Genomic DNA, 60,948 nt, shown 5'->3' with positions numbered 1-60,948 from the left:
CAAAATAACAAATTGCATGTCGCTGTGTTGAAGCATCTGTTGTAGAGTTAATTTGTTCCCACATGTTTCATGCAGTCTAACTCCCGAGTGTATTGTCTCGACACACGTCACTGGTTTGTACACAAGCAGCTGTAACACAAAGCACCAGTCACATACTGTGAATAGTATTTGATTAAATTGCTTCACTCTTGAAACTGCCTATCCCATCAACAACGAAGATTCAATCTACCATTTTCTCCATGTGTTTTCAAGTCCCCAGCGCAGGTCGCCTAGTAATATTGATTTCGTGTGTTTTTTCAGACAATTGTAAATATGTTTTAGATATTTTTGTATCCTTTGAGGCATCTCCACTGAGTGTCATAATCATGTTTTATCTCGTTATACAAATTACCTGATAAATGTTACCCCCGCAACGACATCATCTGTCAGAACCTTTTCAAAATCCTTTTCAATTATTGATAGTAATCAATAACTGTAGGTAGGAATAATTGTTGTCAAAGAAATTCTGTATTGAACATTACGTCTGGAATATAGCGATGTCGCCATGGTCACAAAAGCTTAGGACTTAAAATGGCCGACATACAGGCAATGGCTACATAGAAAGCTTGATGTTAAACACTTAAGATCTGACAGATAGGAAAACACTACTATTGACCTAATCCACATCACATACCACTCCAAATGTTAGACGTGCTTGTTTAGTTGCTCCGTACATGGAATCAATACAGCCTTGTGGTTTGCACAGTAGATGCTGAGATATGCAAAGGTTATGTACATAGAGAGTTAAATGTTTGGGCATGGAAAACAGTCATTTACTAACATTGTTTCGAGGTGACATTAGCAGTTTGTGCGGCAATATGTTTAGCATCTGCCTTGTTCCTTGTGGAGAAATACGAGGGGATGTCAAGAAGTTTTGAGCATAGAAAAACACAAAATATTGGTATGAACCACATTTATTTTTCAACATAGTGCCCTTGTGAGCCAAGACACTTGTTCCATCTTTAGTGCCAGTCGCTGATGCCATCTCTGTAGAAGGCGCCATTTTGGTCCTCAAACCAAGCCTCAGTAGCAGCAATAAACTCATTTTCATCCTGAAATATCTACGACCACGCAAGTGTTTCTTGAGATTTTGGAACAGATGGTAATCACTTGGTGCCAGGTCTGGAGAGTAGTGTGTGTGTGTGTGTGTGTGTGTGTGTGTGTGTGTGTGTGTGTGTGTGTGTGTGTCTGTCTGTCTGTCTGTCTGTCAGTGTGTGTGTGTCTGTCTGTGTGTGTGTGTGTGTGTGTGTGTGAGGGGTGGGGTGGGGGGTGGGGTTGCGGCAAGATTTCGTACCCGCATTCCTGGACAGCAGCGGCTGCAACGCGAGAGGTGTGTACTGGAGCATTGTTTTGATGTAGAAGAATACCACGTCTGATCTTGCCCCGGCGCTTCTCCTTGATTGACTGTCGCACTTGCCTCAACAAGTTAGCGTAATATTCCCCATTCGTCGTTCTTCCTTTTGGTAAGTAATCTATGTGAATGACGCCTTTGCTGTCCCAGAAGACTGTCACCATTACCTTCTGCACCGATCTGGAGGCTTTGAACTTTTTGGTCCTGGGAGAAGTGTAATGTTTCCATTCCATGGATTCTTGTTTGCTCTCAGGATCATAGTGTTGGATCCAGGTTTCATCACAGGTTACTTCTGGATTCTTGTTGTATCTGGTTGGCATGGAGTTGCTTATGGTGACCCTTGTTTGCTTCCTTTCATCTGTAAGCATTCTTGTTTTATCTCCCATCTTGCGCACACCTTAGACATGACGAGATGTTCATGAAGAATTGTCTCGATGGAACCGTGTGAAATGCATGTGGTCTCCTCTAACTCGTGGAGTGTCATTCGACGATTTTCCAGCACTAGTCTATGCACTCTGTCAATGTTTCCCTGACTAGTGCTTGTTGTTGGGCGATCTGGACGGGGGTCATGTTCAAGACTCTCTCTACCATGCTTAAATTCATTGACCCATCGTTTGATGGTAGCAGATGAAGGGGAAGGCTTCCCATAAACTGCTGAAAGCCTTTCTTCAATGTTCTTCGCCGAGTTTCCTTCAAGAACTAAAAACGTACTTACTGCTCTATACTCAGTTTTATTCATTTTCACTGCCGTGAGCGGGGTCTCTTTCTGTCAATGTGAGCTGTTCAATAACTTTTGAGAGTAGGATACCAAAAATCATATATCACATCAGCTACACCCCAAGGTTCAATGTCGTACCATAGGCGGTGACACCTGAGTATGAAAAATGCTCAAGGCTCAAAACTTATTGACATCCCCTCGTATGTCAGTAATACATATCACTTGCCAACATGTCATCACCAGAAACAAGTAGTTTTGAACGTCTGCCGAAACACTCAGTGGGACACAGAAAAGGCAATAGCTGTGAATGTATATAGATCAGTCCTTATTCTTAAACGTTAGGTATGAAGAGTTTCACTTTACACTTATAATCAAAGTCCTTTCCCTTGTTTAATGGACTTATCCGTTTACAAACAGGGTGAATGTAATATATTTACCAGGGTGAATGTAATATATTTACAATTATGTCTTTGAATTAAAGTGAGCGTAAATTCTGAGAAAATGGTATTTTACTCTATAGCTGTGACTGTATATTTTGACTATATACATCCTCCTAAGTACTTTGAATGTCAATACTTGGGAAACCTTTAGAAAACCCTTATATCTGTTGAAAACACCTCAAAGTAGAATTATGAGGATTGCCTTAATTGCTGTTGTACCGGTACCCTTCCAGTTATATGCATAATTGTGACTCTGTTGTGTCAAGATATATTATCACAATACAAACGTAGCCGATGCAATGCATCTTTTAATATTTTCCGGATGTTATCTGTATCATGAATGGTTTTCTATTTCTATGAATGGTAGTCCCCAGTGGTTTTCTATTCAAACGAAACAAAATATGACATGTATGCTAAATAAAAGTACTAACTTTGTAAATTACGTTTTGAATTTGTTCTTTATTTTTACATAAGACACCATGTCAACGGAAACCTTACATTTGTGATTCACTAACTATGACTGTTATACAACCTTTCCTGACATGAGTTATTGATGCCATGTTGTGCGCGACAATCGAAGACCACCTTTGTTGTTGGATCTATCTCAGTTTCTAAAGCTTAATCTCATTTCAAAGGTTCGGGCGTTTGTATAGCACTATTGTTGCATGCCCGTGAATCAATAGGCTTTGTCTGAAGGAAAGTCATATCTCTCGTTGGATTATACAGACACGGTAGCTGATTTGGAATGGTAGAATTACTTTGAAAACATGCTTGTCTACACCAGTAATGCGACATCATTTGCATACACGTATGGGGATCTTCCAACACAAATAAAACACAGGCAGAAACATTTCTTGTCCCGGGACTGTGCTTGTTTCTGAAGCAAATGTGAAATTGGGAACCTTGTTTTTGTGAGTTTCATTTAGTTTCTTTTCTTTTCAGAGATGTTTGAATGTGAATAGAGATGCTGTTGTTGTACAAATGTTGTCTATTGAGGAATCGAGACTGAAACACTGTATTTTCCTGAAACAATTCAAGATGTTTCAAACTGCAATGGTGTCTGAAACTGACATCCCTCACCATCTGTTATCGCCAAGCAAGGTTTACAGGAAGAAATATACTTCGAATATGGTATGTACATCGCACGTTTTATCATCACATGGCAAGATCGCAGCATGAAATGAACTAGTGCATATGATTTGATAGCATTTCATAAAATGCTATCATCATGGAACAAAAATTCATTAACCAATCATCATGTTGTAAAAAGTCATTAAATAATCATCATGTTAGATACATTCACTAACCGATCGCCATGTTATACATTGTTAATAGGGATAAGTATTTCAATGAAAAAATACTCTTAAGTACATATCCTTTTACTACTGCCAGTCTTCATTTAATCATTATTAAAACAAATAGAATTGTTGCATACATTTTGATATATTTTGTAAAAGGTAAATATATTATTATCAGTAATTTAGATTATCAACTGGGATAATACAGGGCCGTATCCTCAAAGGGGGTATTGTCCTCCTCAGGTGGTACGTAAGTCCCAATATGTTCAATACAGGGCCGTATCCTCAAAGGGGGTATTGTCCTCCTCAGATGGTACGTAATTCCCAATATGTTCAAAGTAAATTTAAACATACTACTTTTTAAACCGCAGTACACATGTCAATACAAATTATGGTTAGTTTCTCTAAGATTGTTCATAGCTGGAGTGATGGTGTAAATCAGCTAGAGACCATGCAGGATGCAAATATACTCAGTCCTCATGGTCCCCAGTATGGTGATCCATCTGGAGTTGTTGGCAACCTATAGCCTCTTATCGTATTGTAGTATACAGTAGAAGCTGTGTAAACCGGCACTCGTAGAGACTGAAGAAATAATCAAAGAGAGATAAATGTTCAAGCCACAGACAGGAGTGAGATTTTATGCTGGTGCTGACATCTTGCCAGACTGGAGAGAAGCCGGTTTTGACAGCTTTCACTGTATTTAATAGTTACCATCTTTCAGGAATTGCGTCTAGTTGTACATGTACAACTGTGGTATTGTAGTTATTTTACAGTCTTTTGCAGAGTGGTAAGTATATTACCTAAATTTGCTTTCATTCATTTATACATTTGCAAGTTTGGCTGAAATACTTCCCATGTGACTTTAAATTTTAACTCACTCACTCATATATTACTGATACCACACCAATTATGAATTCGCAGAGGAATGTTAAATACCGAAGATGGTATGATATTTCAAAACCTACCAACTTTTATATAACTGCATGGCTGACTTACTGACTTACCTAATAAACATTCTTGTCTTGAAACGATGACTATTATTTGAACTGTATTCCCTTTCAATGTTGTTTAAAGGTTTTGCTAAATCAATTGTCAAAACACATCCAATATGCAGTTGACACACAAGACACGATTGTCTCAAGAGCACCATTGACTGAAAGCGACTAACTGTACCAAATGCCAAAACCTTTTTTTATGATTTTACCCCTATCTGTTACAGTGTTACGGAGGAGACTACCAGAAGTGAGAAGACGGCAAATGAATGCGTGACACTGGGATGTCATGCAGGGCTGTTGGGCGACAGGTTGACATTCATCACACCGACGTAAGTCGACTTGTTCATAAACACCGTCACACCAACACGGTTAAGAACTGACTAAGACCAGATCATCCACGACAGACATCTCAAGCTGAGGGTCGGGGTTGAACAAGTCTTGTGAGACCTCAGTCGTTCACTGCAAATGGCGTCCTGAAGCACCTATGGCTCCCCAACAGACGTCAATGCAATAGGACTGTAACCGCATAAAGGCATAAAGGGGTGAGGACAAGAAAGGTGATCAAGCGTCCAACCTTTGACCAGTCTTCACCGGAATTTCATTTGGAGTGGTGTTTATCCCGATGGAGGAAGGTGCATTGGTCGGATGAGAGTCACTTTTTATTTAGGGCGCTAGCGAGTCTGGGTGACTGGACTTGGTAACTGTTCGTAGTAATCTCAATGGCGACCACGACATCTGGGACATTCTGGATCCTGTGCCACGTTTTGATGATAACCACCCATGAGCCACTCGCCCTGTATTTATAAATGACAACGCCCGACCACCAACAACCCTGTAAGCAAACTTCCGCGGTCTTTTATGAGCCCGGACCTGAACCCACTTGGGTCACTGACATTCTTGTACGCTTAGTACATCCATTGGATCCGTCTGTGCAAGACCTGGCATGTTTGTAAGCAGCTTAGCGCCGGGGGTGACAGCAGCTGCTTCTGAAGCAAATCCGGAGACTACCTACAAGCATGGTCATCCGTGCACAAGGTGGATATGCACGCTATTATCATTTTGCATGTGACTGGTTGTCTGAAGTTGACAGAGAGCATTTTCAGACTGAGAGACTCCCACCTCTCCAATTTGAAACTCTGCAACCTCACACTTGCACAGGGATACACTTTGATGACAAATTCACGTATTCATGTCATTTTGTAAATTAAAATATTGCAAATTTTCATGATCTTGTCGTTATTGTTAAGTCGAAGCAATGGCATTTAAGCTGTCCAGTATACATGCTAATGGTAATGGTTGCTCGGTTCAGTTCAGGGGTGCTTAATCCAGTTCCAAGTGCGTATACTGCTGCTCTGTCATGATGTTATATGTGGGATGATTATACGGTTGTAGACACAAAGGTCAATCAAAGTTAAAAGTCGATGCTTTAAGAATAATATGTGGGCACCAACAAGTACAAATCGCATGAAATAATACGCTGAAACTAATTTCATACCCTTGTATGAAAGGAGATGTGCGGATAAACTGAATCGTTTTCACAGGATTTCCCTCCGTACTGTTGACAGACAGATATGTCTCGCTTCAGCATGGTACAAGACAGATAGGTACATACAAACACTATATCACATATTTGCTTATTAAAGCAAAGATATGTCATGCAAAATCGTTACTACCTAACACGGTTGAACTTTGGTACTTTTCACAAGAAGATATTGAATCAATGCACTCGTTACGTAGCTTTACAGATCCGATCACCGTGAAATCAGAACATAAATTGGAATGCGGTATAATTTTGGAAATGTATTGTGCCAAATGATATTTACTAGCCTCAAATTAGGTTGTAATGATTTATGTTCATATAAAACCACCGCATCCATTTCAACTGATCCACATGCCCCTGTGGCGCTATTTGTGAAAATATATTTAATTACATACCTTCATTCATTACTTTGACTAAAATGTTCTCTATTAATTTTATACAAATGGATATGATTTAGAAGAACTTTAAATGCAATACCTGTACAAAAAACAAACCCAAAATAAAACAAAACAAAACAAAGAATAATAGTAAAACACACATACACAAAAGAAAAACTAAGAAATACTTCAGACTTCATATCTCAAGTTAGCAAATATTGTAGTACGTTATTGTCTATCTATCGTATGTCATGCCAAGGTGTCATGTATTTATTTTGGAGCAACATTAATATAAGCTAGTCGTTTGTTTGCCAGTTTATTTCATTGTTGAATAAATGTGTTTAAAACATGTTTATATGACACAAACGTATGATCTATTCATTGTTTTGCCATAAATGGGGACATAACACCAGCCAGAAACCTCATTTAGCTGATTTTTTAAATTTCATAACACAGACTTCATTAGCACAGAACACACAACATAGTCCTCATTACTCTAATAGAACACCTTCCCACGTTCCCTAAACAAATACAATAATTGTGTAGAAAAACCACCTTCGTTGTTAATCACTCATACTCACTGACCACAGATTATGCTGATCGAAATATGTAATATATGATATGAATACATCTAAACAACCATAAGTTGAATAAAAGTATTCTTTCTTTGATGCAAAAGGGAGGTTAAAATCTCATCCCTGTTGTTAAACTATAAAATAAATCTTGATTGGGGATTTGAGTAAGTATCTGTGTCGGTTGTTTATTAATAAGACTGTTATGAAGTCTGCAACCTTTTCTTGGTTAGTGTTTCTTTTTTCACAATTGGTGTGTTGTTTATGGACCGGTTCGCGTGTCCGTATAATGGTTACCACTGTTTCCATAAGCTTAAGGTCAGATATTGGAAAGTTTGCACTAAAACGCACCTGAACAGACAGAGAAAAAATGAAATGAAATGTCTTGGAGGTGATAGTACTTACATATCTAAACCCTATATTCAACACAAACACAATAGCACAACCAACAGAGATTTATACGTTCCTTTCACACATAAATTCAAAGGATGTGCTTTTGTCGATCAGGGTAAACTGTCAACTTCAGCTTCACTACTGATGTAGTCTTAGTCTTTCTTTAACCATGCAAGTCATATTGTAAACGTACTAAAGACCCGACAACATGGTCTTGAGATGTTGTTAACCAGCTACATCCACTGGTGATAAATGCATGACTCCCCAGCGCTTGGAGTAACATCTATTAATGATGACTTCAACAATAGACAACATCGTTTCTGTTTGTAGAATGGAAGTAAGGGATCGATTCTTTTCTCCTATGGAATGAAATGACGATGCATTGTTCCATGTTGTTTACATGCAGCTAGCTACACAATACCTGCGAGCTTCTTCACTGGTCTCGAGCTAGTCTCATTGGTTATAAACGCTTGGCCGAACAGCGTTATAACTTCTTATTGTTCAGAGTGACTGTTTGAAAAATTAACCAGCTCTTGCTAAGATGATGAACACAATATAAAGTATTGATCTGATCTATTGGGGGAAAATCGTTATTTTGTCGAGGTTCGCTTTCCCCGTGAGTGTCAGTCAGCAACGAGATCCGCTGGCGTTCGTTCACAGACGCGCTCTGTGACAAACATGGCTCGTCGCCGTAAACAAACGGGACCGTTGACGGCCCTCTTCGTCTTTACAGCTTTGGCATTCTCAGGTAAGATCAAAGATTATTCCAAAGTATTTTATCGTTTCACATGTTGTTATAAAAATTGAAGATTAAACTTATGTATTGAGTTGTGACAAAGACGTATTACGTCAAGTTAACAGAGACGGCTGTTCACTGATATGTAAACATTTTTACCTCAGGTAAAGATATTTTCAACTTATTGGTTTTCTTTTAAGTCCGGCTTAAAACCACTTCCTTCATGTTTTCAAGGGCGTGAAGAGAGTGGTCACAAACAGCTCGTGTACAGTTAAACTCTTCATTGCGTCGCCTCCACAGATCCTCTTCAGTTCTTCTTTCGTAGGCTTATATTTAGTTTACTTTTCATTGTTTTGCGCTTAAGGGAAAAATAGTAATATGGTATGTGGTATATGAGCCATATTTCCTGAATAGTGACGTAATCAAACCGTTTATCATAGTTGAAACAACAGGGCATATTTCTATAACTTATGAACTGACATTGGATAAAACACATGATGTTGTTTCGTTTCTTTTATGGTGTGTATGAGGTGGGTGCTGTAATAACGTTCGTTAAGTCGACTGTTTTGATGAAAAAGTCGCCGGAAGAGCTAAAATGACGTTTCTATCGTCTTTGACGCAGCGTCATGGAGCGAGGTACAAGACAGAAGTAAACCTGTAGCTAGCTCTCCATCTGTCATGTTGCCAACGCTTGGCGTGTCAAACTTGTTCCAGAACGATGTACAGACCATCCACACACGTTATATGGTCACAGAATGGAGTGAACAGCAGATGAAGGATAATCCCTTGCCCAAAGAAGTCTGTGATCAATCATACCGTGACAGAACGTGCACTGCCAGTCTGTAAGGCGTCCATAGGGTCGGTAGCAAGGGCGGACTTGAGGATGGATAGCTTCGTGACAGTACTTGTTGCAAATGACCACCGAAGGAATCCTTCAGTGTGCAGTGTTGCCATGCTTCGACACTGCGACTCGACGCACGAGTCACTGCAACGTTCCACCCGACGCCATAATTCACAGATGTTGTCATGTGACTATGCAGTTTGATCTGACGGTGTCAAAACAGGACGTACGGCTTGACGTTGTGGAGGGCCGGTCCGCTCTCGCAGTGGAATCCTCGCAGCTCTGGCGCTAATCTGACATAAGGTAGGAATCCCAGAGGCTGTCGACTTTGCAAACTGTGCCTGACGCAAGTATCTTTCGTCGTGACGTCGTACTTCCTTGGTGCTGCAAGATCCCAAGAACGCATTGTAACACCGTCTTGTCCATTGCCAGTTTCAAGATCCAAGAACCGCACATCTGCATCTGCAGACAAGCGGGGCACAGCTTTGAGAATGTTCTGTTGCTTTTCACAGTAAACATTTGAACGATTCACTGTGTTACAAGTTACTCCGTACATAATCGAGTCTGGACCAGACAATATACTGATCAACACTATGAGCATGAGTGTTTCAGATTCTGTAAATATTTGCTATGATTTAGTTTCTGACTTCAAGTAACCATTTCTACGATAATCCACATGTCCCCATGGACTAACTTTACGTAGTGTCATATCTGCAACTCAGCGATATGCCTTTTATGGACTTTTGTGAGGAGACATTGTGAACACGTCTGAACTATACATCCACGTGTAATTATGGCGTTGTGTATTGTTGTGCGCCTTGTTACTTTCGCAGTCTCCCGATGCTAAGTATGGATGATGCATTCCAGTGACACCATTTATTTTCCCTCCAGTAACGAGCGTTTTGACAAGACGTTTTCCTCGGAGTGACAAGACGTCTCCCCCCGCCCGCCCAGTAACGACTGCTGTGACAAGACGTTTTCCCTCAGTAACGACTGCAGTGACAAGACGTTTTCCCCCCGTAACGAGTGTTGGGACAAGACGTTTTCCCCGGTAACGAGAGTTGTTACAAACCGTTAAATGTTTTGAATAATATACCAGTAACATCACAATTGCTGGTGTATACACATTGTACTCATGTGGAAAAACGAAACCAGGTCTTTGTAGTGACAAGTGAACGCTTTAACCGGTATCCGCCCAAAACGCATACGTCCCAAAACGAAGACCCGTTAAAACAGCCCTTGTTATGGTTGGTTGCATGCGTGATTAGTTGGCTGTACCGTTAATTAAGAAAGATGGTATCACCTATGTAACGAGTTTGGAAAATGTTGCAAGTGATCCTATATTTCATCAATATCTATTTAATCAATAATGTTTAAAGATTGTAAAAATGTTCATCTAGGGATCTGATAAGAATACTATTTTACCAGAAATACGGGATATATGTTTTGAAGATTTATTAAATCCTGTATGACGTGGTGACAGTGACCAGGAGTGGGATGCTTATATTGGAAACTGTATAACTGAACATTGTTATGAACATTACATCTATCATAAACAAGATTATTATATGTCGAGAGTGAAAGTAGTAACTAGTGAATACCTGTGAGGTGGTTTCGGGGTTGGGGTGATGGGTGTTAGAAAACATCATTCAACAGTTGACAACATATTCATTCGCCAGTCTTTTGTTCAAAAGAATACAACTCAAATACTCTACTGTGCCTAAATCGTGGATTTCAAGAAAGTGTTCGACATGTTGACTCGAAATACATTATTTTGTCTTCTTTTAATAAATGGTATTCATTATTTTGATTCTTCACTGGTGTTAGACACGGATGTCTACATAGTCCCTTGTTATTCTCCATATTTATGAAGATGTGTACCAGGCCATTTATTAACTAGGAGTGGCCAGCATGGTCCAAGTAATCAGTATGCTATTTTGTGTCTGTGTTTTGGGAGGTCTGCGTTTTGGGATTGAACTAGGCTACCCAAGCAGGTCCAAAATGGCGTCTACCAGGATCTTGTGACGGTTCTTCATAGGCGGGCGCAGTAAGTTTATTGCTTTATTGAACAGGAATTATTTGAAATGCAGCCAAGGCAGTTTGTGTGTAGCGGCGGTTGCATAAAATGTAAGCGATAAAATTCAACTTGTAATAACCTGTTTTCTTTATGTTATCGATCTGTTTATTGTATCCAACGCAAGAAGCGTTAAATTTCAATTTTAGCATCAGTATCATGAAAACGATTTGACTGATGTCGTTTTAAAGGACAAGAGAATACCCTATAATAATAAAATTCAGGGAGTTTTTACATATGAAACAGTGTACAAATAAATGTTGGCTTCACACGGTCGAAATTCACTTATCTGAGTCTTTAAGGATGACAGTATAATCTGTTGGTTCGAACACCGTGTATCGTGAGGACATACAAGAAATCATAGCGGAAAAGTAACAAAGCGGGAAATGCGTCAGTTTGAAGGAGTGAGTCACATTCGTTTTAATGCGTCTGACCATGTACATTCAAAGTCGTCAACGTCTTAGACTTTTGGAGTGGGCTTTTGACTCTGTGTTGCTGGATTTGAGCATACGTTCGAGCACGGGCAACTAGACAAGAAAGGGTGTCAGTATGATGTCACTGCCCTGGGACTATTCCTTGCGCAGTATAGTCGTTAAGCAATACTCACTCACTGACGTGTCCACCCAGAGTAGGAATGGTCAGTTTTCGTGATGCCACACCCGTCTGTCGCAGGTTCTCAGGCTGACATTGACCGGAAGTCCATTTCGACGTAACCAGGCATGACCTCGTATGAAAACATGACACTAACCAAATTCCCACGTTGTGTCCACCACTGGTGTCTGTTGCCAAAGGATAATTTGTGTTGAGTGTTCCAACACGAAGTCGTCCAGTGCAGAGACCTCCATTTGTCGATCACGTGCCTCCCACTAAAAAACCTGGATTATTTAACTTGTTATCGACATTTGAACTCTATTTCGTAGAGCCTCAGGTTTCAAATCATACTTGTAGTTGATTTTCGAACGTTTTGGGTTTTTGTTGCCACTCCACACCGACCTTCCAGTTTCCAGACAATAAGTCTTAGACGCAGCTTGTGTTGACGACGCCGCATCTAATGTTCCGAGACTGTGAACAGTCAGGTAAATCACATCTATGTGATAGGAAGAAGAGACAGGATAGTGCGCTGACATTCGCCGACCTTCCTTGAGATTGTCAAAATCAGAATAGCACGTCCCAGCTATCGGATGGGTTTTGCAGCCACAAACGTTCTTGCATTGGCTTAGCTTTGTACTATTAGTATTACACCAGCCTTTAGATTTCATGGGTCAAGAAACAACACCAACAGCGCCCCAAACCTACAGCACATCCCAAACACAGCGATCCGGTCAAAGAGCATATCCCAACAGCGTTCCAGTTCTACAGACTACCCCATCACCGACCCAAACGTACAGGACACCCCAACTGTGCCTCAGTTTTTTCAGAATATCCTAACAACGCCCCAGTCCTGTTATATATCCCAACGTGGTCCCAGTCCTAGAAGATACCCCAACAGCAGCAACGTAATCCTATAGAATACCCTATAGCGCCCTATACCACTAATAGCCTAAGTAATTATAGACGATTCTCAAATTTCCCCCTATTTTAAGGCAGGATCCAAGACGCTGAAAAACTGCTTCGTCTTGTAAATACAGCTACTGTCCTACTTGTTAATTCCTGAGAATATATAAGCCTTGACTTAGTCCATCAAAATGTATCATGAAACCCGTTGATACAATGTAATGATACAGTAACGTGTATGAAAACAAAACCCATCAGTCACCAATGTCACATGGTATAGTGAACAGACCCAACTACAGATCGGGGTATCTTCCCTCCATTGACCACATCCGTCCATTGCATATGCTCCACAACAAAACTGACGTGTTACATTTTCGTACAACTTTAATGTGGAATATAATGGACACTTTTGACTTTGTTGAAAAAACCGTTACGATTTCCACAGGAGAAGAATATTCTGTACTGTGTTCTCCCATTACAGAACATCAATACTTCTCGTACATTCGATATCCTTCTGTGAATGGAATATACTCCTACCGAACGATCTGGGTGTTTGGTACTTGGCGTGTGACGAACCTGATCACCGCGCGCCCTAACAGCCGTTTCATGAACAAGTCTGTTTCTTTCTCGACACATGATGCTGTTTATCTGGAAGCCCCACTCGCGATCGGCTGGGTCGATTAATCTTTCAGACTGCACTGAACCGGGGTTCCAAATTGTTCTCTGTGTTCATATCTCGAATCAATAGCCAACTCATGTTTTATAATCACGAGTATGCACGTCCGTGCCGCCAACTAACAGCCACTACGAGTTGACGTTGTATCAGCTTATTGTGGCAGATGTTGCTATAGTGAGGACTGTGAAACATCAATACAATACACTGTAAATATATTTTGCTGAATTTTCAACTTACTCTGAAGGTGCAGATATTACATATTGCGGCCCTAGTGAAATTACAGCGTCTCAGCGCTCACAATTTCACATTCAATTAGGGTTTGATTACTTAGGTATTGTGGGGTATAGTAACAAAAGCAGGATGAAAGCTTAGGTTATTCAATACATTTCTTTTTCAACCAAGCCCACGCTCATCATACTTTCCTGTTCTGACGTGATGTTCTTCAGACGGGGATAAGATTCCACTTTCCTTAGTCTCACCATTCTAGCGTTCATTATAATTTTCTAACGTGATGTCCTTCAGGCGGAAGTAATATTCCTCTTTCTTTTAGCTCACCAAGTCCAAAACCCATCACACTTAATAGCGTATCAAAGCCGTGAGGATTTGTTCTTACAGATCACTCTGTCCATGTATATTAAAACTAGACTAACGAGTATCTGAATATATACTACAAACAAAAACTAGGTTAACAACCTAAAATTTGATCGCCATGCATAAACGTATACTCTGAGGTAAACATATGCAACTTTTTTGTGAGCAGAAACATAGGCACTTTCAACCTGTTAGAATTTGCAGTGATGCAACTCATTCAACATTCATTCAGTCTGGGTGAAAAGAAACATTGTCAAAAACAGCGAAAAACAAGGGTCCTGAAACACACCAGCACCCTTGTTTGAATCAAACCCCTGACTAGTGTATATCGCCGACAAACTTACCATGTAGCTCGTGGCAAAAGCTATAGACTCTCTCTCTGTCATTCACAGACTGAATGAAAGGTTCCCGGTCACTGGTAGACTACATGGCAGACCTGGCTTTGGGACACCAAGAAAAACATCAGACGCCTGATGTTGTGTTCCAAACCTTTCAGAACCGATTCACAACTGCCAGTGCACATTTGCCACAAACTACATGGGAGGCCTGTCTTCCACATTCATTGGTCTGTTGTGTTTGCGCGTGTAAATCAAACAGGGCGCTGGTGTGTTTCAGCACCCTTGTTTTTCGCCGTTTTTGACAATGTTTCAGTTCACTCAAACTAAGCTTATGTTAAATCAGTTAATTCACTGCAAGTTCTAACATGTCGTTTAAAATACACTTTGCCCACAAAAGGTATATATACTGAGTCAAAAAATAAACTTCACAAAATTTAAAATTTAAAAATAATGAATATTGTTTTTCTCTAATGATGCATCTATGTATCCGAAATGGGATCCCTATCTTTCGACTCTCAAAAAACGTTAGCAAAACTCACTCAAATCCATCCATTGCCGTTAGTGCTAAATCAGGTTTTGCACGTGCAGACGATCACGTGATCTTGACATCGAAGTTTTCTTCATTTGCACTTGTTTGCATTGGCATCAAGAATTGAAAAAACACTTTTAAACCCCAGTTCTAACGGTACTTTAAATGCAACGATTGTCAAATGTGCAACATGAACGTGCCGTTGGCATGTTGCAAGCGGGAAGGTCGGTTATTGACGTCGCAAGAGCAATGGGATGCAGTCGTCGTACTGTATATGACTTGCGAGGTCGTCGGCAACAAACTGGCACCACTTATCGCTCAAGGTCGGGTCGTCCACGTGTGACGTCACGAGCAGAAGACCGTCAAATCGTCCTACGTCACCTACGTGACAGATTTCGACACACGAACCAGGGCCGAGATGTTTAAAGGTCGACTGTCCTCACAGACCATTCGGAATCGGTTGGAGGCTGCCATTTACGTTCTCGACGTCCGTATCGTGGGCCAATATTGACGCAGTTTCATCAACGTCAAGGTCTGCTGTGAGCCCAACGTCACCTCCGATGGACCCAGAGAGACTGGAATCGAGTGGTCTTTAGCGATGAATCCAGGTTTACCCTCAGATTCGCGAACGACAGGCACAGAGTCTGGAGACGACGTCGTGAAGGGTATGCTCAATGTTGTGTACAGGAAATCGACAGATTTGGGGCCGGAAGTTGCATGGTGTGGGGTGCTTTCTGTGGGAACAACCGTTCCAGACTTCTGGTCATCCGTGGAAACCGCACAGCTGCTGCTTACCGCGACTAGGTGCTCACCCCTGAACTGGTTCCTTTCATGGCGGCTCATGGAACAGGTCTACAGTTCCAGCATGATAATGCTCGGCCGCATACCGCGATGTTGACACGAATTTTCCTTGAACACGCTGGAATCAACGTCACGGACTGGCCATCGAGGTCCCCTGACCTTAATCCAATGGAGTACGTTTGGGATGCACTTGGGAGAAGGCTTCGTGGTCTTTGGAACCAACCTCAGAATTTGCAGGAACGTGGCGCTGCCGTGGAAGAGCAATGGCGCAGTATCCCCACCCACGGGTTCACAAACATCATGTAGTCGATGAGGAGACAGTGGTGAATGTGCGGGGCGGCCATACACAATATTGAACTGAGAAATTGCGAATTTTTATTCTTGTAACATGACATTCTGTGTAGCCATGTTTTGGAACGGCGGTGTAGCCCAATGGAACTGATTGTGGCACTGTGAGTGTATCGAGTACATCACACAGATATCAGCAATGAAATAATAACAATTTAACCATCTCACCATCTCTCGTTCTTTCATAGTTCCGTGAAGAAAGAATGTGAAGTTTCTTTTGTGACTCAGTATATGAACCTGCCACGTTTCAGGATATTTGTGGCAAACCTTGAAAAGGAGCCTCAGAGAGACCAAGGACTCAGAACCTGAGGAAATCTAGACATGTAGAGATGGTTAGGCAGTAGGGGAAATAATGTGGTTCAGGCGTTGGGAGAGAGACTAATGTAAAAGCTTTCACACACGTTTACATGAACACGAAAAGTATTATTTTCACAACAACACATTTTCCTAGAAGTTTTTGCATCACATTTTTGTACAAAATATCTTGGGACTGTGGGGAAAGGCTGTGTGGGTGACTTACTACTTGTCCAACAGCTGGCAAACCGTTAATCTCCACCATGTTTGTTCCGTAGCAGATCACGAAATATTTGCCGGTGATGCTTCCTCCCTGATTCAGAAATGTGCTGCAAACACTTGTCCAACATTTCACAGATACTATATTCTGAAGTTTATTATCATTGCACCACATGTTACTTTGGTGACATAAATGACAGATAATAATTATAATTACATATTTGACAAACAGCATATTTTGTTCATAATACATATGACATTTTTGTAAATGACTGCACAATTACATACAATCATTAGTACATTTGATAGCTCGTCAAAATGGGAAACAACTACATGGTACTAAAACTTAAATTTTTCCATGAGAAATGAGTTGTCTCTTCTGTCTGTCTTGGACATTGTGCAGGTTCTGGCAGCGCGTTTTCTTTGGTGACATAGGGCTACCCATCTGCAGCTGCATGAGGGAATTCTCACAACTGTCCTGCTCAGTCTGGATTATCTCAATGAACTTCGTGAAAGACAACAGTTCTTACTTGACAACTCCTCTTTGTAGATTCTTGGAATCGGCTTCGATTATGTGCGCTCTGTCTCCTTCAACTTTGCTAAAAACTTTTCAACAGTAATCTTAGCTTCAATTTGTATATTATGAACATCGTTGTAAAATTCTTCCAAGGCATTGTTTTACTTTTTCACATGGTAGCTGGACATAATATTCGAGAGCATTTCCAGTGTATTTATGTCTGACGTCTAGTCTTTTATCATGAACTTGCTTGCGTCCAGCAAATTACAGTTTCAGTCCACCTTTCGAATTCAGAACAAATTATACACCAACCAAAATATTAGCGACAGCTATTTTGAAGCACTAAGTGAACAGTGTTCACTCCTACAAATTAACTGACTAAAACTATCTCTAAATGTCAGAGATGGCCCTATCGTGTGACCTGTCAACACGCATGGGTGATATTACACCTGAAACAATAGGTGCTACACAAGACAAAGATCCCTTTAATGTTCACCGAGATCGTAACGTTAACTCTCACACACAATCATTATTGACTCGTCCTATTGCTGCTGTCTCTTACACCACGATCTTGATATTTTGTCTATAAAGGGACTGTCAGTAGGTACACGTCCGACTGTAAATATATAGCATTTATGTGCTTGGGTACTGGAACGGCTTGGTACGGCACAACAGAACGAATATCGACAAGGAAGTTCGTAAACAACTCTGAAATATAAATCTTTTTCCAATACAATATTGACCGCAAGATACTAAGTGTTTGTTTAACTGCTGCAACAGTCGATGAAATCGAACCTAACGTCAGTAATAGAGATACTACCACAGTACACTGATAGGAGCAGTGACCGGATGTATAAATATGGTCTCTGATAGGAGTTACACAAAACTGTAATTCAGCCTCTGAAACTGAACATACAAAACATGTAAACATTAACATACTTTCTAAATGCTGTCGCAAATACATGCTTCAGATGGATGATTTCTGAACTCCCAAACTGTTGAAGATCTTTTATCGATGCCCAGTTAAAATTAATCAATTATGGGACATTGTGAGATGTGTAATTAACCATCGTTGATGAGGAACAAGAAGTGTTATACACCGAGTGAACGTGTTGGTTGTAAATTTGGTCACTTCATGGAAGCGTGAAAAACATTATCATGTAGACTGAATAAACATACACATCCTACATAAACATGAGAATTCTACACCAGCAATAAGGTTGGAAATGTATGATGTTATTGCCGCTGTAACATGTTGACAAGGTGACATTTACACCTTCACAGCTCTATGGAGGCAGTCAGCATCCTTGGTGTTCAATCGTCAAGTCGATACTGTTGAATACAATAACTGCACAGCCATGGCGAGGACTGCTATATGATAAATTAGAATCCTTCCTCATTTCGGTGTGACACAAACAGTTTCATTGTGACTGTACATGTGCTGTTAATTCATGACCTATAGAACGCTAGAATGATGCCATGGCTATTTACATGGCCAGCACAGGTGTGCGCCACATTCTGAAGTCCTACGTGGGTATGTCTACATAAAATTTGAAAGCGGAAATCGGCTTCGATTCGCTTCCTCGCAGGACGAGCGGTGGGGAGACACTATAGGTGTATGTTTCAACGGGATGTACCGACCCCAGGGTGGCGTATCCAGTTGTATTATGCGAGTAGATGTATAAAATGACTTTGCAATGCAGTCTACATTTTTGCGTTGTAAAAGGGACCTTCTCGAACCAAATCTCTGCAATAATTTCGTAGAACCTGATATTAATGACACATGAAATAATGGGTGAGTGAGTGAATTAAAATTTCAAGGCTCATCGGTAATACTTCAGCCATACCCTAACTAAAACAAGGTATAGGTGTATAATGATTAAAAATAAAATTCTACACAGCTGTCAAAAAACATGACATTGTTCATGACGTCACGTCACCATGACAAAAATGAAAAATATGAATCCCAATGTGTTCGCCCTGTTAGGTAATAAAACGTGTAACGTTATCCTAGCTGACGTGCTGTTTAAATACTGTGGAATACTGCATAAAGCAACGTAAAAACAAACTCGGGACTTCCAAAGCTCCGTCAAAACAGGGATAATCTGCATCAGGGATAGGTCACTCGCTTGCTTTCTTTACCATTTGTACTAATTAACGTGTGCCTCGTCATGCTCCAACACACACAACAACGACATGGTGGTAATGTTGTGCCGATTTGAAAATTTACTACAAATCTACTGTCCTAATACGGACACCAATTATTTGACTTAAACTGAAGTGACAAAATAGTTAACTTGTCGTCCACGTGTAGGATTTCAGTTGTTACGACACTCAGCGAACGTAATCAGCTGTTGAAAATAAACCGGGTTCAATCTTAAAATATGCCACCATATTGGCTACACTGGTTACGTAACGACCTGTGACATACGTTCAGGAGCTTTTCGGGGGGTTTCTTCTCCCTCAGTATAGAGTCTCCCTGGTCAAAACAAGAAAAATCTGTATGTACCACGAGAACAATTATCTGTGTTGTAAGGATGGAAGGATTTTCTTCCTTAAAGGAAATAATGTGTCTTTCGAGTTAATAACAAAGTTTGTGAAATAACAAAGTTCAATGTTTTAACTTTGTTTCCCACTGTTCTACATGACAACTAATGAACACTTCAAGCCTCGATCAATGGTTTCCTAGTCCAACCGTATAGTTAGCCTTGTAATCAAACCGTTCTGCAGGGTTGGGAGCAGTTTGTCATACATGGGAAATACGTCATCAGAGAAGCAGGGAAGACAATTCTGAAAAAATATTTACTGAATTTTTATCACATTCTCGGGAAGGTTACTGAGGAAGAAACATTTCAAAAGAAGACATATGTGTACCTCTTTTTGTTTTTACGTTGTTGTTTTTTATTTCTTTTTACTTTCTTTTCTGTTTTTTTTTGTTTTTCTTTTCTTTTCTTTTACCTACAGCTTTTATTTGGGTATAGCTTGTCGACTGATTTAGTTCTTGTAGCCTGTGCTTGCCCTTCGATCCCAAGCCCGCTTGAATTTCCTTCCATTGGAGCGTACATATGGAACAGGATTACTTCGTGGCACACAAGTAACAGTGCTGAAGTGTCTTTATGCTTCACAGGCCATTCTGAGACCTCATGCCAACACAGTGTGCTATTCCTTAGGATCTCAGTGCTAGTTGGTCAAGAGTGATGATCTCCCCGCCGTTGGTCAGTGTCCAAGTGCATCAGAATCGGATTCAGGCCAAGGGGTTTAGTTTCGATTTGAACCACTCATGGCACATCGACTGCCTGATACATTTCACAACATGCACAACAAACAATCCATATGACTCTCTGACAATAAGAAAACGCTTCCCTTCATGCTCATCAATGTTTCAGTCGCCATTGTCACCATTTCACGTTGTTAAGGTTCAATTGGGCAATCGACTGTGTCTCATTCAAAGAGAACATGACAAGACTTTAGTTTACAGGAGGTTGAATAAGTGTGAAACCAAGGTCTCAGTAAATATTTTAGGAAAACTAAGGGTTTTGATAAGTTTAAATGTTTGAACGTTTCGTGTGTTGGGTGTAGACGTCAAACAATTATTCCGTCCTTTCATGGACGTGGAAGATTACTTTCTCTAATTTTAGAATGCAACGACTGCCTGATACATTTCACAACATGTAAAACAATGTACCCTTGACACACTCAGTGAAACAGCTGCTTGGATCATATAACATCCATACAAACAATATTGAAATAGAACATATCATATTTAAACAAATATTACATTCTGTTACTTGGACGTCAGAAAGGCAATGCTCTGTATTGATGTAAACATGGACATCAGAAACAGTGCACGATCCAACCAGTCGTTGTCCCATCCCTTATTTGCCGTCCGCCATCCTTACGGCAGTCGGCTTGACGCCACCTCCATCGTTGAGATATGACGCTATGTACAGAAATGTTAACATGTGGTACTCTGATGTTAAAGAAAATTGTCGTACTTTCTTCGATTCTATCACATATTTGAGTTTCACAAGTCGTTTACCCACATAAACATCTGAGAAAGATGGACTGGATAGGTTGCTTTATGAATATATAATACATCCACGGACGTGAACGTGATCGTGTTTGGCATCATGTGTTGCACCGTTGCATGGTAACGCAGTAAACAAGCGACAAGGAATGGAGGATGCTTCAGACCTAAGGGGCGAAACGACAATTTATCAGAAGATCGATTGAGGACTGTCTGTCAACTTTGTACAATCCTTCATAGAGATGATTATACAAATGGACTAGAATCAATTTGCGTGTTTTCTGTGTTGTGAACATAAGAAAACAGCTGGATGTAGCTCTTCGGCCTGTTTCGCGATACGTTTATGTGAACAGTCATGCTGATGAGTCCTCAGAGTCATATTGGCACTATGTCATGTGGTATTCTTGACTGAGTGGTGCTACAACAGCCGCCACAGGACATCGTAGTCTCGTGTTCATATCCATTGTTCAGGCGTCATGGCGGTCTTGTCCTAATCGCGGTTAACCTCATCAGAAGAACTGACGAAGTAATAATGACATTAGCAGTATTTATGTAAAAAGACGTCCATGGCTGGTACATACTGTCCGAAGCAATGTAGTCTTACTGTATCTGACGAGGCAAACATTTGACCGATGAGCTGAGTCTCGATACAACCAACACAAACCCCCGACATTTCTACCAGTGACGCAATTAAACTTTGACTTCAATACACATTTTATACTTGGAGCTGGCTATCTTCTTTATTGACGTTCAGCTGTAGAACTTGTACTCTAAGAAAAGAAACGCATAAGCCATTTTAGAAGAATTTATTGCGTTAGTGAGCAAATTTTTCGTGTAATTTCCATGGTAATGGTGCCAATTCACAAGTTTGTAAATAAAGCATTCGCTAACTCGCAGAAAACGATCGGGCGATCTTGGGCGGAACTGGTCTGCAGGAAGCGAGGTATGGTGCTCTGTAGATTGCGACTCCTCAGCTATGGCGATTTTTTCGATGTGCGGTACTCAGTATCGGCATGATTATTTTTTCCACCCAAACCCAATGGCAAAATGAAACACAGTGTTTGCCACATGCCCATTTTTTCCGCTTATTTGCAGGTGCATTTTGTTTTGCATGTTTTTTTTTTGTGACACTTTGGCCACCATTTCTTCAAAGGCTTCTCATACAAAGGAAGATTGTCTATTGTGACAATCCAGACTGTCTATTGTCTCCATCTAGACCGTTTACTGTGACCACCCATCCGTCTTTTATGATCCTCCAGATGTAACACTGTTTGTTAGCCAAGATCAGTTTCATTCTGCTTGTACCGCGAACAATGTAAACCTCTGAACGTCATCATTTGGATGCACATGCAGTATATTATGAAATTACTTTATAGAATAGTTTGCAATCCGTTACCTTTTCACAAATACACAATGATTGCCAATATGAACATGACAGAGTGCCAGTACAACCCCTGCTAGCTGTCCAGAATATCCTTCTTATAGGTTTGTTATATGCATATGTTTGACTGTTCTGGAAGCCTAACACTCATGGGAATAGAAGTAACAAGCACTGTTTCTCTATGTAAGCATTTGAGTTTACAAAAAATAAGAAATGGAATGTCTCCTCTACGATTAGCAAACTTCGACATTGTTCTTTATTCGTCCATTCTTATACGTCATGACAGCTTTGTAATCTTACTTTGGTGAGATCGATGAATACCACGCATGCGCAAATAGTTAATTAGAGTTTTAGAGATGTGCGGCCAGTAGAAGACGTCAGCGTGATGAGATCGATGTGAGAGCAGTTGTCACGGACATATCCTTACATCTGCACCTCTTGCTTTGCCGCTGTGAGATAATGTAGATAAATTGTGCGGCCCATCCCACCATGGCGCCTTGTGTTTCGCTTTACGGACTTTTGTGTCTCGTTGTTCTTGGATTTCAAGGTAAAAGTAGTACAATATAGCTAATTCTGTTATTGTATATATTACTACTAACCACAATATTCGTTCAGTAGTTCAACCGCTGTTGGGAAATGTATAACTTTATCAAGTGATGATTAAGGACGGACGTCTATTATTGACACAATGAAAACTGACATGCAACTTCTAGTGTCAAAACTATTGCTTTAAGATCTCTACAACCACCAACAATGTTTCCTTTCGAAACCTTATTTAATTACTTAAAACTTTGTTTTTGCAAAACAATGCTTCTGATATTTCAAAGTATCTTGCCTTTGTGTTCAAACTATGCTGTTATATACATTTAAAAGATCTGTTTGTAAAATTGTTCAGTCTCGGTTATCTGTAGAATCAGATCACACTGGGCGTAAAGACCAAATATCTGTGTAATATACAAACAGTGACGAAGCAAGGCATTTACGAAAGTTAGGAGTGTCCTGCTCAGCCGACGGTTCTGACCACTCTCACAATTGTGTCTAGATCTGACCATCAAGTGAAAGTGGATCAGACGATCTGACAGTTTGTGTACTGCTTTCATGAAACTAAAACGATATGATAAATGTGAATTCCGCTTACTGCGTACACTAAGCAATTCACAATTTTATGGGGAAAAAACCCGAAAAAGTACAATAGGAAAATACAGGATATTTAGGAACTAAAGCTCAGTACTGAAACAGTCTGAACTTACTTCGGACGGCGACATCGAAAGTCTCATCGATTATCTACCCGACCCCAACATCCGGGGGTCTTGTCTCATTGCATCTCCATGGACACATGAACGTTCCAGTATGATTTCCTGCTGATATGAAATATTGATGCTTCCTTGCAGTATGACAATAAAATGTTCGACTCCCCGGATCAGCCTCACGTCAATAATCGATTCCTTCCTGAATTCAAAACGGCGTGATATCGATTTTATTGATTATTTCCTGTTACCTATTCCATCGATAGAACACGCTGTAAATTTTACACACATGATATTTGATATTGCTCACATTTTATGTTCTAACTGTGTCTCATCCATAGCCATCTGGTCTGTGTTGTTTAGCGCTGATCGACTTTCCATCCCTGAAGGCGATCTGTGAATACTCCAGTGTGGAACAGTGGTTGAAATATTGAACATCAGTCTCAAACCCATACATTAATCCCAAATCAAATAGGCCCATGAAAAATCTTTTTGGGGGATTCATGTCTTGCTGAACTAATATGGGGGCAAATCATTAACATTAAGTTCGGGTTGAAAGTTTGTTTTAGGCTGTTTGTGACGGAGGACCTGACACGGCAGTGCATGGTCATGTAAATATCTATTTTGGGGGGCAAATTGTGTGACTAGTGGGTGCTACCCGTTTGCATATGATTTCTTTAATTCACACCGATATCCGTAAATACCCAAATATACGTTGGCTATATCCTGCCGCGAACACTATCCATTGTATGATAAATATATGATTACTATATGTATGTGTTGATGGTACTATTATAAACACTCACGTAAATATTCTAGCCTCTTCACGTTAGGATGCATAATCACTTGGAACAGTGTTCTGGCCATATGTTCATCCAGGGTGTATATAGTACATGTTTCAATGTTATCCCAAGGAACAGGTTTTGGGCAGTTTTCGACATGCTTACCCTGGTGGTGGCATCACTGTTTGTCAGTGATTGAGTATAATATATAAATCACAATTGCTCTCTTGTACTGATTTCTAATCATGTTTAAGATCTAAGATGCCGATAGAAACAATCATCCGCCGAAACAGATTCTGTGGCACAAAACGTATTTTATTCGCATTGCCATTGTGGTAATCCACCTGTCAGTTAATGCCAGTGATTTGCTCCTGCAAGTCGCTGTGTCCATGGAGGACAATACACATGCATTCATACCTTTGCACGTTGTTCAGTGTTCAGCTATCTGTTTGAATCGCAGCTTACAATGACACGTTTTTATACACTTGCTGAAATGGGTCAGGCTGTAGGACCTTTGGAATATGGTTAAACTCGGCGGCAGGTTGCTGTTCGCCTTAATGAGAGTCAGAGTGCTTTTGGTAGACTGTGGCAGGGATTTCATGCCAATAAGTCCGTGGAATATACACGTCAAAACAGTCTGATTCCTTAACGCAGCACATTTTCAGACAGAGCATTGTAATGCTACCAAGGGATGGATATCCAGGAGCACTGTTTAAAGGAAGAGAAAAGGGCACGAGTCGCTCATGGCTTGGGCTTGGCTAGCTCCTCCTGGATACACTCCGCTGCAAGTGGTCGACGGCAATCTTACCGGACAGCGTTATCTGGACAATAATCCGGCTCCTATAGCGGTACCATTCTTGACAGCCATGCATGGTTTTTATGGTCGACCTTCTTTACTGCACGGCATCAACGCTAGGTCTCATGTAGCCTGGATTGCCACGGAAATCCTTAGGCAACAGGGTGTAGAGCGGATGGAGTGGCCACCATGTCAGCTAAACCCCAACCCAACTCAGCATGCCTGGATGAACTCCGTCAATGTGTGTACACACGTCACACATCACCAGTGGATCTGCCAGGACTCCACAAAGCTCTAGTAGAGGAATAGAATGCGATTCCGCACGTTTTCTTCGTTAAATTGATAAGGAGCATGAGAATCAGGTGTTCATGTGTCTTGGACACGCAAGGAGGGTATACGCTATTTTGAATGACCGATTGTTTCATGTTTGTCACCTTCATTCTGGGGGCTTGGTCTATGCAAATGTTTGTAAGATCTGTTTGAACTATCTGTTTGTATATCACGATGTGTCACATTTCTTAAATATTATGAAGACATTCTTTGTTCTGTTATCTGTGCGAAACTATTCTTTACGTATATGACGTGACCCTGTATTAATGACGACTAATATGACACATGTCTGGATCGCAGAAATACATTGACGAAAGAATCATGCACTTTCATTTGATAATACTGACTCTATTTATTGAGTAAATTCTAACTGTTTAAGAACCTAAGCATGTGTAGGATAAAGTAAAAATATATTCAAGGAAGAACCCTGTAAAATAGGACACTGTCTACTGTCAGCACTGAAAGTGTTCTTTCACATATCACCTTTCAGAACAAATATATCTGCAACATATGTCATATTTGCGATTTCACTTTCTCAGTAAAATACAAATTCTAATTCATTTTTGGTTGAGTCCCATCCGGGATTAGAACACACAAAGTCAGCCGCCTAACCGCGACTTCAACAAAAATGAAAGTCGGACAACTGGTAGTCTAGACTGCGTACTTTGTGTGGAAGTCGCGGTGGCTGAGCGGGTTAGGTGGCTGACTTTGTGTGCTGGCGATTAGGTGCCTGACTCTGAGGGTAAGGGTTCGAATCCCCCATGGGACTCAACCAAAAAAGTACTAGAATTTGTACTTTACTGAGAAAGTGAAATAACAAAAAATGACATTTGTTACATTTGACCACTTTCTAAACGGCATCGTGTAATCAAATATATGCGCACCGGATTGTCATTGAAATTTCATTTCCCTTTGAATATTACAACGTCATACAAAAGTAATACACATCAGAGAGGTGGATGAAGTAAAATGTGTTAATGTGATATCTCTTTTGTGCTCATGACTATATGCTTATGATATTGTCTGAATCCTGCTATGGCAGGTATGTCTGATGATTGATTATAGGGGTGGCGAAGTAGCCTAGTGGTTAAAGCGTTCGCTGATCACGTCGACGGCGCGGATCGAATACCCCACATGGGTATAGTGTGACCAGAAATTATTGAGAATTTTAGAAATATGTTTAATTGAATTTCTAGTAAAAACAACCTTGACCGGCTGTAAAGTACTTGGTTTCATTCAACAGAGACAACTCCGTTATTCCTTTTTCATTAGGTTGTGAAGAGTTACCCCCTTTGTTTACTTGCTAGCAGACGAGATTTTCATTGATCCTCAGTATGGATGATTTAGTGAAGAGGAAGTTGATTGTAGAGTATTATAAAAAGGACATCAGATCAGCTGAAGATATTTCAAGTAGAACAGGCATTACTTTCTTCACAGTTTATCGTGTTTCGAAAAATATTGAAAATGGATACGGCATTGAGCACCAGGGAGATGCAAGCAGACCAAGAAAATTGACCGTCGGTGACAGGTGGCGGTTTGGCATTCTTGTCTCTAAAAACCAACGAAGAGTTTAGAAAACTTAAGGCTGGATATGACTGATAGAGGAAATCTGTCTGTCTGTAAGAAGGCAATTGAAACTGACCTGCATGCAGTGGACTGGCGGAAAGGTCGAGGAATTCCGTCACTGGTCATGAAACCTGACCCAAATAAACAAAGGTTGAACTGGTGCTTACAGCATAGAAATTTTAAGTGAGACAGTGTGATTTTCGCCTCTGAAAGTTCTTTGTGACTGTTTATTAATACACTGAAGTTCTGGACCAAACAAACTGAAAAACCTTTGCATCAGTGCCCAAAGTACAGTTTGAAGTTTAAAGTAAGGGATGGCATATTCCGTGATAGGAGCAACGCCCCTCTGTGTATTTGAAGGTAACATGAATAGTGAGCGGTACATTTACTTCCATCTGCTCACGTGTTCTGTGGAAACTTTTGGATTTTCCAGCAGGACAACGATCCATTGTTATACTGGCCAAGCTATAGCCCTGACCTAAATCCAATACAACATTTTTTGCGACTTATAAAAAACATCTGACAAATCTGAAATGAGAGAAGAAGTGGTCCGGCACTGGGACAGTATGGACCACGACTTTTTAACTTCTTTGATCAGTAGTATGTCCCACCGCATTGACGCCTGTATTGACTTGACAAAGTACTAACTGTTCACCTGTCTTTGAATCTGCAGTTATGTTCTGCTAATATTCACATCTAATACGTGAGTAATGAGTGAAAAACATGAATTAATTACAATAATTTCTGACCATACCATACTATGTGTGAACCCATGATATGACGGAATAGCACTAAAAGCGGCGTAAAACTAAACTCACTCTTATGATTATCGAAAGAGGTGTATTTACGAACCAAGAAACCCTGTATGTAATACATTACATACATTGCTCGTCTACTTGACATCACGTTACGACATTTTGCAAAACGAATGAGAGTGTGAACATCTTTCCATAATACATATGTTTGGATTTAAATAACTACTTCAAACACGGTCAAATCCCAGGTGCAAAATCGTTTTGTGTTGGCCTTGTAATAAAGTGATTACTCCAATAATGAAAGATGAGTAGAGAAATGCAAACAGGCATCCATGAAACTAAAAACGACTCGGCGCAATTTGACACAAGTAACACCACTATTCATTCCCAGTCAGACTGTGGTGACACCGAACTTTTCAGAACGAACAACCTAAAGTCTTAATAATATTTCATGCATTTCGGTGTCTTTCACTTGATCATGTTTTAAAACGCCCCCAAATGCGAAGAAACATTTCAACCAAAGCCAACAAATATGTAGGTTAATTATGCTCAACATCCTATCTCAAAGAACTCATGACAAAATACACCCCAACACTCTTTAATCCCAGACCCAACTCCTCTTAACAGTCCGCAAGATCCGCTGAGCTTCATTCAGGCAAGTGATCATTCTCACATGCGACTCCATGTCTGCAGAACTCAATATCATGCGTTATGATTCTCTCACAAGTTTCAAATCTCTTTTAACACCTGCTAGCTGAAGAACATCTATTGCTAACTCTTCAAACTCACAATGTATATGTTGTTGCATATCAGCCACTGAATTTATTGTAGCGCCATGAACGTGCACAAGTGCGTGAATGCAGGCGCATTATAAACGTCCATTGTTAGTGTTACAGTACAGGTAACCTCTCCTTTCTCCTTCCAGGAGTTCACGCAGCCTTGTCTGGTGCAGATATCAGAGGCGACACAGACGGTTACTTCTTCCTGACGGACAGCGGATGTACATGCTGTGCAACGGTTACCGTGACAACCAGTGGTGGAGGATCATTTACCATAGAAAAAGACGGAACTACCCTTGTTTCGGACACCGTCACGGCTCCTTCTAGCGATATAACATTGCCTTGTACGGCCTTTGGAAACGCACCTGGTATGTATACTGTCACCATGACAGTGAGCCAAGGAGGCAACTCGCACGCCGAAACCATGGTCGCAGTGTATGAGGAGACGTTGGTTGGCTACACAGTTAGTGCAAGTCAGCTCATTGCCCCTCCATACACGGAAATCACATTCAATATGGAAGTGTCGCAAGGTACCAATGCATTGTTCACCGTGGACTGTGTGACCAACATCCAGCTGATGAAGTCCTGTGATGGGAATACACGAACGGCTACCTACAGTCAAATGTTCAACGATACCGGCAGTCACGTGATTACCACAATGGTGTCTAACTACGGCAGCAAGTTGAGTGAGGTAGTCGTGGTGACTATCATCCACAATATGAACAATGTAGCAATAACTATAGGAAATAACAAACCACAAACGACCGAGGACCCAAACATCAAGGTGACGATGGCAGGTGGAGCCCAGCTGCCGATGGGTAACCTGACAGGTTGGCACACCTGTACCTCTAACGGATCTCCTGAGGTTGTAGATCTCAGTGGTCTGACACCTGGAGGTGAGGTACCTATACCATGTGTCTGCAGCACCCAAACCAACAAAACCGTCACGGTCAATGTCAGTACAGAACTTAGCACCATCCAAGAAACCTACGATATCTATTGCTGGGACATGCTTAACATAACTGTTACCCTCGACAAGGACGTGCAACCTATTAATGATGTGATACCATTCATTATAGAAAACGTCCCCAATTATGGAATTCAGTGGAATATTGATGCATGTCAGAATATTATGATAACAAATACTGACTCCTCGAATTATGCCAGCCCTTACACGACTAACCCTGTGGACCTCAGCAGTATTATCTACACAGAAACAGGGAACTGCACTTTTCATGCAACGTTCTGGAACGAGATGTATATTGTTGTTCTTGATCTCACCTTCGAGCTGAGTATAGGAGTAAATAATCTCACTGCTGAACCAAGCGCACTGGAAATACTGACAGGCGATACTTTCACCGTAACTGTTAATGCAACAGGCTTAGACATCTTTTGGGCTGTTGATTTCACGGAAGCAATGGTGGTTCAAAATGGGTGCTCTGGGCTTGTCGCGGAACACAATTTTTCATCTGCTGGAGTGTACACCATTGAAGTCATGGCATCAAACAGGGTCAACAACAAGAGCACCTCTTTCGAACTTAGCGTAGCATACCCAATAAATGGATACACTGTTACACTGACAGCACCCACAATCCAGTCTCATGAGAACCTTGAAATCAATGCCGCTCTTAGTGCATCGCCAAATGTCCCAATGGGAAATCTTACAATCACAATATCTCCCTGTGGTGACACAGACTCTAGTCAGTATTTGCCTGTAACTGCTGGTTCTACTGAAAAGTACAACTGCAACTTCACAAAACAAGGTAACTACACTATTGGTGTTACAATCGCATCTCTCGTTTCTTCAGAAAACTATACAGTTGAAGCTTTCGTCTGCGACAACCTGGCAATAACCATAGATGTAGACAAGACCGACTGGGCTGTGGGGGATACGGTGACCGTCAACATGAACACCCTACCATTGTCTGGCTTCAAATACAGAGTCGACATGGGAGATGGTTCGACCATCCACTCAAATGAGGCAGATTCGGTTTTGGACGGTTTGAATACCTTCACTACAATCCCATCACAGGCCTACAATGCACCAGGAACATACACTATCAACCTCTATGCATATAACCATTGCTACTCTGTAACATCATCGGTAACTATTGCCGTTGAATATGGGATCCCTCCATGCAACTTAGTGGTAGCACCAACCCGAAAATTAATAACGCCGGATGACACAACAACCTTCTCGTTTGTGACACAATCGGGGTCACCAGCGAATAATCCAACGAATGTCACATGTACGTGGAATCTAGGTGATGGAACACCTGTAACTGATCAGCTCACCAACATGGATTTTGTCTCAGGTGCAACGGGTTACGTCATAAGACACGACTACACCACTGCAGAGGGATCTGTGAACTACCAGATAGATTGTCAAAATCGGGTTAGCAATGTAAGCTTCAGCGGGACTGTTGACGTGGTGATTGTTCGGGCAGCAGATTTTAGCGTCAATTTTGAAGTTGTTACACCGCTGCCCGAAGGAACATGCACTAGTTTTGATATTACTCTTAACTTTCACAATATATCAACAGTGCCCAATAATGTAACGTATACGGTCGACTACGATGACGGCAGTGGGGTATCATCAGAAACTGCCCTTTCCTCATATGTTGTGTCTAAAAGCCTCTGTAAACGAGGCGCCTACCCCGGCGGAGTTCTGACTGTTTTCTATGATGGTGTGTCAAAGGCTAACCCCATATCGTATTTCTTGGGAACTTGTTCACTCAAACTGATTGGGTCAACGGTCATGGGACTTGTAGGAACAGATTCCTTCAGTTTCACACTTACGAATCACTTAGCCACGGAACAAATAACGGTCCAAATAGACTGGAAAGATGGAAACACTGAAGATAAGACTCTGACTGGTGGGCAGTCTATGACTGTCACACATACCTTTGCTACTCATGGTTTCAAGAAGCCTTCATATACAGCCACTACCAGCTTGGGTAACGACGGCGCCTCACTGGAAGAGGAGCTCTACCTCATGTATCCTGTGGACAACCTGGAGCTTGAGATCCCAGTACCAGTTCTTCTTGGCGTGACCTTGGAGCCGAATATAATATACAGCGGAAGTAACTCCTTGATAAACATAACCTGCAACGTCACATATGATGCAACTACCAATGAACTTATGACAGGAGTTGATCTAACACCTTCCAGTAGCAGTGCAACAGCCGTTGGGAACATGTACATGGTTATCCAAGAAGAAACCATAACCGTGGTGTGTTCCAATCCACTCACCAGCAAAACCTTGAATGCTACTTTTGAAGTTTCAAGTGACTGCTTCCTGGCTCCGGACATATTTGAATCGATACATCGACGGATTGAGACCCCGATGAGGGTCTACAGATCTTCCTTGCCCACACTTACAGCTCGTGTAAAACTAGCTGATAAATGCAAGAATACAACAGAATTCAACTTTCAGTGGACGTTTCAGAAACAGAATCCGGTCACGCTAGAATTTGAACCCTACACTACTATCGAAACACCAAATAGGATTTCCATGAACCTCGCCACCACTTCCATTGAAGAAGGATTTTATTTGGTTCAACTTTACATGAAGCTGGTAGAACGTGAGAATGACTATCTGCAAGACAAACAGTACATGAAGATTGTTAATCCTCCACTTGTGTGCAGTATCGTCGGTGGAGATTTCATCAAGCTGGGGAAAGGAGAAACACTTGTTCTTAACGCAAAAACTAACTCTTACGACCCTTTGAATGGAATTAAACAGGACAGCGGGCTGGACTTTTCCTGGGCGTGCTACAGGATTGACGACTGCGAGGAGGTAGAATCATATACGCTGCCCAAGAGTACCGACAAAAGCTATCGAAACAAGCCAGATTGTGGCCTTACCTTTCAAACTGAGGGCTACATTGAAGTAGATACCACACCTTTAGATGCAGGAAAGTGTTACGTATTCGAACAGACAATAAGCAAGGACTCACGAAATGCCAGTGCTATACAAGTGGTCAACGTGACGGCTGTGGCACCCTGTAAGATTGCAATGATGTGAGTATATCGCATTGTTTGATTTGCAGTAAGTCGATTTCACAAAAATCAAAGTTATGGAAAGGGCTTGTGTCTTATAGTTCGTTTTCAATAAATAATTAAGATAATTACATTACAGGAACACGTTTTCTGATATTCTTCTTTCAAAACATGTATAACAGGAAACTGGACAAATTTAATGATGTCAGACGTGGACTTGTGCCATAGATATCCGTGTTTTATTCAAATGAAGATGGGTTAGTATTTGTATTGGTTTATGACTAGTAACATCAGTGAGAAAGGATGCACCTAGGTTTGAAAACAGCTGGTGTAATCAACATGTGATATGGATTCATACACACATCTTACCACATAGTCGCACTCGGAGCCGGAGCGGGAATCGTGCAGTAGCGATACATACATGCACGCATGCATCCATCCATCCACTCACCCACCCACCCACCCACCCATCCATCCCTAAGTACCTACACTCCTACCTACATCCCTGCCTGCCTGCCTGCCTGCCTACCTCCCTCCCTACCTACCTACCTACCTACCTAGGTATAGTAGTGATTCATACACACATACGTATCACATAGCCGGAACCGCATAGTAGATATAGTGTAGTGGTTGTGGAAAGGGCTTTTTTCCTTGGAGTTCTTTTAGGAAAGCCTGTAACTTGTTGTTTGTGCTTCAATGAACAATATTTTTGTTGTGATTGTAGTCTTACAAACGTTAACGAAATCATGATTTCGAGTATAAGTGGCCGTTCATAGCCAGGGTGGGTGGACTGTAGGGCTGAGGGGTCACCCATGTTGTTCTGGTCAGGTAGGGGGTCATCACTTTTGTACATAATAACTTTTAGAAACATGCTTAACAATTATGGAGAGGTGAGCATTGATTTTTGCTTAAACCCTTAAGCAAAGTGTGTGTGTGTGTGTGTGTGTGTGTGTGTGTGTGTGTGAGAGAGAGAGAGAGAGAGAGAGAGAGAGAGACACTATCATCTGTTATCTGCCAGTATGTGAGTTAACATTTATCGTCACATGAGCTATATTTCAGCAATATGTCAGTGTGGCTCTGCTAAGCATGTGAACTTCACAGCGTGTAAGTTTCAACAGAGGATACAGTTCAGAGTAAGAGTATTTATTCCTCATGTATATACAGTAACTTTAGTAGAACATATACACGACTCACCGTTATTTTTCCAGGTGTGTGCAAAACTGCATGGAGAAGGTGACACCCGAGGAGCCAACGACATTCGAAGTGAATATAATATGTGGCAATGCCACAAAGGAACAACTAGATGCTGCAACATATAGATGGACTCTGGCGCAGTTTGACTTCTCTACTAATCAATTCAATGACATTTCCTGGGACAGTAACTTCAAAACGTGTAAGTGGTATTTTAATGATCGGAATACGATGCATCGAAGCTCCTACACTCAAACACGATATATCATTACTCGTATACTCTAACAGATATATCGTAGCTCCCACACTCTATACTGTGGCTCTTCATCCAAAATCAAACTACTAGTGTAGGCAATTTGTCGTTATGGGTGACACATTTTAGCCTTTTGTTGTCCACTAAATCGGTCTTGCCATCGCAGCTGGTTATCAGCAGGGCAACAGGTGTGATAATAGCACTTGACGCATGACGTAACTTCCTCTATTTGTAAATCTTGATATCTGTTTACTGACCAACCATTGTGACTGTTAGTCACATGTATCCTAAATATATGTGTACAGTGGAACCCCCTTAAACCGACATCGGTTGGGTCCGGCAAACAATGTCGGTTTAGCGAACTTTTCCTTCAATCAAAGTCTGATGTCGCTGTTTGATGTCGCATCGTGTTATCAAAAGGGCAAGCCAAACTTATTAGGTCTTCTGATTTAATTCTGATGTAGTCAAGTTGTCAATCCGAATGTCTTAAACCACGGCATCGACGAATTCCTGTATTTGCAGGGTGTGTGCATATGATGGCAAAAGTCGTATATAACGCATGTTATCTTTGTTTGTTTAAACTGCTAGACAACCTTTTGTGACAAGAAACTGTATTGATTAATGCAACAAAAGAAGCATAGAACGTCTTCCGATTGTTGGTTTCAGCTTCATAATAGTAAACCATTTCACATGACACCCCATGGCACACCGTTGAACGATAATTTTCAGTACCTACCGTCTCGGTGTTTGAGTTGAAGCGTGACTATTTCACGGCCGGGGCGAGCTACAGGCTACAGATTACAGCGGAGGCTGCTGGGCGTCCCGAGAACATTGCATACAAGACATTAGTGGCCAATGAAAAACCTAGAGGCGGAACCTGTGAATTCTCACCACTGCAAGGTAAGCTTTAAGTCTTCGGAATCTGAATTGCAAAGAGCACTTACGTTTGAATGTATTTTACAGGTAACGACGACCATTATCCGTTAAAACCATTGATCTATCCAATCTCAACCGCGTATTGTATCGCTTATTTAACTCACTACAACAACCTGCTCTATCACATGTTTAACTCACTACAACCATATGGTCTATCACATGTTTAACTCACTACAACCATATTGTCTGTCACATATTAATCTCTTCACAACCACGTGCTCTGTCACACAATCAATCATTGGATCCATCACATGTTAAACTCACCACACTATGTGATCTGTCATACACCTCCCCTTTAAGCTTTAATTTTCATTCAAACAGATGAAAAGACTCTCTTACCATTAACACTGATATTTAGCTGTCAAACTACCGGCTGTTTGTCAGCTGCTATATTGCTGACATGTTGTATCTATGTAGGTGTGTTCCTGAACACGACATTCTCGGTAGTCTGTAACAACTGGATGGATGAAGGTATCCGAAATGAAAAGGATGACACAGTTGACATTCAGGAACCGCTCAAGTTTAAGCTGGTACAGGACGGCAGCCTCATAAGCACAACAGGTTTGTGTCTATTCTCATGCAACGAATGCTGATATGTCAGTAAGTATTTTGTCTTCTTGATAATATGAGTGTCGTTTTCAAATGGATCAGGAAACGTTACCTCGTTTGTCACAATGAAGAACAATGTTGACCCTCAGACACTCGCACCTGCTTGTCGCTGGTTTGATTCTCATAGTGGGTCCGATTAAAATAATTAGTCTGTTTGAAGCACACATTCACATCTGGGAAGTTCTTGGCGTTTTTAGCAAATATCACCACCTTGGCCATTGAGGCGACACGTCACCATGACGTCATCATACAGAGCCAATGGTTGTAGCGAATAGGTTCTAACCTATGCCACGAAATGATGACAGACATGACGCCTTGTTAGTGAGGAGGATTCTTGTTACACCTTACCTTTATTTCCTCCTCAATTTCCACTGCAGACTTCACACGGAAAGTGTCACATGCCGCCGTGGACTTGAAGGTCGGAAGCGAGGCTAACAATTTCGACACTGTTGTTGAAATGATCATCTATGACGCATTTGGCGGCGAGACTGTGTTTAACGTGACAGTCAAGGTGGAGTATAAACAGTTTCCTTTTTCCGTTGAGATTTTGTCTCCAGAAGTGTCCTTTTTTCAACGTCACCTCTGCTTCCCCTTGCTGTTGTAATACATTGTATATTATAAGTTGTTCACTGGTCGCTAGGGGGCCATGGGCTCATGTACCCGCGAGGCGTGTTTATATTCCCCGAGCACGCAGGACGAGGGGAACATATACAAACCTCGAGGGTACATGAGCCCATGGCCCCATGAGGGACCGGTGAACAACGTATATATCTTACCGAACACCTGAATTTTAATATTGAACTGCTTGAAGCACTTCTGTTGAATCCGAGGCCAATCGCCATTTTGCAGACGACACAAGGTAAACAGATTTAGAGTCATCTCCCTTCCATCGATTTTCAATCGCTAAACATCCGTAATTTCCGTGCTTGGTGTGTGATTCAATGTCATTCGAGGCAAAGAAGTACTACCATGAAGCACCAGAAGACTTCGGAATTCCCAGCGGGGTACATTGAAAAATATACATCGCTTTAAGCGAGGTACATTGAAAATAGTAGAATAGCGCTTAGCCAATCGGAAAGTGACATTCATGTGTGAGGTAAGATAAAGATGAAATATACTGTATATAGATTTAATATATTGTATATAGATGTAATATGTAGAGCCTATGATTCGTCATTCTCTTTGTTGATACGGTTCCACGCACCTTTGTTCTTAAGGCACAGTTTGTTACCAAATCGACAAGGCTCACATGAATGAAATGACAAAATGGTTTTATATAGGCCAATTGCCTGTAACCAATAGTTACTCATGTCACTATTTCCTTATCTTATCTTATCATGTATCTGTTTCCTTCATCCTTTGTGAACACAGGTCGAGAACAGCATGCCCCCTGTTCCTGCCTTCGGGACAGCTGCGGCGAATTTAAGCCCGGAGGAACAAGAACAGCAACAAGCGAAATACTCTAACTACCTGACGGACGCTAAAAATACTGTCAGTAATTCAGAGGGCAACGGTGCACCTCTTGACACAGCGGTCATTATATCATCATTAGCTCAGGCAATAAACACCGCTGTAAGTATATCATTCATGTAAAGGACATATATCTAATCTAAATCCATGACACTGGGAAGTGTTCCACGGTGTTTATGCAAAGGTTTCTTATGATTAAGGCATTACGGAGGATGGCACCAGTTAGGTAGACCTTATAAAAAGTGTCGTCAGACATGATTTTCTAAGGCACATTTCCGAGTTTTTCACAGTATTTTGTCCCTTACACCGAATACAATCTGTTTATGAGAACATTTTTTCTCATTTCGGGAAGCTTTCTAGTAGGCAGCACGTGTCGTAGGGAGTTGACATTGGAAAATACGATGGTCCTTTGACATGAAAGATCGAGGGAGAAACAAAGCGCTGTTGAACTGGATATTGGCGGAATACAAATGTTACATGCAATCCTGCTGACTCGAGTGTACATGCAGTGTGTGTAAAACAATAGCAGTCCATCCGATTACTCCGTCTAGACGTGAAACAGGGGGCTTTCTTGTTGCTGCCCACCATCAGTCACTTCCCACTCGCAATCTAAATGTGATTATCAAAGAAATATTAACATGAAATGTCGATTGTATAATGAATTCACAGAGGCCGTTCAACACCTTGTCAGTCGATGCCCTTCCTTGGCACAAACAGCATGTCTTAAAATACGTGATGGCTCGCTGCTCCTACTATCGTCTCCACCATGCCCGTGGCTCCATCCATGGTACAACCCTGAACATGCCCAGGGCGTCATGGAAAATAATACTTTCACACTTCTTTGGAAAAGGCACATATACAGCCTAAAAAGAATTCCTGTAGTAAACCTGGTCTTCTTTTTCACAAAGCCAATAGATTTATTTATATCATTGATCTCGCCTTTGAAATGCCCTGCTTACATCTCAAGTACACTGTCGGCAGACTCTCCATCTTTCTCGGTGCTTTTGGTTTGGTACCTCCTGATCTCTTGGCGCGCAGATCAGGAAAGTGCCCGGCTTCTCTCTTCTGACTCCCTGGGTAATGCAGAAGGCTGCAGTGTTGGTTAGTCTACATATTTTCTGGAAGGTTTGTGGTGGGTTCGACTAGGCGCATTTCCTGGGAGAAGTCCCATTCGCTGTCTGGGCTGTGTGTCGAGGGGGCAATGACCCTTGGCTAATGATAAGCCTTGCGAGCCTCATTGTGCCAGGACCCTCTCTGCTACATATGTATTTTTAATCTGTAAGAACATAATAATAGAAAGTGAGGGGCGTTCTGCTATTTGCATTCATTTTTCACAGCATAGAGCTGGAGGAAGAAACTGTATAAATGCAAAATGTCCTATTTTACCGTTTTAACCCATTACCCAACTATTTTGTTGATAGGAGTTTCCGACAGTTAGTACTTATGACGTTACCCACGTCACCAGTGAAAACGCAGATGCTGAGTTGTCCCGAACACTGGAAGCAGGCACACAGGTCAACCCCATGTTAGAGAAGATCCAGGGAGTGAGTATAAAGAGACTTTATGGACGCTCTGTGCGTCGTCTACTGAAACAATGTGTTGTGAGGCAGTCTAGCGTAAAATGCAACTCTCTGTGCCATTGATCTTGGTGCAATTCCCACAAGTACTCATTGTGAAGGCATTACTTTTTAGTGATGAAATATCACTGAAACTGTCGTAAAAATAATTTATAAAATGGTATGACCTGGCTGAAATAGTAAAATAACATATGCACTGAAAACATAAGAATGAAGTTACTCAAGCATTCCTTGTATTTAGCGTAATGCTTTTCGAGTAAAAAAATCCCCTCAACTCCCTTTTACCGTTTAATGTTGGGATGTCGACAACTCTATGTCTTCCTTCAGTGTGTAGTTACATTCAAAGGATCCACTTCAGCCACACAAAATTCAGTTTCTGTTTATACATGTAGTACTAATTGAATATTATACTCTTTAAAACAGGTCAATGAGGTATTCGTTAATTCACTCAAGGAAGGAATTGAGAACGAACTACAGCTGTTGGAAAATTCAAGCAAGACGCCTAGTGCCGACACTATTATAACATTTGCATCCAGCATGGCCACAGTTGTGGCAAACCCGGCGCTCCTCACTGGTGATGCCATCGTACGTACTGACAGGGTCTTTGTCTGGTTGGGGTTCACAAGTGCACTGTCACCACTGGATGAGTCATATTGAAATTTGCAGTTCCTCCAAAGATTTCCGCTATGAAAAGCAACAGTAAATACAAATGTTCTGTTTAATCATTTTTAGCGAGACCAATGTGTATATTTTCCCGTATTAGTGGACTCGTTTATTTGCTTCAGCGATGCACATGTGTGTGACTGTTTGGGCATTTCTGTGTAACGGGTATATTTTGTAGTTTGGTCTGTTTTAACCGAGATTCAAGTATCTAAAACTGTACTGCTTATTGTCAGAATATAAAGTCAGGAAAAAGAAATCTAATAAGAGGATTTTTTTATCACACTTCTATATTGCTTTGCATGTGCTGGAATATTATATGTTTTATGCGTTTTCATTCTAACCAGCGAGAGTTTGAGGCATTTAGTAAGTGAGTTTAGTTTTACGCCGCATTCAGCATTATTCCAGCTACATGGCGTCGGTCTGTCTGGACCAGACAATCCAGTATAATAATAACAGAGGCGACAGACCCTATCCGCATCCATGAGAAATCTCTATTATAAGCATGTGGATGTTTTGTCGTCTTCCTTTTATGGCCAATCCATGTATATATTTACAACTTTCTTAGTCACAATATGGCAGAAATACGGCCGATGTGACTTCATATTTTAACTCACTCACTGACATGGCTAACGCCAGACTCAGCAATTCCACAGCTGTCTGGTGCCGGACTGTAACTAATCGGGTATGGACCAGACGATCCAGTGATTGCCGTGTGAGATGTGATGGCACAACGTGTGTTTATGAATTACCTCCACATAGTCATGACTGGAGATGTTCGAGGAAGGCTGTATCCAGAACTACATGTTTCAGGGTGGCGCGGGGGACGCTCTGGAAATGCTTTCATCGGTAATGGGATCTGTTGCGAACTCAACCCTCAGTACGGTGGCGGTGGAGAAAATGCAGCATGGTCAGTTTCCCCTATTTCCGTTTTAAACAAGACCCCAAATGATGGCCAGATCTGTATTACGATAAGTAATCACTTACGATGTTGTTACACAACCACAAAACTGTCCGATAGTTTAGAGAGAATATCTTAAATGTATGTAATGAAATATTATAAATAAAGTCACACTTGATTATCTCATGAAACTGATTCCATAGAAATATGACTAGATAAAAGGCTTACTGATAATTAGTGATGACACCAGGTGTTCTTGTAAATTATTCTCAAATCATCGAAAGTAATATACTGTCAAGTATCCACTAATCATGTAAAGTGGTCACTAATCATGTCAAGTGTTCACTAATCGTGTCCTGCACTATCGGTATCACCCACTGTGTACACAATTTTCAAAGTATGCTTGTTCTGACGTTGCCCAGTAGCTGCCCTGCCCTGTAAACTGTAAACGATCGAAACCAGTTTTAACTGTGATAGCAAACCATAAAAGTGCCCCGTGCAGCTACTGGTGAAGACTGTTGAGACAATACCAATACTGCATTGACGTAGTACGATAGGACCACAACAGATACTTCTTCAGCTTATCCCAAATGGAAATCTAAACTATTCGAAGAAGAAACGTGCAGGTCAAAAATAAGAAAATGTATGAAACGTATTTAAATGTATGTAAGTCGATTAATACTGAGCATTGTCAGCACTAATGGCACTGCACTGGGAGGGATTGCAAAGGCGTCGGGATTTTGCTTAGGGAATTCCTTGCTATTATTCCTACTACGCGTCCTACAAGTGTCTAAGAACGAAGTTTAATGACGATGAAGTTCGTCCCATAGAAGCTTGATCGCCTTCACATCAAGCCATTTGGAATGCAAAGGAATAGCAATGACGTTTGTAGTGGTGATATTGGCACCTGATATTACACGAGACGTGTGGGGCTAAGCGTTGCCATGTTGAAACAGCCCCCCCCCCCCCCCCCCTACCGTTTAAACATGGCAGGAGGTAAGGTCGCAGGACTGGGTGATTTACTGTAAGATTGCCTTGCCACTGGCGCTGATCTACCCGAGTAGGACATGCTCCCCTGGTCTTGGGTAGGAGTGGTCACTCTTCCACTTCTGGGACCCTATAGTTGCGGGTAGAACGATGCCAAAATCAAGATATGGTGCTGTGGTGGATATTGAAGTGCCTTGCAACAGCAGACAGGAACTTCCTTGCATCCAAACGGCCAATGGCGATACTTCGGTCAGTGGCAGACAATCTTTTGTATCTTCGTTTTATGTCCCAAAGTAATGAAATAATGTATTTGGCTTGGAATTTTATAGTCGATGTCTCTGCTCATGCATTATGTTCATTACGTGGAAAGCCCCCCCCCCCGCATGCACTTTTCTTGTATTGTCCAATTGTATTTTTTAACACCGACGTTTACAAACGCTTTTTATGCGTCTGCGTGCAATACACAACAACGACATGACTGGCATGATTCAAACATAGAAATAGGAACTGTTTTAATGATAATTACTGTCGAAAGGAAACTGCTGAAAACGCCAGTCAGTTTCTTTTTCGGAAGAGTGTAGAATCCGTTGTATGAAGTACATTGGTGTACAGTAATTGTACAAAGTGATACCACTAGAAATATACATATAGCTCATGTGACGATAAATACTAACTCACATACTGGCAGATAACAGATAACAGTTTATGTAGCCTGTGCAATGTGAAGACATCCCCACCCCAACACACACACACACACACACACACACACGCACACACACACACACACACACACACACACACACACACACACGAATATGTTTTAAAGTTATAAAGCTTGTGTGGGGCCTCATGACATTCACTATTAGTGTACATCCAAACAGCCGACATGAATGCCAGTGTACGTGTGTTTTGTGATATTCGTTACAGCCGTTGGATCTCTGTTGAGCAACGTGATCCACTGCAACAATTACTTTGCTGTAACTGGTGTGGAAGTGGAGGGAAGTGACCAGTTCGAAAACAACACGAATAAAGATGACGGATACAATGAAGTGGAGGCGGACTACCTAAAGAAACTCCTTAAGAACAAAAGGAAACTCCAGCTGAAACAGGCCACCGATCGGGTAAACACGTTGATTTTTCACAGCCTACACCATCTGTTGCTGCTTCAAGAATTAGTCTTCTTTCCTTATAATTACATACAAATCGTTTGCTTTTGGAGAGTATTGCTTCAGGACCAAGTCTGTCCTCACACGTGTCTTACAACGTTTGGCGTATTTATGTTAAGAGTTCAATTAAATATAGTAGTCCTGTTATTTTGCGCGAGTGGAGAGAATCAAAGAATTATCATGACTGTGCCTTATTAACAATGTGGTGATGAGTCCCCTCTGAAATTAGTTTGGATCTTGTAGTGTAGGTATACTGCAACATTGTCTTGTCAAATACCATACTGATCGCATATCATGCTCGGATTAAGAGACAGGCTCAGAATGAAGTGCAAAGATCATTTCTGTCACGCCACATAACGAAAAAAGCAAAAGACTAGTACTTTTACCAAACGTCTGTCCTCATTTTCGTGTGTAAGTCTTTGAAAATAAGGATTTTTTTTCCAAGAATATCAAAGTAACTTCAATTTTGTGTAAATTAAATCAGGGATAATCTACAACGGGGATAGGTCACTCGCTTGCTTTCTTTACCATTTGTACTAATTAACGGGTGTCTCGTCATGCTCCAACGCACTCAGTGATTTGGCTCGTTCCCAGCGCAACTTCAGTTGTGTTTAACAGAACTTAAGACAGTTTATTGTATCAGTCGGAATTTACAATGAATGAATGAATGAATGAATTACAGTAAGAATTAAGAGCAAGAACTATGTGAATGAATGAAAGAAACACAATAACAGAAAGAGTGAGTGAGTGAGTTTAGTTTTACGCCGCACTCAGCAATTTTCCAGCCATATGGCGGCGGTCTGTAAATAATCGAGTCTGGACCAGACAATCCAGTGATCAACAACATGAGCATCGATCTGCGCAGTTGGGAACCGATGACATGTGTCAACCAAGTCAGCTAGCCTGACCACCCGATCCCGTTAGTCGCCTCTTACAACAAGCATAGTCGCCTTTTATGGCAAGCATGGGTTGCTGAAGGCCTATACTACCCCGGGGACCTTCACGGGTCAATATCAGAAAGAAGTACATATGTGAATGAATGAAAGAATAAATGATACACCACACCAAAACATGTTAAAGAATGCAAAAGTATCGCGAGAACACATACCTTTTCTGTTAACTGTCCTTTTAAAAACATCTACTTTGAGACATTTTTGTTTACATTTTTAATTAATTCAGATATCTTATTGCATGTGGGGAATGGAATAGACATTAACAAAATGTTAATTGACACTCTCACATACCCCTCAAAAACAGAAAGTGTAAAACTGTCACAAAGCGTCCTAAACACCTTTCCAGTTTTGTCAAATAATAAGATCAGCAAGAAAGAAAGAAGTTATAGAACTATGGCAGATGTTTTTGAAGAAATAACTTGAAACACTCAAACAAAGGCGTGTAGCATTTCAATGGCAGATCGGCGATATGTCATATTTTTCACACACCCACAATACACCCTAACAATGTTTTAAGTCATAAAACTATTACAGTTACTTGCAAATACCTTTCAACTAAAGTTATGTTTCCCCTCTAAAAATTAAACAAAATTTGTGAAAGAAGATTTTATCGACACAATTTAGTCTATCTTCGCGGTGAATCGAGAATAAGCCAGTGAGCTATAACGTACCGACTTGAAACTTTACTACAAATCTACTGTCCTAACACGGACACTAATACCAATTGTTTGACTTAAACGGAAGTGACAAAATAGTTAACCTATCTTCTTCATGTAGGATTTCAGTTGTTACAGCACTCAACGAATATAATCAGCTGCTGAAAATAAACCGGGCTCAATCTTAAATACTACGCTGCCGACATATTGGCTACACTGGTTACGTAACGACCAGAGACATACGTTCGGGGGCTTTTCGGGGAGTTTCCTCTCCCCTGACATATAGTCTCCCTGGTTAAATCCAGGAGATTTAAGTGACTGTAATTGTCAGTTAACTTACATTGTTGACTTACGTGTAGAATATTTTTTCTTGTAGATAAACGCCAACATTAAGAGCATTTTGAAAGCTGTGGAGAACATGTACAAACTGTCCAGCGGACTAACAATTACGCATTCCTCGAGTGCTGTGGAGGAGAAAACGTTCATCCAATCTATTGAAAAAGATAAGGCAAATAACATTATAAATGACACCAAGGTTGTAAACGGGTCTGCCCTGGAAGTTGCCAGTCTGGATGGAGTGGAACCAGAAGATGATGTACAGAAAAATGTAAGTTGTATCTCTGTCATTTTCAGCTGACTAAGGCTTAGAAGTTCCTTGCATCACTTTTCTGTACGCGAAACAGTCAGAACTTATTGTGCTACTAAAGAGTAATACGCTTTTTTAAATTTACTAATGCATGTCAGATATGTTCACATTTTCCATTCATTTGCAGATGGTAGTTCTCCATGAGAATCCTTTCACCACAGGAGTAAACGCTAAGATGGCTGAATATCCAGTCACAATGGCCAGTATGACAAAGAATGGAAAGAAACTACAGCTGAAAGGAGCTGTAATCTCACAAACGGACCCAGTAGAAGCTCCATATGTGTTTTACTCCAATCCAGAGTTTACACCCGGAGATCCAGGATATATGCTGTATCATCCCTTTCCCTACAGGGCATCAAGTGAACAAATCTGCATTGTATCCAAGCCAGTAAACGTGTCTGTCTGTTATGACGTGTATCTCAGGGCCCTCATACCTCCAACTGAATTTGAGTACGACCAGCGTGATTTGAATGTCACTGGCAACGTTGGTTTAGAGTACTGTGCTGAAGCCGGTTCTTGCAAAAGAACCGGGACTTGTTGGCTGGGCATTGTTCCCTTTCCCTGTGAAGGTATGTGTGATTTCTTCTCAAACTTACAACTATAATAGCCCCAGTTGTATGGTTAGGTGTGGCATTGTCGTTGTCAAGTTACAATGCTCCTTCCATTCACTGCAGGGAATGGGAATGGACAGGCACATCATCGTGCACGGCGGGCAGCAAGTGTTAACAACACGGGTGTTCCTGGAACCTCCAGCATCACAGAACAAGGTGGCGATGCTAACAGCTCTGACCCTCTGCTGACTCCCTACAATCTACGAATCGTAACACTCTCCTGCCTTAGCTGGGATGGAGGAGAACAAGACTGGGATGCGTCTGTGTGTAAAGTAAGCGTTTTGTGTAATTACAGCTGTGATATATCAATTCAGAACAATAAGTAAATGTTACATGTGGGCATAGAGCCCATGTAAACGTTTTTATGTAATGATCTACAGCGATATGAGTTACAGTGCATTTATACATTGTGAATTTCAGAACGAACTACTTTTGGTTATATTCACAGGTGAAAAGAGACCCTGTTAACAACAAGACCATGTGCATGTGCGGAGACAGGGAGGACGTCATCACCACTGTCTCCTTCTTTGTCGCCCCCAACAAGATCGACTTCTCAACGGTGTTCAGCAAGTTCGACATTGCTGGTCAAGGCGCCGTCCTGGGGACAATACTTGTGATCTTCGTGCTGTTTGTGGTCTTCCTGTTCTGGGGACGATACATGGATGGCCAGGATGTTCTGCAGGTAACACATGTACTGTAATGTACCTATTGTATTGTAGTCTGTACATCTCTACACAGGATGTTCTTCGGGTAACACATGTACTTATGTGGTAATGTACTATAGTTTATGCAGCTGATTACAGTTGGTCAGTGGAACGTCATGAATGGAGATTATTAACATATACATCCACTTACTTACTACACGCAGCCGTGTGAGATGTATTTTGTATGTACATGTTGGACATGTGGTCAGTGGGTACCTGAGCAGTAGTGGCAAGAAATAAATGAGATAAAGCTAAATTTTTCTGGGACAGGCGAAATGAGTTCTAAACATGTACGTTTCAGTGGGGCGTGACTCTCCTGGCTGACAACTACAAGGGCGATAGCTACTACTACCTCGTGACCATCCACACAGGTATGGTCAGACACGGCGGCACACGGTCTAAGATAGGTTTCTGTATAGCTGGAGAGGATGAAGACACTGGTGTAAGGATGCTATCTGATGGCGTGAGAGAGGTAGGTTTCATTGCTTTCAACATATGATATTCAAAAGAGAAACTTATTTAAACACTTGTTTTCATACACATCGTGACTATTCAAATGAAACCATTTCATGCAATGACCGTTATGACTTGTTAACTTAGGGTGTGTTGAAGAGAAAAAGGGGCAATGTATGTGGCTAGTATGTGGCTAATTAATTATTGATCAACCGACTTCTGGTTAGGCACAAACTAGGATAGAATACAAGTGTGTCTGTTAGTAAAACTCTTGACATTTTACTGTTAACTCTTTAAGATAAGGTGTAGAATCTTCCACAACTAGCACTTTAAAACAGGTTACAGTAAATTTTGATTTTATCAGGAACTGAAAGCTGGCAGCACCATGCATTTCCTCATGGCCGTTCCCGAGTGCCTTGGAACCTTGCAGTGCTTCAGGGTGTGGCATGACAACTCGGGCAAAGGAAACTCCGCTTCCTGGTATCTCAACAGAGTTGAGGTCACTGATCTTCAGACAGCTGATAAGTAAGCGTACTAATTTTGACAAGTTTGGACTAAACATAGACCCGGAATTGATCATCCCATCTCTAGAATACTGATGAGTGCACCTTTAACAGCAAATTACTTGAAGGTAAAGAGGCATCAAGATGGCTTCAAAATGATTTTCGTTTCAAATTACTGACTTAAAAAGTGAAAAGGGTACATGTGATGTTGTGAATACTCATAAACTGGAACGATGCATGTAACTTTTACACCTTCAGGTATGACTTCCTCTGCTACCAATGGATGTCGCTGGAAGAAGGAACGCTAGACAAGGCTCTGGCACTGTCCTCTACTGAGAACATGAAGAATTTCAAGACTATGTTCTTCGAGCACGCACGTCACCATCTGACCGATGACCATCTGTGGGTGTCCGTCCTCCTGCGACCCGTCAAGAGTCATTTCAGCCGTGTCCAGAGAGTCGGCTGCTGCTACACCCTGCTTATGTTGGCTATGATAGCAAATGCCATGTTCTTCCAAAGCAAGGACAATAAGGACAGGCAGCAAACATCCGATTTTACAATTGGACCTATCCGTTTCAGCCTGAGTCAGATATACATTTCATTCATTTCCACCATCCTCACGACGATCCCAGTGTTCTTCATCATGCTTCTCTTTAGAAAGTCAAAACTAAGCGAAAAGGCTACAAAGGATGGAACCCGGATGTGGATGCCATACTGTTTCCGGAAGTTCAAGTTCTACAAACAGTCCAAGGCCATCGAAAAGATCATGGTCATAAGGGACATCGTTGATGATCAAGATGGTGTCCTGCCTCATTTCTGCGTGTATATCTCTTGGGTATTTGCCTTCATCTGCGTCTTCTTGTCAGCGTTCTTCATCATGTTGTACAGCATGGAGTGGGGCAAGGACATTTCGGAAGAATGGCTGTTGACCTTCATCTTGTCTTTCTTCGAATCTCTCATCATTATGGACCCCGTAAAGGTAAATGGCACGACGGGTATCACTGAAATGTGAAATTGAACGTTGGAGTGAAATGAACAGATTCAGTAACATTGTCCTTATTGTATATTTAGTAGGATACTATTTTAGCTTCATCACGGAGGTTATAGATGGCTGTTATGTGAATGATATTCCGGTTGAAACAATGGTACATTTCCTTATCAATGGTTGAATAATCGGAATCAGTTCAATAATAAATAGTACAACTTTAAATGAATATTGTTCGTTGACAATACCACAGTGTTCGTAAGTTCATCATTCCATATATGTTCAGGTGCTCGTGCTGGCGGTTTTGTTTGCCATTTTGCTAAAGACTCTCAAGGCAAGCAAACCGTCTCACTTTGATCTCAACCACATTGGCAGAATGAACAGAGAGAACGGTCAGCACGGAGAAGGTACAGTATTCCTGTCCTGTATATTTTTTCTAGTATCAAGATATATTAAATCCATTCATGTAGAAATGACTCATTGCCGAACAATGTGCGTCTTCATGTCATAAGGTACTGAAACCATAATAAATATAGCATTCCGTCTGTGTGGGTATTTTTGACTGACTAAGTACTTGTACACGAGAATTATACTGCCACCCATTGATGTGTTAATTTCTATGTCATAGTGAAAAAGGATTTCTAACTGAGCAGTGGTAACGGAATTTGTTTTCTTTAGGCGTTTTTACTGTTTATGTCCGTTTTTGTGCCCTCGGCGTGTAGTTCGGGACGGTGGGTGGTTTATCGCCAGCAGTCACGTTTGTAATAATTCGGGGAATAGTGGTTTAAACGGTTGATGGTAAACACGTAACAGAACCGAGTGCCAAATCTTGCTGGTGCGGAGATCCGTGCTGTCACATCCACACATGCAATGTCGCAAAGCGATTCTTCGTCTTCGTCTTCGTCTTTGTTCTCGTCGTTGGTGGTTGGCCGACGTGACGGCTAGCCTCACAGTTGTCGGTGAACACCGGTCTCCCGTCTCATGTCACTCAGGTGCTATAGACAGTTATCTTACCTGACACTTTAATGTAACATTTTCTAACAACACGTTCAAGATGCCGTATGGTGGGAATTCGTTCCGCACTTTGTGTTAGTAGTGTTTGGACTGTTGCCTAACTCCTCCTTGCTCCAAACAGTTCAATATTAGTATTGAAGTGTTATTAAGGAAATAATTGGGTTTTGATTGACGTGTATGGATTTAACTTACCTGTCTGGAGGGGTGTTTATTTAAGGGGATACATCGGAAGTTATTTGATTACATTGAAAAGACAACGGAGATAGAATGTCGTTGTACTGTGGACAAATGTTGAAACACAATGTTGCGCCCGTTTCGAACTAGTACGACAGTATGAGTCATTAATGACAATTGTTTGCACTACATAGGCCGGGCTCGACTAGACTACCGCAGTCCATTCTCAGAAGAGGAACTTCAACGTGCGAAAACACAATGTCGACGCCGGAATACGATGAGGAAAGCGATTCAGGAGCTGCTTGCTAATAGTTTCTTCCTGTGGCTTCTCGCCAGCATCAGCTACAGCAACAGAGACCCTCACGGCTACCTCCTGCACAAGAACATCAAGAACACCTTCATGGAACCATTCAAACCAGCTGTGACTTTAAAACATGTATGTTGAGTGTCAAAGCCAATCTCAGTTCATCTGATGGTGTTATAGAAGGCTTATTGTTGGGGGAATAGATTAGTGAGCGAGTGAGTTTAGTTTTACGACGCACTCCAGTATTCCAGCTAAATGGCGGCGGTCTTTAAATAACTGAGTATGGACCAGACAATACAGTGATCAACAACATAAGCATTCATCTACGTTGTTGGGAACCGATGACATGTGGCAACCAAGTCAGCGAACCCGAACTACCCGATTACGGTAGTCTGTTACGACAAGCATAGTCGCCTTTCATGTCAAGCATGGGTTGCTGAAGGCCTATTCTACCTCGGACCTTCACGGGCAGTAACCCCAATGTTGACTTAGCTGTATTGAAGAGAATGTTGATATGTTTGAGACCCGTGAAGGTCCGGGATAGAATAGGCTTTCAAAAACCCATGCTTGCCATAAAAGGCGACTATGTTTGTCGTAAGAGGCGACTAACAGGATCGGGTGCTCAGGCTCCCTGACTTGGTTTGCATGTCATCGGTTCCCAATTACTCAGATCGATGCTCATGTTGTTTAACATTGGATTATCTGATCCAGACGCGATTACTTACAGACAGCAGCCATATAGCTGGAATATTGGAGTGTAGCGTAAAACTAAACTCACTCACTCACTCATGTTTGAGAACAAATAAAATGAAAGTAAATTGTATAGATATGTGAGCAATAATGATATAATAATACCTTTGTATGGTTACTCGGCAAAATTACTGAATTTACAATAGTTAATCGAGTGATATACTTTTATTGACGTTCAAGTGTCGATATGTTTCTTGGTGCCAATGCAGGTGAACACATCAGCTCACTACTTCCGATGGCTCAATGAAACGGTCATCCCCAACCTTTTCCCTGTGTCCAACTTCAATGGATCCCGCCTGTCACCAAACATGAGATTAAGGATTGGTGATCTCAGCAACTACCGTGTAGGAGCACCTCGACTCCGCCAAGTGAGACAAGCAGAAAGTAAGTGAAGGCTAGGAACAGAGCAGGGTAATTAAGAGTGACCGGAACTTCTTCAAAGCATCACACATAACAGTGGTAAGCCTGAGCGTAACCAAAATGTCATTCATCAAATTATGATTTTCTGTTGTAATATATTTGAATATGTTAGTAAGAAAGGGTGCTCAGTATTCAATATTCTCAGAAAAAGATTGGGCGAATTTGCTGTAAAAAGTATGTGGAACGAAAACTGAAACTCAGAGATGACCTCAGGCACAGCATTACTGTCATGAGTGCAGTTCACTTCAAAATGGCAGCAAATCAATGTCGTATTCGTAAATATCATTGTCCAGGGAATTTTATGTAAGTGTGATTAACATCATAAAGTTAGCGTAGCCTTCACTCAGTGCAGATGGTTTCTAACACCAGTTACGTATTGAAATTGGCAGGTATTATCACATAGATTAAAAGCGATAGATTATGTTTACAATGAGATGAAGGGTATACTGAGGATGCATACCACTTTGTGTACTCTCCGTGTGCTCCAAATGAAAACACACCATTCCCTAAAACATATTTTAGCAATCTGTGTAAAGGTAAATTCAAACTCCACATGCCACCATCGAATTGTAAACTCATAAATAACTCACCTTGCTTTGTATATGATGCAATGCATGTCAGATGTTAGCATAATCAGGTTATACTGAATACACCATGTTCTGTATGTGTTTTGCCGTATACAATGCAACCTACATAGTTATTGGTCTTTGGCCTCTGTATTAAAATAATTAAATTACAATTAAATACTGTCGTGGGATGGTGATATGTAAATAAAGCAATCAGTTAAGTGATCAATAAAGCTGACGTATAAGCTGGCTATTATCAGTACCGCATACAAGTTCACATACTCTGAATAAAGAAGAATGTTTTAAAAAGAGATTTGTTTCACAAGACACTTTACCTAACATAACGTTTTACTGCATTTCAGAATCCTGTACAATACCATTTGTCGGAAAAACAAAGTGCTACCCTCAGTACGACCTCGCAACGGAAGAAAACAGAAACTGGTGTAGTCGTTGGAAGCACATGTATCAAGATAAATGCCCGGACAAAGAGAGCCTTGCTGTGACCAATGCTGCCTGGACCTTTGTGTCAGCGTTAAAGATCTGGGGGCTTCCCATCACAGGGGAGAGGGCGGTCTATGGCGGAGGAGGTTACATAGCTGAACTTGACATAAATCGGCAGGTTGCTGAAATGGCCTTTAATGAACTTTATGAAGCTCGATGGGTCGATAGAAACACGCGCGGTGTATTCCTGGAGTTCACACTGTACAATGCAAACAAGAATATATTCTGCTACGTGAGCATCCTGGTCGAATTCCCTGAGAGTGGTGGTGTCGTTGAATTTACAAATGTATTTCCGTTCAGAAGCTTCAACCATATTGGAACAGTTGGAAAGTACATTCTCTTCTGCGAAATCGTCTTCTTCATCTTCACGATCCTCTGGCTGGGATACATCACCTTCAAGCTGATGAAAGAACGATGGTGCTTCTTCAAGAGCTTTTGGAACGTAGTGGAGCTGACCAGTGTTGTCATCTCCTTCATTGCTGTTATCCTGTACTTTGTTCGTCTCACTTACACCAATGAAGCCATGGCCTTGTTCAAAGAAAACGACCGAGTCTTTATCAACTTTTACCACATCGCAGTGTGGGACAACCTCTTTGTCTACGCTATTGCCTTCCTGCTCGGGATAGCAACATTACGGCTGCTGAGAGTCATGGGTTATTCCAGAGTCACTCAGATTGTCTACCTCGTTTTGAAGGAGAGTTCAAAGACACTGCCAGGCTTTTTCTTCTACATTCTTCTTATTCTGTCTGCTTATGGTTTCCTTGGTTACCTGGTGTTCGGTTCCAACGCCTTGGCCTACAAAGACGTAGTCACCACCATGGAAACTCTGTTTTCTGCTGTTCTTGGACACGCAGGATTTAGGAAAACTAACGCGCCTGTCGGCGACTCGTGGATATCTCTCATCTACTTCGTGACGTTCATCCTGATCGTGGTCTTTGCGCTGTCCAACATGTTTATGACAATCCTGTTGGACACCATGTCTCTGGTTGGAGATGATCCAAAGAATCTCAACTATAAGGAAATCGAGCTTTTTGCGTACATGTGGGAATCGGCCAAGACACTTATAACGGGAAAGAAAGAACCATCGGGACTTGACGCCACGAAACGTGGATCAGGGCTTGACGATAAAGATACTGACGAATCGTACACTTTTGAGAACTTTGGGTTCGGAGACGGTAAGGAAATAATATACACGCTGAGTGTGAAATAATATACATGCTGAACTGTTCAGTTAAGTCACAGCCCACAGGCAGATAGCGTCAAGGGAGAAACGTAGTGGCAGCGGGTGTCTAGTAGAATGAACGTGGATGGCTTGAATGCAGACAGTCGTTTCGTCACGCATTAAGATATTATACTTTTTGTCTGGTGGTATTACTCCTGACGCTCAGGAGTAAATCTGTGGCTGATAGGGACCTGGCTCGGTGTAATGTGTAACTATTGCATTGCTTTAAACTCCACACTGGTGCACACGCTTAAGCACACACATGACCACGTGCATGTCTTTTTTCACTGAACATACTTGTTTGTTTAGATTGTATACAGCCAGTTTAGTCACTCATGGATAGAATTCGACACATCACTGTTACCTTTATGTCTCTGATAAGCTCTTTATTCGCATTACATGAATCTTTTTCAGCTCACGACCGGAAAATGCAGATGAAGATCGATCTGGCGGCAGCGTTCAACGTGAGTGCCAAGCCTGCCTACAAGTACTGATGATGGGCACAATGAGGATGCACCGTGTACATAAATTAAAGTGTGTGTTCAAACACAACAGTGGTTACTGCTGCTGGTTCTGGTGAGGCCATGAGTCTGTGGACATCCAAACATTTCAAGTTTAATTCCTGGACTCCTGTGATATAACTCATATTGTTTCCCACTAAACATCTACCGTCCCTTTATTCTTGTATACACATATTATATTTTCTTTAGTCAAACATGTTATTGTTGAATATTTATGAACGTTTATTGTGTCTTTACAAATATCGTTACCACGTAAAGTGTAAACAGTTCTTGTCGAATACACTGCACTTATATATGACGCTGTTGATTTATGTACATACTTAATTGTGCATTACACTTTTCTGTAAATTCGGAAAATTAAGGCCAAGTTACTTTTTTATATAAAGAAGTCATCTTTTAGCTGCAAGTCATTTTGGCGACTTTGTGATTATGGAAAAGTCATGTACATTCTACAAAAATAATTGAAACAAGAAAAATAAGGTCAAACATAACTTTTCAATAAACTTGTTTTGTTTTAAATTTTTTAAACAATCATCTGTCATATCTGAGGTGCATAATCGAATTGATAATGTGGTTGATACTACTGTAATTGTTTGGCAAATACAGAGTAATCCCCCTTTGATAGCATACAATGTGTAGGTGCAATTGCCATTCTTGTATCGCTGAGTAAGTCAATGTTATTACCACACAGTCGTACTTTAACGTCACATGTAAGATGTAATGTAACCAGTGAATATATTTACAGTATATGTTGTTGTTACAATCACTTATTGTTGCTATTTGTATCCTGCAATGAAGTTTGTAATGCTTCACAAGACCAAAATGATACTAACTGCAGAACATGTGACTTAATTTGTGACAGAATAATCCTCAAACAACACATTGGGCCAATTGTATATGAAACATTCCTTGAGATATTCCTGTATTTTGTTTTGTGTATAATCAGTGGTTATTATCAGGATTTTTCTCATGGGACAACTCCCTCACCAGCTGTGATATTAAAGTTAACACTGTTCGAACTGGTATAAGTTTGCCTTTTTGGCTAGTGTTTTTTTCTTTGTGATGTTAAATACTTGAGTTGGATCTTTGCAGTGTATTATTTATCAACTTGTTTCTAACACCTACCTTGACAAATACTTTTGTAAGCTATATTTCGTTATTTCCCTTCAATAAAATCTCTATATAGCGCTACACAGTCTTGTATGGTTATTGCTGTTGTTATCCGGCAAGCCTGTATCGACCTGTATTATTTAAATCCTTCGCTCAGCATGCCGAAGACTCGGGTTCGATTCCCACATGGGTACAGTGTGTGAAGCCCATTTCTGGTGTCCCTTTCCGTGTTATTGCTGGAATGTTGCTAAAAGCGACGTAAAACAATTCATAGAATGACGGTAACTCTGGAAACTGCCTACCGCTGATGTAAGATGTGAACAGTCCTCTGCCAGTGTAGGACGTTCATGGCCATCCGCCGATGTTTGACGTTAATGACCTTCCACCAACGTAGGGCGTTAATTCCCATCTGAGAAATCTGAGAAAAGTCACACTTCTAGCTTCTGTGAAAATTTGGGAACTACATTTCAACAGATTTGTCCACCATAAACACCCATACAGTTGAAAAAATCCCATTCGTCCTTGACGATGATACAAAATTCGGCATAGTTCAGTCTTTCAAGGCGTATTTCCTTGTGCGCTTTGGACATTCAGTTTTCTTGGGACTGATTTCCAGTGGCCGGTGTCATGACCAACTGAATGAGCCCAACTCATCGCGATGCCAAGGGTCCGTTCTCTGTTGCTTCAAAAGAATTTTGCGTAGATGACAACATTGGTTGAGCGAGATCAAGTTGTTTCATTGTTTACATAAAAATGGTTGACCTACTGGACGCCTCGTCACCGGTGCAATGTATTCAGATTATTATTCATCGGTGGCAGTGAAATATCTCTTAAATCAATCAGATGACGAGCAGATATTCCATCTTCATTCTTTTCAGCCCTGAACGCGAGGAAGTAGTTTTGTACAATGAAATCATTTATATGCACATATCTCAACCATCTCAAGCCATTCTCAGTCCTATTTTGAGACTTATTCAAGTTCCCTAATTAGAAACTTAGACACGTTCCGTTATTATACTTTATGATATAGTTTAAGATAAACAAAACATCTTTCGCTTTTGACATGTCCAGTTAGTGTTTGAGAAAAGTATTAGGCAATGACTGATCGTCTCTGTTACTAGTATCTAGCATACCGTTATCGTCCATTGTCCTTCAGTTGTGTACGTCGTGCTTCTTCAAGCCACAGACCCATGAAGGTCGGAGGTAGAATAGGCCTTCAGCAACCCATGCTTGCCACAAAACACAACTATGCTTGTCTTAAGAGGCGACTAACGGGATCGGGTGGTCAGGTTCGCTGACTTGGTTGACACATGTCATCGGTTCCCAATTGCGTTGATCACTGGATTGTCTGGTCCATACTCAGTTATTTACAGACCGTCGCCATATGGCTGGAATATTGCAGAGTGCGACGTTAAACAAACAACTACAGCAGAAAGCTCAATTTAAAAAAATACAAATATTGACACATCACTTGCCTTATTCAAAGACAATGTGTGTGGAGTTGATAAACCACTGAGAGAAGCCTTTGCACATTGACGTCAAAAGACCTTTCGCACCAAAATTTCACTACTTGAGTCATAGGGTATTATGATGTTTTTGCAAGGTTTGTGGAGCTGCATTCCAGGGTAAGGAGTGAGTCAACATCCAGACCTCTCTAAATGTTTACAAATCAGTGGTTATCCATAACATTGAAAGCATTCCTACTTCCGTTGTTGATGGATGAGTTCACCTCAAACAGTATGTTGCATGTTTACATTAATATTCAGATTCTGCTTAATGTGTCCACATGTTTCTCTTCCAAAAAAGAAATGCAATGGTAAAAAATACAAACATGTCTTGGACGCATGTAAGTGTACATAGTATGTGTTGTTGTCATTTACGGGATTAATTCAGTTCGATTTGCCGTAAGATGACCTTGAACCACACCCTGTTCTTGGAGAGGAGGATTCATCACTGAACCAAACGTGTTCCCCAGGTTCCATGCCTGTACCCTGTTGCACCATTGGACACGTCGTGTGAAGTCGGGAAGTGTGTCGGGACAGGTCCGACGTGTGATCAATATGTTCGTATTACCACTTATCTCAGACGATTTCTGATGGTTTGGTTACATTCTTCGAGGGCCATACATCTGTCGTGCAGTGTCCATTGTTGTAGTAAATCGGGGACGTAGATGAAACATCCCGGAGAATCCAGCCGAGCAGGAGATTCCATTCTTGGTCTTCTGTGACGATCTTGGATCGAATTGAGGCGTTCAGCCATAATTATGTGGTGCTATGGGGGACGTTGAAGTGTCTTGCAACGGCATATTTTATCTTCGCATACACCGTAAATTCAGTAAGTGATGAATTTGATTTGGTTTTATAGTCGATGTCTCTGCTCATGTTTTCCACCTATTGCACGTGTTTTACGCGGAAAACTCTTTTTCTTCTCGCGCTTTTGATGCATCGTTTTCTTTTTTATGACAAACGTTTACAAACACATATGTCAACACGTTCCGCGGGACGACCGACCTTGATCCGCCATCAACGACGCGATCAATGATGGGCCATACTGTGCAGCACTGGCAGAAGCGAAATTGGCAGCGAATTCCATTTACTGATGAAAGTCGATTCCTGTTACCCAGAGCATATGGTCGGGTTCGAGTCTACCGCCTTAGAGGTGAGAGAACATCACCTTGGCAGTGCTGTATTCAAGAGACAATTCAGTTTGGTGGAGGCGATCCAGCTTTACACTGATCAAGTTTTATCCCTTTCTACTCCTGTTCCTACAGCAACAACGACATGCTCCACATGTTCAAGCAAGATAACGCCAGTCCCATACTGCCAGGATTCATCGGAACTCTCTTCAGCTGAAAAATGTTAATGTTCTGCCATGGTCAGTTTGGTACCCAGACCTTTCACAAAGTGAAACTTGTGGTACCACCTAAACCGTAACCCAGCTCCTGCCAACAACAAGGTTTGATGATTGTTCCCATATACGAATGCAAGGCTATCCCAAACAACGATATTGATTACCCCTGTTCGACGCCGTGTTCAAGCATCATGTACGTTTTAGGAATACCCATTGACAAATGAATGACTTCATTGGATGGCATAGTAGAAGTTGGGCAGATGAAGAATGAGGAATATTTTTATGGAACACAACTTCTCTATTCTGTATAAGTGACGATTCGCCATAGATCCTAATATCGTATCACCCAAAACTACCTCTCGCGTATCACTTATTTGAGAACGACATTAGAATCTATGGCGAAACGTCGCCTAAACCGAATATAGGGGTTGTATGCCCATACAAACATTCCTCATTCTTCGCCTGCAACAACTATAATGGGTATTACTCAGGGGCAACGGTATCTCACTGACCAGTGTGAATATCAATTACCCAACCCTCTTAATGAGTGTGGGTCAGCTGGACTCCTCTAATCGAGAGTTTGACAAGTAAATTCACTTAATGCATGGGGGCCGGCTGGGGCCTGATATTGTGCCTTATATACAGTTTCAACTGAAGGAAAGTCTTCGACTTATTTTAGAAATGATATAAATTCTACTGGTCTCAAATACCCCCCTGATTATAGATAAGGGTATTCCTAGACAGTGTTCCTGATTTTTCTCAAACTTTGGCATAGTGATTTGCTGGACCCAGCAATATATTTACCATTGTATACATTTTACAATCACCAAATGCTCTAAGTAGGAAATACTCCTGATTACTGCTTGATGAAGAAAGCTTTTAAGGATTTCGTATTACGAGCATGATAAGAGAACTTATACTGATTGGGATCCATTAATATTCAATCAAGTCATGTAAAAAGATCCATAAGACTGGAAACAATCATTTGATATATACTGGAAAAAATAAGTTAGGGATATTGGTATTTTGATGATTGATATTTAATCAGTGTGTCAGTGAATGGATAGATCATTATTCATAATTTAAAAATTTACATATATCCCGAACTATTTTTGTCCAGGATATTTGAGGAAGAAAATGGATCATCAGTGATCAAACTGTAAATCTGATCACAGGTTGTTAATTGAACAAGACGATACAGTCATTATCCCTCTCCTTTTAATGTGCATCATCGTGGAATATAAATGATGCATAATCAAAAGGTTTCCAGGCACATCTTACATTATGACAGATGACTAAACCGCAAAATGAAATATCCCTTTCAAACTTAAAAGCCACACCAACTAGCTTAACACTTTCAGCTACACGTACAATGCTATCATTCGCGCCCTGGAAACGAAGTCCAACTTATTGTCATGGAAATGCAATAATATTATTTAAATCCAGAATACAGGCCACCAGTTCAGTGCGTGAGCATAGGGCACACAATATTCAGCAGATGGGCCAAACGTATATTCCAACTGATAACAGGTCTTGACACAAAGAGAAGTGAAATATTAAAGTTAATGCTTATAACGTTGTGCATCTCCTATTTCGTTCATTGGCAGGTTATGGCGCTTTCAACCATCAGCGTCACATCGCCTAGCAACCGACCAGCGCTACTCATTATATATGTCATACACATCATCACTGTCATATGTCTAGCCTGTCATAGGGTTTTTTCTCTATCCAAACAGGAGAGGATTTTTCACCAGTTTCCAGTTTATCATCGATAAATCTGCAAATTAAGCTTAACCTCTTGTCCAAATTGCCATGTTTGACTCGTATACATAATGGCACAACACAAGAACATTATGGCATTGGAGACTTATATTTCTAGAGTTAAAATGTCATGCTACTAAATTTCATGGATGCATTTCCAGGAATTTTACTAAGAACAAGAGTTTTGGTAAGAACAATAACATAAAAGTCAGGCCATACGGCGAATGTGTGATGATCGCCCATAGTTATTTTCGGGCGGGTTTTTCTGTATGTAGCGTCCTCTGTCATTTGCTTTAATAATCCAAGACGCTATAGCATGTCACGTTGATTAATTATTGATACGCTGGCACTATCAGTTAAACGTTGACAGCCATTAGACGAGCCATTCTACCAGGAACTGAACACGGGGGACGGGAGCACGTGGCCCATATATGTAGCGATTGTAAAGGAAACATATAAAGGAACATATGTTATATTTGGGATTACACTTTCTTAGTAAAGTACACATTCTGGTATATTGGGGGGTTGAGCTCCATCCGGGATTCGTTCCCACACCATCAGTTAAGCACCTAATCCCCTAACCCACCCAACCTGGCCAACCTATGCAATATGGAAAGCGTGCTATCTCAAAATGTGTCATATTTCTAAACGCCCAAGTGACCCCGCAAGTAGACTCTATCCTTATCAGGCAAAAGCGTGGTGTACTCAAGCCCTTGCATGAACAATTTCTTTAAATGAAGGAGAATAGTTAGCTGTCTGAAAGTCCCAGATGTAATTCTAAACCATTTTAATGAAATGTTTTCTTCATGGTTAATCCATTTATGCTTACCATTACCATAACTGCAGAAACAGTACAGTTGTATTTGAACCAGAGAGGATAACGTTGTGTTTTCTCCATCTAAAACTCGGGTTCAAAGACAGTCCAGAGTAATCTACCAAATTCACCGTAAAGCATCACATTTGCGCTCTTTTACTGATGTGTGATGATGTTTAAGAACTCTGAGCAGAACCTGTTCTAAACAATCGATATTTTCAAAGCCTCATGCTTGATACTGGCACGGCCATACAGTCAAACAGATACATTAAAGAAGATGGTGACACGTTATAATGTATAAAACACGCGTCCCATATATTATCATGATGTATATTATTGTCTCAACAGTTTTCACATTTGTGTGTTGATTTAAAGCTGTTGTAGTGTCTCATAGGCCTAATGCCGGGTGGTCGACAGCTGTCATTGTGCATTTTATGTGATTTGAATATGTCAATTGTATCATCATCATCATCATCATCATCATCATCATCATCTTCTTCATCTTCATCTTCATCTTCCTCGTTTTGATCGCCTTTTCCGACAATTGTTTTGTGCTGCTATGCGTATTACTATGGACACACCCGTGGGGTTACAATTACACCCGAACCGTAAAGAACTAAACAATAAACGTAATTATGACACTGCTCAGTGTCAGTACACTTCATGTACAAACTTGAACGAAAATAACATTTGTCATTGGTGAACAGTAAAGTACTAATGGACCTGCAATATTTAAACAGCATCAGTACACTTCATGTACAAGACTGAAAAATAACACTTGACCTGCACTAGACTAATCATGGACATTTTTCTTCAATTCTAATACATGAGATG

The 60,948-nt window shown here is 41.1% G+C and overlaps 1 protein-coding gene and 1 long non-coding RNA gene across 3 annotated transcripts; both read left to right on the top strand.

Moving 5' to 3' along the window:
- Nucleotides 1-3,372: 3,372 nt before the first annotated feature.
- Nucleotides 3,373-6,064, top strand: LOC137284348 (uncharacterized). The gene is made up of 2 exons (XR_010956893.1): nucleotides 3,373-3,679; nucleotides 5,066-6,064. It is a non-coding gene; the product is annotated as an uncharacterized lncRNA (long non-coding RNA).
- Nucleotides 6,065-8,356: 2,292 nt separating this feature from the next.
- Nucleotides 8,357-54,770, top strand: LOC137285267 (polycystin family receptor for egg jelly-like). Of its 2 annotated transcripts, none has more exons than XM_067817583.1 (23): nucleotides 8,357-8,471; nucleotides 28,991-32,867; nucleotides 34,055-34,239; nucleotides 35,020-35,190; nucleotides 35,644-35,787; nucleotides 36,213-36,346; nucleotides 37,207-37,407; nucleotides 38,727-38,849; nucleotides 39,306-39,467; nucleotides 40,356-40,452; nucleotides 42,358-42,551; nucleotides 44,582-44,812; nucleotides 44,979-45,420; nucleotides 45,526-45,734; nucleotides 45,911-46,144; nucleotides 46,468-46,638; nucleotides 46,984-47,144; nucleotides 47,381-48,101; nucleotides 48,394-48,514; nucleotides 49,490-49,731; nucleotides 50,559-50,733; nucleotides 51,698-53,011; nucleotides 53,473-54,770. In XM_067817583.1, exons 1-23 carry the CDS (start codon nucleotides 8,402-8,404, stop codon nucleotides 53,550-53,552), a joined length of 9,459 nt encoding a protein of 3,152 aa, XP_067673684.1. In that variant the 5' UTR covers nucleotides 8,357-8,401; the 3' UTR covers nucleotides 53,553-54,770. The 2 variants fall into 2 exon arrangements, with proteins under 2 accessions (XP_067673684.1, XP_067673685.1); XM_067817584.1 differs by lacking the exon at nucleotides 8,357-8,471 and adding an exon at nucleotides 23,031-23,136.
- Nucleotides 54,771-60,948: the final 6,178 nt, after the last annotated feature.

Source organism: Haliotis asinina, chromosome 5 (assembly GCF_037392515.1).
Source record: "Haliotis asinina isolate JCU_RB_2024 chromosome 5, JCU_Hal_asi_v2, whole genome shotgun sequence".
Lineage (NCBI taxonomy): Eukaryota > Metazoa > Mollusca > Gastropoda > Lepetellida > Haliotidae > Haliotis > Haliotis asinina.
The sequence above is the reverse complement of the archived record's forward strand: the minus strand, read 5'-3'. Positions and strand labels throughout refer to the sequence as shown.

Excerpts from the sequence above, each read along its gene's own strand:
- LOC137285267 (XM_067817583.1), top strand. The coding sequence starts at position 8,402 with ATGGCTCGTCGCCGTAAACAAACGGGACCGTTGACGGCCCTCTTCGTC. Across the intron at positions 34,240-35,019 it reads GGACAGTAACTTCAAAACGT|TACCTACCGTCTCGGTGTTT; the intron begins GTAAGTGGTATT and ends GATAATTTTCAG. Across the intron at positions 49,732-50,558 it reads CAGCTGTGACTTTAAAACAT|GTGAACACATCAGCTCACTA; the intron begins GTATGTTGAGTG and ends GTGCCAATGCAG.